The sequence below is a fragment of the Phalangium opilio genome, unplaced genomic scaffold (genome assembly GCF_054372755.1).
Source record: "Phalangium opilio isolate 3A_F unplaced genomic scaffold, DU_Popi_V2 ptg000352l_1, whole genome shotgun sequence".
Classification (NCBI taxonomy): domain Eukaryota; kingdom Metazoa; phylum Arthropoda; class Arachnida; order Opiliones; family Phalangiidae; genus Phalangium; species Phalangium opilio.
The window spans coordinates 1,480,930-1,535,756 of record NW_028324228.1 but is presented as its reverse complement, the minus strand read 5'-3'; the positions used below and the strand labels follow the sequence as shown (position 1 = coordinate 1,535,756).

The following is a 54,827-nucleotide window of genomic DNA, read 5'->3' as shown; positions in this document are numbered from 1 at the left end:
CAACACAGAAATTTGCCCCATCTTTTCGTCCGTAGACTCTAAAAAGCTGTTATGTATTTCTTGCATAGATAACCCACTGTATCGCCCACATAATTTTTTCCTTATACACATCCACGACCGATAAACTAAGGCGCTCCAGCTGTGGAGAGTAAAACTAATTGCTCGGCCCTGAAAACAATTGACATTCTGCTTCGCATCTAATTTGAACTTCTATAAAAAAAATGTTACTAAAAACAAACTATAAGGAATGGGAATTGAAGGGAAACGGTACTCTCCGCTGCAGAGGCTAGTTGTCGCCGATAAACGATATTTGAGGAGTTCAAAATCTGATACATCCCAGCCGGAACATTGCCGGCTGTTCCTTTGGAGTTGAATTATTACCTTGTGGCATTAACTTCTACAGTTTTCTGGGAAAACTGTAATTTTTCAGTTACTTAATTTTGTATAATTTCTTACCCAAACATGTACCATAGGTTATTTCTACTCTGGCACTGCCAACGGTGAAATAGTAAAATTCAACGACACTGCAATAATTTCACTACCCGAAATAGGTAATATCGCCTATTTCTGAAAGTATTTTTTTATTATCAGAATGCATATTTTTAATATTCGTCGCTTTCATTTGGTTTTAAGTCAGTGGTAAAAATGCTCAGCGACGATTTTTGGGATTGCGTATATTTGACGGAGTTCTTGTAGCGGTAGATGCTTTCAACGGAGTCTATTCGGTGGACTTGAAAACGTGTAATTGTAAGAAGAGATAATCTATACCAGGAATGTATGGAACTCCCCTCCATTCATTCCTGTTTATACTTAATTGGATTGTATTTGTTCCCAATGGCATAGAATCAGTTGAATGAAAGATTCGAGCTAAACTTTTCTTTGGCTTAAATCATTTAGTAGTTAAGCAAGGCTCAGAAAGCAAAGTTGAATGCTTTCTATTTACGGTCCTTAGCAAGAAAAATTTATATATATGGACAAAAACAATTTTAATCGAGGGTACATTTTTCGTACATTAATACGGTTTGTATGACTTTTTAATATTCCATAAAGATACGTCGAAGGAACTGTTTTCTTCTTACGATGCGGATGGAAAACTTAAATACTTGTTCTTGGACGACTTTGACATGGATATCTCGTCTCAAACGCTTTACATTGTTGTCGCGACTCAAAAATACGATGAAACAGCGTTAAAAAAATTATGCAGTTAGACATGACGGATAACACGGGAATGTGAGTACATAATCATTATTTATGGATGATTTCAAGACCACTTCGGTTCGAATTTCGGATTAAGATTGGTATTCCAACTTCGCCTCGAAAATTATAGAAAACTAGGACTTTCACCAGGGAGAATTTATAATAGGGAGTGGAAACTGAGGAATATTATGAAGCTCAAAAATCACGTGATCAACAAAAATGGCCAGGTCTATTTCCGGTACTATTTTTGTGGCGCCACCCTCTAGGGTGGGTCTAGAATGTTGCGGGAGGGTCTTGGGGAGATGGACACTACCTTTTTAGGGAAAGGGAAACGTCTGACTTAAAATAACTCCAAATGGCGCCAGTCGCACTTGAAATCGCGAACCCTTATTGGGTAATTGTACAACCAACAGTGATTGAGGGCAAACTTTAAAATTAAACGAGAGTCATAAGACCGGAAATTTACCTGGCCAGTTTTAGCGTCGCAGCCTACTTGTTTGAGCTACATTATTTAGCACTGTCAAGGGCAAGAGCTTCTACTCCCTATTATAAATTCTCTCTGATTCCTGATATTTTTTACCCTTGGCTAGTCGAGACGTAGCCATAAAGCTCATCGTAAAAACGCGGTGCTAGTTACAGGGATTAAACGTTCCTATTTTATTTTAACAAGTTGGGAAAACCAAAATATTACCTCTCAGAGTCAAGACGACTACTTACAAACTTATTTACCCAGATATGGAAATGTTTCTTAAGTTAAAATTTATGAAATATTAAAGCAGTATACAAAGCATAGCAAATATACTGTAAATCAGACGACATTTTACATCCAATAATGATATACTTGTACACATTAAAATCATCCGATGGGGGAAAAACGGGAAATGAAGAGATAAAACTTTGGAGGGATATTACCTTTACGTGTTTGTAAAGGCCCAATTTTCTACTCCTCAACTGTATGCCCTCTATGTTCAAAGCCATATTCACAACAGGGTTGCCATATAAACACTACCCTCTCGTTTCACCTCAACGATTTTCTTAGTTTGTCAACATGACAGTTAACGTTACATAACACCAAAGCTTATTTGTGGATACACACACTAAAAGTAAATGCGTACCATAAAAAGCATGAAAACACGAAGCTATTATCCGATTACTATCAGACCTTTCACTGGTCTGGGCTGCGCTCAGCAGAGCTCACCAAAAAAGACAGCGGATTTTGGAAATGTTTACCGGTGAGCTCTGTCGTCATAGCTTTTCTCCGGTCATCGGCGTTTTATAAATGACGCTAGCGCAATAAAGCGTGCAAGGTACCAAGGCTTAACAAAAATTGTATGATACCATATTTATAGAGATAGATAACAACTTTTATAATTAAAATTAGAAACTAACATATCTCTTAAAATTCTCGCGTGATCAACTGGTTTCACTCCAATTAAATAGCTATAGTCCCATAGAGCTATTTGTATTAATTCCTCCATGGTTTTTTCGCCAAGCTGAGAACTACGCGTTTTACGTCACGTTATCCAAAAAGCCGACTATTTTCTTTGAAGACCGCGCTAGCTCAGAGCGAACCACCGTGACGTCAAATTCAAAAACAAATTCCCGTTATGTCGGACACTGCTAACAGCGCTGGGCTCTGCTGAACGCGGCCCAGATTTCCACCATGATTATAAAATTTAAGCCTAATTATTTAAAAGTGTATTTAACTTTCGGCTCACTCTGAACCGTTAATGTCTCTGCATTACACAAACGAAAACCAAACCCAAGCGTTTACTTTTTGGTTCACTAGGCCTATTGACAAATAAAAGTTCATTTGACCAACATAGAAGCGTTGTGCTTGTATTCACTTTAGAAAGGATTATGCTATAAACAGATGTAGTATAGCTTAAGTAATATATAAACATCCATTTTAAATAATAATATTAAAAAAAATCTTTGGAATATCAAAATGAAATAGAGCTTTAAAGCTACAAAAGTACTAAATGCATCATAATTACGAAAAATATTTCCACATATTCACTTTATATTAACGATAAAGGGAATATTATGGTTCTGTAGGATTTCTTTACACATCAAAACAAAACGAACTTCTAACGCAGCGCACTACTGTAACAACGGACGGACACACACAGACAAAAACATAGACTGCTTTTTAACTCTTTCCGTATTAATTTTGAATTGAGAAACAAGATTATCTTAAATATTAAAATAAATATAATTAATATTTAATATTTTCTTCGTTAGTTATTCGCCTTATTGAACGTTACATCGTTTTAAAAAAGAACAATTAAACATTCTTGAGAGACTTGACTAATATTGGCGTTTGAAATGAAGCATACGCCGGTTGCTTCGCCTTACTCAAATAGGTAGTATATAAGGGTGTCGAACTACAGCTAAAAGCAAGAACAACCGCAATTGCGAAAACCTATCGTGGACAACCCACCCTAGGGAGGCTAGACGTTTCTCGTAACCCTAGCTGATCGCCGCGAATGTCTTAAACCCAACGGTGACGATGGAGTAGAAGCCAGGTGTACAGACTGGTGTCCATGTGGGATGGACAAAAACAAAGACCAGAAGATGGTGGTGTTAGAAGCCAGTGTGTAGAGACTGGTGTCCATGTGGGATGGACAATGACCACAAGATGGTGGTGTTAGAAGCCAGTATGTACAGACTGGTGTCCAAGTGGAATGGACCAGAACAAAGACCAGAAGATGGTGGTGTTAGAAGCCAGTGTGTACAGACTGGTGTCCATGTGGGATGGACAATGACCAGAAGATGGTGGTGTTAGAAGCCAGTATGTACAGACTGGTGTCCAAGTGGAATGGGTGTTCAAGTGGAATGGACGAAGACCAGAAGATGGTGGTGATTAGAAGCCAGTATGTTCAGACTGGTGTCCATGTGGGATGGACGAAGACCAAAAGATGGTGGTGATTAGAAGCCAGTAAGTACAGACTGGTGTCCATGTGGGATGGACAAAAACCAGAAGATAGTGGTGTGAGAACTCATAAAGAGGAGCCATTTCCCTCACTGTGAAAGCAGTTCGGAAATGGCGAACACGTTTGCTCCGATTTGGAAACTGCGAACGCGGTCACGTGGGTGTAACAACAGACACACAGACACACAGACACACAGACACACACACACACACAGACACACACGATCGTTACAGAACCTCTCCGTGACATACGTCACTCGGAGAGGTAAAAATATACATTAGTCTTTGTCAACTGTAGCAGTTTTCTTAAGTGCATTAACTATTTCAGGGTAATCAAATACAATTTGAAGACGAAGAAGGAAGAGATTCTATTACGCGATCTTTATTTTAGCAACGGAATTCAACTTTCAAAAAACTACGACTCTTTTACGTTATCCGAATTTACGAAGGCAAGAGTTTCGAGGTAAAGTTTACTACTATTTTGCCAGGTTTACTAAAAAAAAGTTAGTTAAACACGTTTACAACTATTAATATAATAGAATCATGAAGTTTATGTTCCTTATGTTTCAGGTACAGCTTGACGGGACCGTATGCTGGCACATTGACTTTTCTGACAAATACACCGGGATTGCCGGATAATATAAGACCAAGTTCAAGTGGCAATTATTGGGTTGCTGTTACACGATTGACAAAAGAACTACGTATGGAGGTAACACTTAAATACAAGATTAAATGCCCGAAAAAAACCCGGGTTAGCGATGGCATCGATGTGTTATTATTTGTTATTTTAAATTATTTGTGAGCTTATTTTCCAGCCCAATGTAAGAAAGTTGATTACAATTGGCCAATTTTCTTTAAATTTTACAGTGCTTGGCCTTGGAGATCAATGCCGATGGTTCGACGAAACAAATAATTATGCCAAATTTAAATATTAATTGCGTTTTGTCACAAGTGTCAGACTTCAATGGACAATTATACTTTGGATCGTTTTCGAATGAATATGTTTTTAAAAGTATACGGCCATACTAATGCATATGGCGCCTGATTGGCCTAGATTTTAATAATAAATATAACTATACATATACCGAAAGTAATTTTATATATATCAGGGATAGATTCAATTTTAGAAGTAGGAATGGAGAACGGTTAGTATTTACTTCAGTCCGACTCATAGCCCAGTGTAGAGCCTCTCCCTCCAACACGTAACGAACAGTTTAAATGATCTTATTGGCCGATTTAAACTACGTTTTGATGACGTCGCTGACGGGGATGGCGAAAAATACGTAATTTCTTTTTACCTATGACCCACCTCTTCTTTCATACCCCCCCTTCCCGGGGTACGGGGTCGGGTACTTTGACGCGCGCCCACATTACTCTGTTCTCCATTCCTACTTCTAAAATTAAATCTATCGCTGTATACATATAAAATTTTCTTTTCAATTGACTTGTAACTGAAGTACTGCTAAAGAATTAGACTATTCGTTATTGGTTAAAAATATAGTCAAAGGAAAACCTCATTAATTATAGCTGTGTGCGTGTTTTATTTTCTTAAATGTGTAGGAAATTACATTCAAATGAAAAACAAAAACTTATCGGAGATTGTAACGATGATATGCATGGGTTTAACTATTTTTTTTCAGTGATTATATTTTTGAGAATTTCAATTCACATCCTAAAGAAATGCTCCTAACAACATAGTTCGTTGATTGGATTGCAATTTCATTTGTAGTTATCAGCAAATGAAAAACTGTTAGACAACAAACAACCAAGTAAAAGAACACGAACAAAAGTGTCACAATATTTTACTAAGATACGTTTAGTATTGGTTTTTGAAATGTCCTCTAAGAGGAATTAGTTGTTTTTGACGTATGCAACGGTACACAAAAACTATTGTTAAAGAGTATGATTGGCGCACATCTGTTGCGTAGACAGTATAAGAGATCTGAGACGGAATTAAGACAAATTACAACGATCGCAAGATAGCACCGAAAAATATTACGCGTGACAATCAATCTTGATAATCGTGTTCATGGTGAGTTTTTAGGGCAATATAGAATAGAGAAACATAGAGTTTATCAAACTTGTTCTTAGCTAGGATCTTGGAGTTATGAGACATTTACAATGCTGTAGCATTAACGGTTCATGTTTACGAAAGGTAGCTATGTTTTTCAGTTCATAGATTAAAAATATTCATATTTAACTTACGCCATAAATTATCAGAAATAAAACACACCGAATTTATTGGTTTAGTCAACAAGGACAGTTACCACGATTTTCAAAGTGATAATAAATGGTGTTAATATCCGAAACAGCAAAAAATTGACGCAACACAGCGAATCTTTATGATGCCACGATCATTCTTATAGATGTTACACTGTTAAGGAGAGGAAATAAAGATTCCTAGTGCTACTACCATTTTCATCGTCCGAAACTAAGTAGTAGTACCATTAACTACCACAACAGGATTTGTGTATCGCGGATTTAACTGAATGAAAATAACAGTATAGGTTGCTACAAGGCCTACAAAGGACAACAACAGGCTTTTTGTAATGATGAAATACGAACCGACCCTAAAACCAATTATACGAGAGTTTAGTACCAAAGCTAAAATCTGCACGTCTTTCACCTGTACTGTGCTGTAAATATCCCTACAAAGTTCAGGTAGAAACTCTTTCAATTTTTCCATCGAATCCGGTACCTTAGATGCGCTGAGAACAAGGGCAACTATTAAGATCCAATCAATAAATGAATAAGCAAAAAACGGTAGGTGGTACACTGTAAAAAAAAAGGGTTCTTCGAGGGTTTACAATAGAACTCTTACGTTCTTGTTGGAACGATAAAGGTTCCCAGACGTGGATGAAGGTTCACAGTAGAACAGGAAGGTTCTAAGCAGATCGTATCTAATTAAAAGGGTTCTTGTATTAACGTGTGGGTTTTTAATAGATCCTTGAAAGTTCTTGAAAGAACATTCGGGTTCTTGAAAGATCCTTGAACGTTCTTGAAAGAACATTTGGGTTCTTGCGAGAGCCTTAACGGTTCGTGAAAGAACATTCAGGTTCTCGATAGATCCTTGAGGGTTCGTGAAAGAACATTTCGGTTCTGTATAGATCCTTGAGGGTTCATGAAACAAATACGGGTTCTTGAAAGATCCTTAAAGGTTCGTGAAAGAACACTGTTAGAAAAAAAGGTTTTTCATGGGTGTTTGGAAATACCTTGAGTTGTTTATTTACTCTTTTTAGAGTGTTTTGTAACTGAGATGGTATTTTCTCCGTAAAAAGGTGCTAGTTGACTCTTTTTAGGTATTTTTTAAAGGAATTGGCGATTCACTGGTACGTAGAAACACCTTTAAGACTCTTCCAGGTGTGCTTTAATCTGCAGGGTGTTTTTGTTTCAGATGGAAGGTGTTCTATCAATGGGTGCTTAGGAAAACGGCACGGTGTTAATTGACCCTTATTGAAATGTTTTTAAACGGAAATACAAGCCGCGTTTACACGAGCTTGCACAACCGTTGCCAACGCATTGGAAACGATTTGAAACCCGTGTAAACACAACCGTTTTTAACCCAACCAATTCCGAATCGCATTGTTGTTTAATATAAAACTGTTTGAATGGTGCTGATAAACACCTTAGGGCTTTACTTAACACTTTTTTACCTCATATGGTGTGTTTTTAAGTTAAAAGTTTTTCGATATGAGCTTAGAGCGAGAACGGTGAAGAGAGAAATCATGTACTAATTCTACCTGCATTGTGAAACATTCTAAAAAAATCCCAAAGATTTTAAAAATCAAAAATAATTTATAATTCTTCGGTCTACCTTATACTAAATATCTGAGGGGATTCATATTTTTTTGATTTTTCAAACATTGGAAAATAATTCTCGGAGAGTTCAATATGCTGGAATGTCTTGGAATTAGAGGAATTCATAAAATCACTTGAATTTTCCCGTAACACAGGTTTTTACCTCTCCGAGTGACGATGACGTCACGAAGAGGTATAACATTGGACGTGTCTGTGTGTGTGTTTCTGTCTGTCTATCACCACGTTCGCAGTTGGCAAATCGGAGCAACCGTGTTCGCAATTTTCGGATCGCGTTCGCAGTTCACAGAAATTAGGAAAATTCTACTTCATTACGCTCTCTCCACACTTGTCTTTCCTATGGTAAATACCACATACACGCCAATCTGTACTTATTGGCTTCTGACAACACCATCATATATTGATCTTCTGTGTATACCACATACACACCAATCTGCAACATTGGCTTCTACTCCATTATCATCGTTGGGGTTAAGATGTACGCGCGATCGGCTACGGTTACGAGAAACGTTTAGCCTCCCAATGACAGGGCTTCCATCAAATGCTCACGCAATTGCGCTTATTCTTATCATTTGTGAATGAATCGCCTTATATACCCTAAATTTCCAAAAATTGTGAAAACGGTGTACGCTAGAAGTCAAACGTCAACAATAGCTATGTTTAAACTCATTTTAAGAATATTGTTTCTTAAAACGGCTTAACTAGAATTAAGGTAGAATACTGACGATTAAAAAAATTAATATCAGTTATATTTATTTAATTATTTAAGATAATCTTCTTTATTTTGGAACGGCACAAGTGAAAGTTTATATAGAACGAGTAATGAAGATTGCATATGAATAGAAACACAAGGTTAATATAAAGCGAGTAGGATGAATTGATCTCTTACAAAATCATAACATTTTCTTATTGCTGAATATTAAATGAAAATATGTTAAATATGTTTCGGCATTACGATTCCTTTAGTAGTTTTGTAGCTATAAAGCTCTGTTTCATTTCAATATTCCAAGAAATTATTTTATATTAATATTTCAAATTTGGTGTTTACTCTTTAATTCAGCTTTAATACATTTATATATAGTGTAAACTTATACTTCATGGTGAAGTGTTTTTAAAGAGTCACCAAGAGAGAAAAATTGAATATCATTGTCATGATTGCAACCTAACACTGTTAAAATAAGAACCTCTATGAGGTGGTCATATGATATAATATATTTCCAACGGATTTGAAACAAACGAGGGCTCTGAGTCAAAATAAATCAGGTTCAGATTTGAACTAAACCGGAGTCAGAGTCGAGCTACACGGGTTCAGGGTTGACTGCAACACGGTTCTTAGGCGATCTCAACACGGTTCAGAGTCAAACTACATGGAATTCTTGGTCTAACTCAATACGGTTCTTAGGCTAAGTCGACAGGGTTCAGAGTCAAATTCGACAGGGTTCTGAGTCGAACTAAACCGGGTTCTAGGTTTAACGCAATACAATTCTTAGCCGTACGAAGCGGGGTTCAGAGTCGAACTCAACACGGTTCTCAGTCAAACTACACATGGTTCCGATTACAACTGAACAAGGTTCTGATGCACACGCCACATAATTCAGGGAGGAACCTAATACTGTTCCAAAAGAAACTAACTTGGTTCAAAGAAAAACCCCAGTTCGGATCGTAGATGAACTCCTAAGGGCTTTATAGAGAACTCATATCAAAGAGTTCTACGTAGATCAAAAAAGGGTTTAAAATAGGGGACAAGCGTTAAGAACCCTTTTCTCGGCAAAGTAGAACCTTTTTTTCTTAGAGTGTACTGTGATTTCCCGGTCAAACTGCTAACGGCAACCGTGTTAAAGTTCTGGCACATTGTGAACGATGACGACGCGATAATTATGAGCGTTACCATTTGAAACAGAGAGTTAACACGGTCAATCAAGTGGTAGATATCCAATAGCTCGCGGTGTAACTTAGGGATTAATTTTACTGAATGTTGCTTGACAGAAACGAAAGTTTTTAAACAATTATCTAGAATCTGCGATACCGCAACAAACACGAAGCAAATTAACAAAATTAAGGGAGATGTTAAACCGATTAGAGATACGGGGAACGCAATCTGTATCAAAGTGAACGCTACTTCTAACTCTCTTTTGGATAATTTCAAATCGCATCCGAAACAAATTGACCTAGCAATATACTTCGTTGATCGACGTTTAATTTCTTTTGTATCCAACAGCGTGTGAATAATTGTAAGGCAATAAAAAGTCAAGTAAGTGAATACTAACAATAGAGCCAACTTGAATTGTCGCGTTATTTTACGTAGAGACGTTTCGTGCATTTGTCGCAAAATGTCCTTTATAAGGAATTTCAATTGTTTTTGACGTATGCAGAAGTAGACAAAAACAATCGTTAACGAGTACGTTCTAACGAAGCCACTAAGTATCGCTTCTTTATATCCTACTCTTGTGGGTGTATCTTGTAGATAGATTGAAAGACAACTGAGACGGTTGTAAGACAAATAAACCTCCGAAATTGAGGACCAAGGGCAACTATTAAGATCCAGCGCGCCAAAATGTTCTGTTTGACCAAATTGGCCAGCAGCCCTGCGAATTTAAATTCATCGTCACTTTTTACAACAACCTTAAATTTTTCAAACTCGTTCTACGCTAGAAGCCTGAACGTATGAGGGAATCGAAATTCTGCAATAATGCGCCAGCATAAAAGAAACAAGTTGCTAAAACCTAAATATTATCTCTACGAGTCGAGACGGGGTTCTAGAAACTTATTTACCTAGATATACATTTGGTCTTTGTTGATAAGCAATTGGAGGCTTTAAAATTTATAAAGTATTCAAAGCTATAATCACAGAATGTAGGACATAATCCCCCCTGGACATAATCCCCCGAACATAATCCCCCCATTAGAGAAGAAAAGGACATAATCCCCTCAGGTAGGAGACAAAATCCCCCGGACAATTTCCCCCGAATGGATGATGAAGACAAAATACCCCCAGCCCTAGGACAAATTCCCCCCAGCCCCAAGACAAATTCCCCCCAGCCCCAGGACAAATTCCCCCCAACAAATGTAAAAAATAACATTTTGGAAAAGGCATACCCTTGTTGGTCGCTAATATATTTTGGAAAAGGTGGCAGCTAATTAATAGGAGAATATTTTGGAAAAGGTGGCAGCTAATTAATAGGAGAATATTTTGGAAAAGGTGGCAGCTAATTAATAGGAGAATATTTTGGAAAAGGTGCCAGCCAATTAATAGGAGAATATTTTGGAAAAAGTGCCAGCTAAATAATAGGAGAATATTTTGGAAAAGGTGCCAGCTAATTAATAGGAGAATATTTTGGAAAAGGTGCCAGCTAATTAATAGGAGAATATTTTGGAAAAGGTGCCAGCTAATTAATAGGAGAATATTTTGGAAAAAGTGCCAGCTAATTAATGGGAGAATATTTTGGAAAAGGTGCCAGCTAATTAATAGGAGAATATTTTGGAAAAGGTGCCAGCTAATTAATAGGAGAATATTTTGGAAAAGCTGCCAGCTAATTAATAGGAGAATATTTTGGAAAAGGTGCCAGCTAATTAATAGGAGAATATTTTGGAAAAGGTGCCAGCTAATTAATAGGAAAATATTTTGGAAAAGGTGCCAGCTAATTAATTAACTACGCCACCAGATCGCTGAGGCTTCCAGTGTTTTAGATAATATTGATATTGTATTTTTTATTGTCGGGGGATTATGACCGGGGAATTTGTCTAGAGCGTGGGGGATTTTGTCTAGAGGATGGGTAGATTTTGTCTAGAGGGTGGGGGATTTTGTCTAGAGGGTGGGGGGATTTTGTCTAGAGGGTGGGGGATTTTGTACTCTTAACTACGATGGGGGGAAATGACCGGGGGATTTTGTCTTGAGAGAGGGGGGATTTTGTATGTTATTAAAAATGGGGGGATTATGACCGGGGGTCTTTTGTCTTGGGGGTATTTAGTCCGTATACCATAATCACAACTAGGTTGGTGTGTAATCATTATCATCTCGTTATAGAGGATGGTGGTGTTAGAAGTCGATATGTACAAATTAGTGTCTATGTGGACTAATGGCAAGCTAATGATTGGTACTTTAGACGAGTAGAAAACTAAATGAAATAAAATTTTCCAAATTTCTGTGTTTGGGTTCGGAAATTGAAAACACGGTCCCCGCGGGTGTAGTAACAGATACACTCACAGAGACACCCCCACACATCGAGGACAGAACCTGTCCATGACATAGTCACGCGGAGAGGTGAAAAGGTCTTACATTTATTACGGTAAAACAAATATTGATATTTAGCCTATGCCATAAATCATAAGGTGACGGTGTGTTTTTCTTTTTGTCAATAAATATAAGAAAGGGCAAACGAAAGCTGAAATATCGATTGCTTTTTTTTCGAAAGTAAAAATAACTTAAGCTTGGTTTCCACTCGGCCGAAAATACTGTGGAACCAATGCCTTTAGGACTCGAAGTAAAGTATTTTCTCTATTAATTTATTTTTTCAATCAAGCACGTCATAATACCTTGATCTCTAATAATAATAACACATTGCTAATACATCACTGGTGAACATATTAAAGTATCCTTTAGCATCTTACAGTTGTTCTTATACAGCTAAATGACGAAACACGAACCTATGAGTCCTAATATCTGAAGGTCCTTTATCTTTCCTGTGTTATAACTGTCCCCATTAAGTTCTAGTGGAAACGCAATAAACTGGTCCATCAAGTAAAGATGATTATTGATTTGAGTGGGAGAGGCGGGGGAGGGTTCAGAAGTGAAGACTTGATTCGCCAGAGCCGAGAAATTAAGTTGGACAAGTTGAATCACCAAATTAAAAATTGATCACTGACCAATTTTTGCTAACTCAACTCTTTGACCCATGAAAAGGCACCAGTCTAGGAGTCTATTCATGCTCCTAGCACCAGTTAAGACAAAAGTGACCAATCCAACGAGTAAAAGAAGAAATTCCACCAGCAATGTCACTTCATCATCCATCTTCAAGGGCAGCAACAAACAACGTCAACCACCGGACTGACACGGATTGGTAGAAAAAAATTAGGAATGTATTTTGGGGTATAAATTGATGTATAATAGATAAAGTAAAAATAGGTCAATAATAGACATACAAACATGTAAAAGATAAACCTAGATAAGATAATGTAAAAAATAGGAGGTATGAGGACGACGATCGGTAGGAGGAACACAGATAAAACAACATGTTTAAACCGCAACAGCATGAGCTTTTAATTTAATAAAAAATGTTACCCAGAACAGTGCCCAGAGTCTGGGATATTTTCTATGTGTGTAGTTATAAGCGTAACACATTCCACATTAGTAAAAGCCGGAGATACTACTATTCTACTTGAAGGTAAGTATTTAGGAGCATAAATTAATATTTTCACTAAGGTCTAGTGTTAGTTTTCAAACTCCGATCGAACCGTAGTCTGGTCACTAGGTCTAGTCTGATTTTTTGGTTTTTATTTAAACACCGCGTTATGTAATCCGTCACGAATACAATGTGCACTTGGGTTGGCCATATTTCGGTTTATGGACGACGTCGTATATTTCATTATATTTTCCTTCTTACTTTTTTTTCTAAGAGGTCGTGGTAAATATTTTGAAACGAATCAAAAGAAAGAAGAGCATTTCTTGAAAGAAAAGGAAATTTTGAATTAAAGCTCTGTTTATTGTTGGCAATTAAAATGTTAGACTGTTACATATCTTAGAGTCTAGAACAAGTAGACATATAAAGGCTCAACGAGCTATAATACGTGTACAATACAAAGCGACAAAATGGGCTAGAATACGTGTACAATACAAAGCTACAAAATGGACTAGAATAGGTGTACAATACAAAGCTACAAAATGGACTAGAATAGGTGTACAATACAAAGCTACAAAATGGGCTAGAATAGGTGTACAATACAAAGCTACAAAATGGGCTAGAATAGGTGTACAATACAAAGCTACAAAATGGGCTAGAATAGGTGTACAATACAAAGCTACAAAATGGGCTAGAATAGGTGTACAATACAAAGCTACAAAATGGGCTAGAATAGGTGTACAATACAAAGCTACAAAATAGGCTAGAATAGGTGTACAATACAAAGCTACAAAATGGGCTAGAATAGGTGTACAATACAAAGCGACAAAATGGGCTAGAATACTTGAACAATACAAAGTGACAGAACGATATAACGTCAAGGCAGTCAGTCAGCCTACTTCTGGTATCGGTACAGACATTGCTTCTTCGCATGTGAATGGTCATTATGGGAGTCTGTCTTCACGTTGATTCTAAAAAATTCGCGCGAATGGGTGAGTTAACTTTAAATCGGCAGTCCGCAAGTTGAGAGAGTTTCAAATCTTTCTAAGAACTCGTTGAACTTAGTCACTCAGCTGGTGATAGCATCCAACAATCAGTGTTTTTGAAGAGTAGGAGCTTACCATCTACGTTATACTCTACCTCACCTTGGTAGCATTAAAGAGCGATGAGCTCTTTATTGAAGGTGTGAAGCATGTAATTATTTTAACGAGAATTATTGAACTACATTATATCAAAAATAAATAGGGGAAAGTGTCGGACTCTCTCCTTCGTCTGTGACATGCATTTGGAGGGGTGAATGCTTACTCGCGAAATCTGTTTCATCCCCCTCGCCTATTCACCATGTACCTAAGATAATTTGTGATATTGCGCGTGAAGAAATAGTGCGGTTTTATTTTACATTAGTTGCTTTTGACTGAGGCTAACCGTGGCCACAATTTAATTTGATGATGTATGTACATGATTGTATTAATTTAGTATGCTAATATTGATGTTATTTACTAATATTAAAACCATTTAGCTTATAATGACAACCCAGGGCCTAAGTTTGAACGAAATTCTGAAGGATTTTACCCATGAGTTTTTTGATATAAATGATGATTTGCGGCATTTTTAATTTATTTTCGGCGTGCTAACGTTTTAAACAAATTTGAACCTCGTTCAAACGCGAAAATAACACTAAAGAAAATAGAACAGAGCGCTGAGGTCCGAGGTTGTGACTCTTCCTTGAGATACGCCTATGCCAAATTGTCCCGTTTGGTGGCGTTCGAGCGTTATTTTCGAGAAGAATGACATCATCAACTTCAAATTTGATTGGCTAAACACCTCTCGCGCGCTTGAGCGTCTCGAAATGCATGTCAAGCTAAGACAAAGGCAGGAAAATATGGCAGTCCGACACTTTCCCCTATTTATTTTTGATTATATAAGAACGATTGGTTTCTTTTATGCACTATTCGTAGAGTTAGAACGTGGTAATTCCTGACATATATCAGAAGGATTTATTTCAGTAGACGCTATATGGATTTGACAAACTAATAGACCAGGTTTAAGTTTTTACATTTTAGAATTGGTACAATTTAATGTTTAAAATCATTAAATTAAATTTATTTAATAAATATAAACTTTACTCGTGTGGAATACTATCTTATTTTTCACGAATGGTTAATTTGAGTCTCTATCATAATCAAAAAACATTTTACATTGGAAAACTTTCGTTTGTCGACCATTTCTTTCAAATTCAAATACAGCTTGTGCCTTTTTAAAGCTTCGAGTGGAAACTAGAACTACGAACAAGTTTTCCTCTAAAACTAAAACCATCTTTATAAATAAGCCAATTTGAAGGTGTTATTTTTCTCGCAAGAGTCGAACAATTCCATTTCAAGTGATGAAATCCTAAATTTTCAGCGTTTAAGAAAATCGGTTCAAGAATATTTCGATTATCATAACGGCTACCGTTCCTGACAATAGCATGAAAAGCAAGTAGAAAGGAACGAAGACGCTACTTAAGTCCAAGTCAGCCGTGTTTTTCAACGGTTTCTTCCACTTGACTTGTTCAATTAAGTTACGCTTTTCAAAATCCAGATAGTCCAAAGAATACGTTTCGTAAATCGGTTCCAGGCTGAAACAAAAACTGTCTTGAAGCCAGTGAATCACTTTACGATAAAATTGGTACCGACCTTAGCTGGAGGTTTTCGTGCAATTGTGGTGTGCTTCTCATCCAAGAGGTGTTGCAAATGAGGTGTAAGTACTCAAAGCTAATTACGTGCTGCGAAAAGAAAAGACCTCTATTGTCCACAAGAAACTCCTTACTCTCAGAATCCATTGTTAGGAATTCCGCCATTATCCAAATCAGGTAGGTGTCCTCTGTGATTAGAGCTTTCTCTCCCGAAATAATTGGAAGATATCCCTCAAGCGCCAGATAATCCATAAGATTACTGGAAATTTTCTCCTTATCGAGTGCGTCTAACCATTTCTTAACAACTGGGTCCTTGGCTGCCTATTGATAAGTACCAATAACGTCAGAAGTATAGAGGACTTCTCAATGAATTGCCTGTTTACCAAATATTCCAGATAGTCTAAAGCTCCGCCTCCTTTCACCACAATAGGTGGAATACCGGATTTAATCAAGTCCGAGAGAGTATCAATGCAATTGTAGCTTTCCGTTGTGAACTCCGTTCTCAAGAAACAACCCAAGAAAAATAGAATAAAAGTTACTCCAATTAGCCACGACGAAACGAGCAGACGACAAGTAATGTGGGGTAAAACGTGAGGAATCGCTACAAAACATTATTTCTTGGATTAAACTGCTATCCATCTTTCGTTACGTTAACACAATCCAACTTTACGAAATGATATATTGGAAAACATTATTTTGTAATTTAAGGGAACACTTAATTGCTTACGTTCGGCACACAAGAGTGACGTGTTCTCCCAGACATTCCTCATGGTTTCTTCGGCCAGTTTCTTGGCAACTTTCTTGGCGGGCAATGATTTGAATTTGTTCGATACGATGGAGTGAAAGACGAGCAAAAGTGATAAAAGGATAACGGCTGAGACCGTTAAAATCAACACCTAATTGAAGCGATGTAAATCAATGCAAAAGGTTTTGAGCAGTTTTTATTTTGAGCTAAATCTACTTGAGAATCTATATTTAAAAAGGACATGGTCGTGGACAACACTTTCTTCGGAGCGGCGGAGACGATAATCGTCCTGGCAGTTCCGAACACCGGAGATGGACTGAAATATTCTTGTCGGCCATCAAAAAATGAGCCTTGCTTGGGCATAATGATAACATTGGCATTCTAAACCAAAGTGTAAGGATTATTACAAATTTCTTCTTAAGTATACTTAAATTTGGCCTGATTTCTCTGTCACTTACGTTAAAAGCTTGGGGTTTATTATATATATTTTGAACATCTATAGCGCCCACTTTATGTAATTCGTAAAATACCCTAAAAAATCAAAATTAAATTACAGTAAGATATAGGCGATTTTTGATAAGTCAGCCATAAATCAATGGATGTTTTCTTTGTCAAAGGACATTGAGTCGACAACATTTATTTACGGAGATATTGACTTCCAAACTTTGACCCCAAAAACAATGAAATAGTCACAGATTTGGAGTAACTAACTTTATTTAACCAGCGTACGCGATCTTCTACACATTTAATAATATTCTTTTGCAAGAAAAGGTTCAGTAACGTTCTTAGATTGAAGATAATTGAAGACTGAGATCTTTGTTTTAAGTGCCATGGCAAATGATTGGGAGCACATGTCTCCGTAGATAATTGTTTTAGATCCCATGTTCTTCGATACTCTCCTCTCAGTTTGACTTTAAGAACACACCATTAATTTAGGGCCAACTTATCAGAAACACCCTGTATAAACATTATTTGATAATTGTCAATGAAGGCTATGATTTTCGAAAACGCACTTCGTTCACTCAGGGAAACTTTATCCGTTGCCTACGTTAATAAAGGCCTGTGCGCGGCGTCGATTTTTATTTTTATTTTGGCAATTTAAGTTGCCAAATTCTGTCACCTGAGGCGCTATTAGCTGGACCTAAATAATTTGAAATGTTAATTTTCTCGCGCTTAGAACTTTAAATACTCATTTTCGCGCGCGTTTCGCTCCAGCTATCAATGAAATCTCGCGCTAAAATAGGGAGAAAATAAGAAGTCTCGTTTCTTAAAAGTCTCCCCCTTCGAAACCACCGCGCACAGGCCTTGATTAACGTAGGCAACGCTTTATCATACACTTAAGCTATTATCATAAGATAAGTTGTCACTGGAAGTGACGTAGGTGAAAGGTGATAGATTCTCCTAAAGTTACGCCTGGTGAAGCGCTGTACAGTCTAATTAAACAGGAAGATAGACCGGGTGTAGTGTAACATTTCGAGTAATCGTTAATACGTTATCCAACTTATCAAGTCGAAACAGGCAACAAATGTTCAATTTCTCAAATATTCTCACACCCATTTGACCAAAAGAGAGACGTAGTGAGTTTTCACAATTCTCTCTCTTTCAATCTATTTTTTCGAATCTAATTTCAAGGACTATACTTCATGTTAAGGGATCGTTTGAAATAATCCGTCAAGATACTGTAAAATGACGCGTGGTTCTCCATCTCCCACGTTTCCTAACAAGAAATGTTTAAATTTAAATTGCCACCAATAAAAATAATTTGATCCAGGGTTGTTGATTTTTTTGATTTTTTGAAAAAAATAAAAAATATCGATTTTTTTTATTTAAATCGAATATTTTGATTTATTTCATTTTTTTATTTTTATTGAAATACTAGTTAGTAAATTACCAACATTGAAACTTTTGAGTCAAAATTAGGAAAAAGCAAAATAATCATGACATTTAAGCAGCTATTAGATATTTTCTTCAGAGTTATTCTTATTGTTAGTATTCAAATGCTAGTACAAAAAGACTAGCTTGACCAGTATTTCATTTCCTAGCCTATTTGTAATCTTAATCCAGTTAAAATTGACCACATGAGTGGCAAGACAAACTGTAGTTCTGAGAAAAACTTAAACTGAAATATGCCAACCCATGATTGTTTTTAATTATAGGTCTTTTCTAGTTAAGTTTCTTTAAGTATTTCTTGAAATCTCAGAAAACATTTTTTATAAATAAAAATAAACACCTGATTTTAATCAAATTATTTTTTTAAAAAATCAGTGATTTAAATCCAACTGATTTAAATCAAACAACCCTGATTCGATCTTAGACACTCGATCTAATGTTGATAAACTAACCGCAATTGTCGACACGTTTATTGGTTCCTGTTGGTTGTATCTATAGTAATTAATTAATTTTCAAATCGGATATAACATTTAAGATTTGATATGCCCATTAAATTCTACCTGTATTTAAAATACCGATCATTTCCAAGAAACTCAAATTGGTTCATTGCCATTTTGAAGTTCACGTAAAAGCGCTTCCTTTTTTAACAAGTACTCCTAAACTCAAATATTAAAACAATTGCAGTTACCGAGAATTGGCGTGGTTAAGAAGAAATATTCCTATAAGAAGAACTAAATTCGCTCTCGTGATAGTCGACAATCCCCACTTCATGGGTGGGTAGGTGGAAACGAAGGTGGGACTTAATATTTTATCTTACTCTATGTTTTCCACCATTTATCTCTTTTACCATTTCGTTAGGGATTCTTTTTTTAGTTTTTGGATCTCATGAAATCTTAAGTGTAGTATATTGGATTCGACTTGGAAATAATTATAGAACGATTTTCACGCAAAGACATATTCCAAATCCATCAAGTTTGGTTCAAAATCTTTAAGTAACTTGTTAATGGTAATTAAAAACAACTGGGAAGCCTCCATTTTCTGTTTACTTTGCTGTAGCTTTTTTTCTCTACTCTGAATACGTCATTCGCGTCTATATGTCCTATGCGCACGGGATGAAATGGGAAAGCGCAGAGCAATGACGGACATGAAAGGGGCGGGGCTTACTTGTCCACTCACACCTGCGTAAGAGTAGAAGCCTAAAGTCTGGCCAATTTAAGTCTTCTTATGGTATAATTCTTTTAGCTACTTTTTTTTTGAAAAATACCACTTCGAGGAATTCACGCTGCGTTGTAGCGAAAAACAAGAACTAATTGCCCAGTCCCACCCATGTTTAGTCTTTGTATCCGGGATTCACATGGGGCCTGCGGCGAATTTCACATAATTTTTACTCACCCGACGATGTCTTATTTACAATATCTTTAATAAACGTTTCTAATTTTAAACATAACACAAAATTGCCATTTCATACGCCTTTGTGACGAAAGTAACAAATTATGTAACAAATAATTACGAACAAACTTGTTATTTTAAATTAGGTAGCTTCTAGAATAAAATTGAAGTTGCGCTCTATCGAAGCTCTTGATTTGATAGGTGTCGATTAATTTCCCTTGAATGCAGCCACAAAGTTACGGGATATATTAAAGACGAAGACAAGGATTAATTAGTCTGCACTTCGAAATCTCTCAAATCGAACTGCACACTAGCTGATCTCTGAAATGTTGGAATCTAGTATTTCTAGATCAGTTACCTATACCCCGCAATTAGCACGCGGAGGTTGGGTAATGCGTCATTAACTGCGGTTGTTGTTAGCCACTCACGGCCGAGTATTGAACTGCTTCTGCATGGGTCATAATAGGTTTTAATGAATTTGGAGAAATCGTGAGGCCTGAGTCGTTATTGCTGTCGTATGATTACTTAGTTTCTCGTGTGACCCGGACAGTCTGATCATTATTGGTTTCCAGTGTTTTGAACAGTAACTGTAAATAAGCGCAACAATAGAAGGAGTAGAGTTTTGCATAGAAAATATCAGGTTTTCTACGGGAATATTTAACCTTTCTAACGTTGGAATAACCTAATGACTGGTCGCTTTCCGCAATTATCTTGGAATTAGATCGTGGGAATTCCGGACACATGGCACTAACACGTTTTTACTTCTAGGCGCTATATTGATTTGGCATAAAAAATGGAACCGATTTGAATTTTCATATTTACGACTTTGATAATATTTAGCCCTTGAACTTAAACTCATTAATTTAATAACTGTAAAATTCACTTGGCATTGTTTTTAATGATACATTAATTTGAGACCTTTTTCGTACCTATCACTATAGACTAATACAAATATTACATGCAGGGAACAAACTTCCAGGGTCAAGCCTCCAAACTGGATAATTTACATGTAGTGAGCTTGGGCTGCCTCTTTCTCTCGTGGCGTGAGAGAAATTTTTGAGTATCAAGCATACCATCCAGGTCGAGTATATAACGAGTATACATCTCACCAGAGTCATTATGATGATAATAATAATATTTCTGAAAAACTAGTTCTTGTGAAGTTCAGAAAGAATAGTAAAAAGGCACTTTCGCATCATAAGTTTTATTAAAAACATTTTGGTCTTTATATATCTTGAGAAGGTTCAGAAACAAATTGTGATTGTAATCAATAACTAAATAAATGGGCGTCGTCGCATAACTCATTTGGTTATAATATACACGGAGTAAAAATGGATGCCCTAAAAGTTCATTAAATATTACCGGTTTCGGTTTGCAATGAATGCCATTAGAAGGAAACTCAAACCAACGCGTCTGGGTTTGTCAGGAAGGCTAGGCCTTGTGTTTTTTGCAGTGAATATTATGTAATTTTTTACAAAGAAGTGATTCCCATTAGTTGTATGAAGTCAATTATGGCCAGATATTTTAGGTTGAAAATGGGTCCGTTTCTTCATCATCAAAACTTCTTTTTTCTCTTATTGAAAGTTGCGTGTTATTTACGAAACTTTGAGGGTCAGTTTTGTTCTGGGTTTTGTTTGGACTTGGTTTATCTGAAGCGCAATAAATACTTAGGGCCTAGTGTACTAAAAAATTTTAGTTTTAAATTTTTTTAAACCGATTAATAATCAGTAATCCAATAGTATATGGATTAATATTTCCGTTAGTAAATTGAGTTCCCAGTTCGCGAGAGTACAGAGTCGGTGGACTCAGTTCATACCAGCATTTCAGTAGGAATATTCCATACCTAGATATTATTGTATTGTATTTATGTGGAACCATGGTGGAACGAAGCTTTGTCTCTACAGTAAATGCTTTTAACACTATCGAATTGCACAGTTTAACGGAAATTGCACGTCTGCCATAAAATAAAGGTATTGGCAAAAAAAATCGAGGAAGTTTATCTAGTTGCGAAAAGTCATTGAACGTTCCATTTTTTCCTAACTCGGAACAAGTCACGGAAAACATTTTTCCGTATTAGCTAGGTGTGGTTGGGGGTCTGGAGGGCGTGCTAGTTTCGTATGTGCTAATGTAGTACAATATTCATGTTTCCTAACTCGCTAAGATCTAACAGCGACTCAACCTTTATACATAGTGCTCTTTCGGCCTGAAAATGAATCTCTCATTCCAGCTACCGTGCCCGCATTCTCCATCCCCGTGCCAGCCAAACAAACCGGTCCACAAAGAAAATATTTCTCCTATATAAGCTTTCCAACAGATCGGCCTCAAATAAAACCTAATCTTGAGGGTTGCCGCAATCTAACCGGGTGAATTCTTTGATGATGCCAATGTTGTTTCTTTCTCAATACTTCCAAGAGCCGAAAGAGGTCTTTTCTTAACAAGGGTTCCTAAGTCAGGAAAACTGCTGTAAACTCGTACCGTTGTGCTAATGTACTTCCTTTCGCAATTCCTTCACATTACGAGCTCTTGCCTTAATCGGTTTCAATCCACGCTTGTTTTTCGTGTGCCCGGGGCTACAAACACACACACACAGACATACACCCCTACCGACAAAACACCATCGCAAAGTTATGTCTGTTTAACTAACCACACCAAGCAAAAACTAGGACGAGGCGATATGATCTAGAGCAACACACATTTTTTCCCTCATTTCCTAGTTGACGGTTTTATTAATAAAACAGTATTAAGAATTGAATGTAACAGACTGCCTCCCAGTATTACACGAAAAACGTTCCTTCGTTCCTTAGCAGATACTACTCTACTCGAATGTAAGTACTTTGGAGCGTAAATTAACACTTTCACTAAGGTCTAGTGTTAGTTTTCATCTCCTATCGAAAGGCACCCTGGCAGGGCCGGAAATAAGCACAGGACACTGGACATTGTCCAATAAAATTATAAAATGCCCTATAATTTTTTTAAAAACTAAGGGAGTCATTGGACGTTTTGACTATTAAATTTTCCAAACTTTTGATAGCTTGACTATGATGATGGGACACAATTTTTGCACACTCCAGTGGAGATTGTCCCATTAACTTTCCAGTCAAAGGGGGATCACTGGAAAATGTCCTATAAGAAATTTTTCTTATTTCCGGCCCTGTACCCTTCATTTTTTATATTCAAACACCGCTTTATAACTCATCAAGTATACAATCTGCACTTGGGTTGGCCAACTTATGGTTTATGGACGACGTTGTAAATTATATTATTTTTGATTCTGATAGTTACAATCTATTTTAATATTTTAGAGCCCGTGAAAAATATTTTGAAAGTAATTTAATGAAAACGTGCAATGGAGTTTTTCATTAAATTTCTGATAATTATTTTTAATTAAAATGTTAGGTTTTTCTTTATCTTAGAGTCTAGCGTCAAGTGGGCTTAGAAAGGCTTTAGTAGCTAAAATGGGCTGGAATACAAGGCGACAGAACTATACAGTATAACGTCTACATCTGTGCTCGGTACAGATATTGGTGTGTAGTGAATGGTCTTTGTGCCATTATTATTATTATTCTTTCACCCAATTATAGTTTAATTTGTGAGTTTACTTAATACACCTAAAAATTGGCAGTGCGTAGGTGGAATTTCAAATCCTTCTAACAACTCGTTGAAATTCATAACTGCACTGGTCATTGCATAAAATAGTCGGTTTTATTGAACATTAGAAGTGTTGGCCTTTATTCTACCTCACTTTGGTAGCGTCCGAGAGAGCAGATCATTTTATAATAATAATAATAATAATAATAATAATAATAATAGCTTTATTTATGGATATTCCTATCAGTTTACAACTGGTTTACGTAGGAGTCCGGTTTAACTTAAAAACGTTAATTAAAATTAAAAGTTATCTCTGATATATTCTAGGATCTTTGTTTTAAAAACAGACATTGAATTATTTTTTTTTTTTATATCGCGAGGGATAGAGTTCCATTATTTTATTCCCCTGGATTATTATTGAAGGGGTTAGGCATATAATTGACAGAGCAGACGCTCCTATCTCACATACCGCGTCCCGCAGGCCCCATACCTGTCCACCATCGCTTTTGCTTAGCTCAGATCGTTACTTCATAGAAATTCACAACGAGCTCACCTCGAGCTCAAAATTGAAACAATGTTTCATTAGAGCTCAATGTGAGCTAAAGCTCAGTTTTTATAAATGAGCTCACCTTGGGCTCAACTCGAGCTCAAGCTTGCTCTAATATCATTCGGGGGATCACCTCGGGCCCAATATTGATTGTATTTCAGGCTCACCTCGAGCTCCCGCTTAGTCAATATAGTAAGCTCATACAAGGTCGAGCTTGGTCTCGTATTTTCGGAAAATATTTCTTCCAAGCAGTGTAGATGTTGAAATAAATAATTTTAGAGCTATTTTTACGCGATAAATTTTCAATAACAATGTTCAATTTCCTGTGAATCTTTTAGCACACAGTTATTCTTTTTTTTTCCAATTTGATTTTTCAATTTCCTATGAACTTACTGATTCATTTTCGTCCCTACCTGTAATTCTGATTAAATATGTAATTTAGTGACCTTAAGCACCTTTCCAAGAAAATGTTCAAGAGATGAAGATGCAAACTGCATTTATCTTACCATAAACATGATATTTATACAGTTATACAAAGATGTCATTCCGTCAGACTCTACTTCGCTCGTCTTTACTTCTTATCATCGTGATGTTGTCCATTTTCAGTCTGGTGCAAAATCTCGAATCTGAAGGTAACTATATCATCTCATTTGCTAGGGGAAATTACGAGGCTGGTCTTCGTCGAAGGTTTCCACCCTGCATATTGAAAAAGAAAATCTATATCTATATAAATCAAAGTCCTGACTGACTGATAACGCCCAGCCCAAACCGCTTGCCCTAGAAGGCTGAAAATTTGCAGGAACGTTAATTATAAGTAGTAGGCGCGTACTAAGAAAAATTTTTCCAATCCGCTGAAATCTTAAACAAGCTGCCCCAGCAGAAAGGACACTCGTGCGGGATTTTTTTTTTTTTTTTTTTTTGAGGTTTCAATGCGATAGGGTCTATGGACCGCGGCAAGGATGTGATTATTCAGGTTTCAGTAGGAGTGTAAGCAGGGGAAGGAAATGAGGTTTACTTGGGAGGTGACGGGCGGGGTGTGGGGGTCAAGTCACCTCCGGCGGACACGGGGCAGTCGGCACCTATAGGGTAGGATCGCCGACATGTGTCGTATTCCCTCAAACTTTGCCGCCCAGTAGCTTGGCTTACAGGAGTGCGCCACACTCCCGGCACTCGTGCGGGATATGTTAGATAATAAAAATTTAAACAATAGGGGCTAAAAAAGCGAGCATTAGATAAAAAATTCTTTGCTAGACGCCATACCTCCAGTTGTGAACTTGTGAGAGTCTAATAAATATTAACAGTAGAACTCGCAGCAGACAACTCCTTCTAAAGACTTAAGCTATCCACTAGCACCATCGCGCGCCACCATCCTTAACCCACCGCACCAACGCGTGCTTCGGAGGAGGCGGAGTCTATTTATCCTTTTTTGCGGCTTCAGCTAGAGTGCGTTCTGGTGGAGTCACCAAATAAGTGTTTACTTTAAAAAATCCAAATCGCAATGATGGGGATGAAAAGCCCGAACACACGGTATTCCTGTCGCCATGCATTTCCAAAGCTACGCTAGAGAGACCTTGAAAACCGGGACCAATACCTCGTGCGAGGGGGATTCTCCCCCGCACGAGTAAAAATGGCGCTCAGAAATGTACAAAAATCTTCTCTATGCAACAAATTCCGAGCGTCTCAACCGATTTCACAAATATTTGGTACACTGATTTCCTTTAACCTCTAGACGGGCTGAATGGTCTTTTGGGTTCAATTTGTTGCCATCTTTTAAAATGGTGGTGAAAAACTTTAAAACCCTTCTTTATGGAATAATGTCGGCATGAAAAGTAATAAAAAATGTCTCGACGGGGTGACGGGCAATGCCGAGTGCCTTCGCTCCCAGGGTGCTAAAAAAATATAAGTCATCAGTAAAATCTATCCATTCTTTATATCATTTTGATGAAAGCTTTTATAACACGCGAGCGACGCCGCGGGTAACAGCTAGTATGATATATTGGCCACACCAAGCGCAAAACTATATAAGATACATCAGTTGATATGAGATAGGCAACCATTTTTATTGCGTTCTGCAGCCTCATTCTGAGTGTTATGAGTCAGATTCAGGGGTACTTGTAGCGTGAATAAAAGCAGATCTATTTATAACAATAGCTTGAACTGAACCTTTTTTATGTTTTGCCTAAATAGCATCACGACATGAATCAGCTAGTAAGTAATCTGATTAATTCGAATATTTATTAGTTTTATCTTGAAAACACGTTCTTTTTTCATTTTTTAAATAAAACATAACGTTTTGAACAGAGGGTGAGTTCGCTAAATCAATTTAGTATGAATTGTGAACTTACAACATGTTTTGTGCTGATTTGACTTAAATTGTTCGGTTACGAATAGATAGTAAGTTTCTCATCTAATCCAAGTATGATTTATTCTTATTTGAAAATGTTCTATTTATTTTACCAAAAACATTGCCCCATGAATAGAAGGTAAGTTTCGCTCATTATTGCAAATATTGAATATTTGAACTTTTATTACACGCTTTTGTTTATTTGCTTTAAACACCGTGTTACAGGCCGTAAGTTTCTCTCCTTATTGCTTTAATTTTTAAATATTAATATCAATTTTAATAACAATTATATCTTTTTACTTAATTAAATCATTGCGTTGTGAATAGTTCGTAAGTATACCATTCTAATATCCATAATTAATGTTCGAAATAAGCTCCAGAGTTTATTTGAAATATTTCACTTATGTATTACATATTCTGTTTATTTCACTCGAAACCTTTTGCGCTACGAATAGATTGTAAGTTAACTATTTTTTCGATTAATGATTATCACTTTTTTATGACACGTTTTCCTTTATTTGAATTGTTTTACAGAATGTAAGTTTGTAAGCTTAGCTCAATTTACGATTTAAAGTTGAAAACCATTTTTTTCTGAACATTTTTCTGAAAACCCCGTGCTTTGAATAGTCAGTAAGTATTATTTGCTTATTTCGAGTGCTTATTTATTTATCGTATGTCTATTTTGAAAAAAAAAAAAATTATTATTATTTTCATTTTTAAACGTTGCACTTTATGCAGAAAGTAAGATTTGACTTTCATTTAGGGAGCCGTAACTTTAAGTAGAAGGAAGGAATAAATTCTCTTAATCAGAGCGTACCTTAGTCAACTCCCCCACTCCGCGTCACGCTTGCACAGATTTAAGAGAAGGAGTGAGATACCGGTTGGTTTTTAAGAGGCTTCTTGACGGATTGGTGCATGGTTCCTTCCGTCTATTTTTATATATGGCTCCCTGACACATTCATGGAGGAAAAATATTAAGAAGAATAAACGTGCCCGGCTTCTAGAAATCGATAAGTGGGACGCAAAAAGGGTTGAAATGTAGGCTATTTTGGTAAAATTTCGAGAACCATAAAAGGTTTATTTAGATGCGAGGGAAAGTTATTTTCATTCTGCTGGTGTCAAATCTTTAGCAAGAGTTTAGTGTTTATTAAAATTTGGTTAAATTTCAAATCACGATCACAACCAATAGAGATCTCTTGAGGTCAGGTTAGGACCTAAAAGAAACTAAAATTATAGGCTCTACGTGAAATGAGCAATTAAAACTTCAATAAAATAAACTAATAAGTAAATGTCACTCCATAATTAAATTTTTGATTAATAAAAACTCAATAAAGGAAATTAAGTATTTTGGATTAACCGAGTCTAAATCAACCCAAATATTCGACAGTGGGCCCAAGTTAGATAAATTTTTGAACCCATCAAATTGAAGGTTGACAATAATAGCAGGGTGGACCCAAGCCATCTTTTTCTTCTTAATTTTTTTCCACCCACGGTTCATTTTATTATTTAAGTCTCAAGATATGTTTAAATTCCTATTTTTTTTTAAACTTCTGCCATGCATAGGAGGTAAGATTTCCCTATTAATTTCGCTCATTAATAAATTAATTATATTCGTAGTTTGATAACATCCATATTTTTTTTAAATTTTTTTCTTACATAGGAAGTAAGATTTTTATGTTAATTTCGAGTTTATATTTAATATTACCAGAAGTAAGATAAGGGACTAGAAGTAAAGAGCTCTAGCATTGGTAATAGTTCCTGGCACTAGTGAATAAATTTGAAGATTTTATGCCGCTTCCATCGCGCCTACACTAGAGAGAAAAAAATTGGTCAAGTTCCAAAAACATTTCCTACCCCCTTCCCCTTCAACCTAAAGCCGCGGAACACGGACGCGGGTGCTTGAATCTAGTTCAGCTGTCTACCACCGCGAGCGTCTCACGTTCTGGAGGGAAAATTCAGAAACCGCTACCAGAGGACCAACCGTTGGTGTGTTATCAAGAATATTCACTTTCGCCAAGTGAAGAATTTGGTTAGCTCGATACTTCTAGTCCCTTATCTTCCTTCTGATATTTCTATGCCTAATTTGAAAATATTTAATTTATCTTCAATCATTGTGTTTTACATAGGCAGTAAGATTTTTTTCTGTTCATTTCGAGTTTTTACTTGCTAATTCTATGATTAGTATGATAACATTTTCCGATTTCTTTTATCTTTAAACATTGTAATTATTGATAGATCGTAAGGTTTTTCTGTTTATTTCGAGTTTTTATTTATTAGTTCTATGCTAAGTTAATATAATTTTCTTTTTTGTTTTATCTTTAAACATTTTCTTTTGCATAGTCCGTAAGATTTCTCTATTCATTTCGATAATTAATAAATAAGTTACACTCTTAGTTTCATAACATCTTTTTTATTTTGAATTGTTTTTTTCTTGCGTAGAAAGTAAGAATTTTAAGTTAATTTCGAGTTTTTATTTAATTTTACTATGCCCAATTTTATTACATTTTCCGCTTTATATTATCTTAATCATTGTGTTTTACATAGACGGTAAGATTTTTTTCTGTGCATTTCGAGTTTTTATTTGTTAATTCTATAATTAGTGTGATAGCATTTTACGCTTTCTTTTATCTTTAAACATTGTAATTTTTGATAGATGGTAAGATTTTTGTTTATTTCGTATTTATTAATTCTATGCCTTGATTTAAAAATTTCCCCGATTTATTTTATCTTTAAACATTTTGTTTTGCATAGTTGGTAAGATTTTTTTCTTTATTTATAGCAGGGATAGATTTAATTTTAGAAGTAGGAATGGAGAACACGGTATATTGAGTGCGCGTCAAAGTCCCGGACCCCCTTCCCCTGAAGGGGGGGGAGTATGAAAGAAGAGGCGGGTCATAGCCACAGAGATAAAAAGGAATAACGTATTTTTCGCCGTCCCCGTCAGCAACGTTATCAAAACGTAGTTTAAATGAGCCAATAAGATAATTTAAACTTTTCGTTGCGTGTTAGAGCGAGGGACTCTATAATTGGCTATGAGTCGGACTGAAGTAAAGGCTAACCGTTCTACATTCCTACTTCTAAAATTAAATCTATCCCTGTTTATGGTTTTCAATTAATAATTGTATGTGTAGTTTGATAAGATTTCCTGTTTTATTTTTTCACAGATGGTAAGATATTTGTTTAATTCTAGTTTTTATTTACTATTTTTATGCTTGATAATATTTTCTGTTTTATTTTATCTCTTAACATTATGTTTTTGATAGGAGGTAAGATTTTTCTGTTTATTTCGAGTTTTCAGTTCATTATTTTGTGCTTAGTTTGACAAAATTTCCGTTTTATTTTTTCTTTAAACATTTTGTTTTCCATAGTCGGTAAGATATTTGTTTATTTTTTATCTAATTTCACTCATAGCATGTAAACGACTTTTTTCTTTTCTTTTTAAACATTGTGTTACGCATAGTGGGTAAGATCTTTTTCCTTACCTCAATAGGGACTTGGCAGTACTACGTCATGCAACGTCAGGCTGCCTTCCACTAGTGCTTAAAAACATACCCGGAGGAGGTGCTAAATATAGCTTTCATTCTGTTAAAAAACATACCATAATGGCGCTGGGGCGGGGTTAAGCCCGAATTGCCAAGTCTCTATTATTCATATATTTGTTCAAAGGTTTAATTTTTATTTTATTTTTAAACATTGTGTTTACATAGATGGTATGATTGTTCTATTTATATCGATGATTTTATTATTATATCTAGACCTAGTTTTATAACATTTTCCGTTATGTTTTATCTTTAAACATTGCGTTTTGAACAGACTGTAAGATTTTCTGTTATTTCGAATTTTTGTATTAATGCTATGCCTGGTTTGATAACAATTTCCGTTTTATTTTAATTTTAAACATTTTTTGCCTAGCTTGTAAGATTTCTCTTTTTGGTTCAATTTTTTTTATAAATTAGTTTGATTACATTTTTCCATTTTATTTTATCTTTAAACGTTTTGTTATGCACAGCTAGTAAGATTTCCTTGCTTATCTCAATTAGTATTTATTTATTTATAAAAGCCTTCTAGGTTTAATTTTCATTTATTTTTCCCTGTTTTTAAACATTGTATTTTGCATAGGCGGTATGATTTTTCTGTTTATATCGAATACTTTTATTAATTCATATGCCTAGTTTGATAACAACTTCCGATTTGTTTTAATTTTAAACATTTTTTTGCCTAGCCGGTAAGATTACTCTTTTTAGTTCAATTATTTGGTATCGTTCCTTTCAACCGAATTCCCAATGGACCGAAATCCCATTCGACCGAATATCCCGCAATGATTTTAGATTTCCAGCCCAATGGCTATATTCCCGATGGACCGAAATCCCAATCGTCCGAATATGCCTCTAAAAAATACATGAATATAACTTGAAACACTGTAGCCGTCAGCGATTCGGTGGTGTAGTGGATACGATGTTGGACTGCGAAGCGATAGGTTGTTGGTTCGAATCTCCGAAAGGTATGTTAACAATATTAAAAGTAAATGTTTCGTGATACTAATTAAAACGCTCACTTTCATTCCTTTCAAGGCAAGAGATATATAGAATTAATAAACAAATTGTGCTTAAAATGAAGTACAGTCTTAATGGTAGTTCCATCAATGTCTTTAAATTTTAAATTAAAATTTTAATATTTTGGTTTCGGGTGGGTTAGGTTAGGTTAGGTTAGGTTTGGTTCCAATAATTCGTTGACACCTTTTCCAAAATATGCTCCTTTTAATTAGCTACCACCTTTTCCAAAACATTCTCCTATTAATTAGCTGCCACCTTTTCCAAAAGATTTTCCTATTAATTAGCTGCCACCTTTTTCAAAATATTCTCCTATTAATTAGCTGCAACCTTTTCCAAAACATTCTCCTACTAATTAGCTGCCACATTTTCCAAAATACTCTCCTTTTAATTAGCTCTCACCTTTTCTAAAATATTCTCCTATTAATTAGGGGTGACTCCCATAATCCCCCTGGACATAATCCCCCCAAAAATTTCCCCCCGTCCAAATGGGCATAAGACAAAATCCCCTTATTTGCAGACAAAATCCCCCCAAACTGGAGACAAAATCCCTCCCAAATTGGAGACAAAATCCCCCGCTTACGGAACGAAATCCCCCCCTTGGAGACGAACCCTTCAGGGGTCATTCCTATTTTAGAGGTCGTTTTCCACAGTGGAAATTTTTTTAGTAGGATAGTAGTAAAAATAATAGTATTCCCCCTACGAGGAAAAGCGGAACCAATGATGGAGAAAATAGTATGGATTGCCGACTAACCATAAATTTTCGCCTTTTCCAAAATATTGCTGACTAACCATAAATTTCCGCCTATTCCAAAATATCGCTGACTAACTATAAATTTCCGCCTTTTCCAAAATATCGCTGACTAACCATAAATTTCCGTCTTTTCCAAAATATCGCTGACTAAGCCTAAATTTCAGCCTTTTCCAAAATATCGCTGACTAACCATAAATTTCCCCCTTTTCCAAAATACTGCTGATAACCAGAAATTTCCGCCTTTTCCAAAATATTGCCGACTAACCATAAATTTTCGCCTTTTCCAAAATATTGCTGACTAACCATAAATTTCTGCCTTTTCCAAAATATCGCTGACTAACCATAAATTCACGCCTTTTCCAAAATATCGCTGACTAACCATAAATTTCCTCCTTTTCCAAAATATCGCTGACTAACCATAAATTTCCGCCTTTTCCAAAATACTGCTGATAACCATAAATTTCCGCCTTTTCCAAAATATTTCTGACTAACCATAAATTTCTGCCTTTTCCAAAATATCGCTGACTAACCATAAATTTCCGCCTTTTCCAAAATACTGCTGATAACCATAACTTTCCGCCTTTTCCAAAATATTGCCGACGAACCATAAATTGCCGCCTTTTCCAAAATATTTTTGACTAACCACAAATTTCCGCTTTTCCAAAATATCGCTGACTAACCATAAATTTCCCCCTTTTCCAAAGTATTACTGACTAACCATAAATTGCCGACTTTTCCAGAATATCGCTGACTAACCATAAATTGCCGCCTTTTCCAAAATATCGCTGACTAACCATAAATTTCCCCCTTTTCCAAAATATTGCTGACTAACCATAAATTTCCGCCTTTTCCAAAATATTGCTGACTAACCATAAAATGCCGCCTTTCCCAAAATATTGGAATTTTGGAAATAAGTTAAAACAAAATCAGTAGTTTACTTCTTTTGGTTTAGGAACATTGTTTGCAATACCTTTCACTCTTGTGAATTATACTTTTGCATTATTATTGAAGATAATCTTTGGATTTGGGCTTCCGTTTACCTTTACTTCTAAATGCCTATTATCTGGGGGATTTTCAATAAAATGATCCTTTCGGTAGGATTTTGTTGAACAGTTTTCCTTTTGGGGGATTTTGTCCTGGACGTTTTCTCTGGGGGGATTTTGTACAAACACGTCTAAAATCGGGGGGAAAAAGTCTTGGCAAATCCAAAATAGGGGGATTTTGTCCGGGGGGATTATGTCCAGGGGGATTATGTACGAGACCCATTAATTAGCTGCCACCTTTTCCAAAAGATTTTCCTATTAATTAGCTGCCACCTTTTCCAAAATATTCTCCTATTAATTAGCTGCTACCTTTTCCAAAATATTCTCCAATTAATTATCTGACATCTTTTCCAAAATATTTCTATTATTGCTAATAAATTGTTCGTGGTAAGAGGCGGGCTTTTAATACTCATATAAATAATCTTTTTATCTCCAAACAAGGTTGGGTTAGGTTAGGTTAGGTTAGGTTACGTTTGGTTAGGTTAGGTTAGGTTAGGTTACGTTTGGTTAGGTTAGGTTAGGTTAGGTTAGGCTAGGGTAGGTGAGGTTCGCCGTAATTAAAACTTAGTTAAAATAAGTGCAGTAATACATTTTCAACTCACATTTATTTTAACAATAATACGTTGTGAAATTAAAAATATATTTAATGCAAAACCACACAGTATGTCTTCTTCCAGTTCAATAGAATTTCGGCCCAATGGGACTATAATAAAATCGCACCTTTGGCTACGTTCGGTCGAATGGGACCCCAAAAAAACCCCCTTCTGTCGAATGGGAATTCGGTTCAATGGGACCAAAGCAATTATTTTCATTAATTCGTTTGATATCATTTCTCCATTTTATTTTATCTTTAAACGTTTGGTTTTGAATAGGGGGTAAGATTTCCTAGCTTATCTCAATTATTATTTACTTATTCAAAGCCTTCTAGGTTTAATTTTTATTTATTGTTCTCGCTTTTGAAACATTGTATTTTGCATAGGAGGTATGATTTTTCTGTTTATATCGATTATTTTTATTAATTCTACATCAAGTTTTATAACATTATCCGTTATGGTTTATCTTTAATCATTGCGTTTTGAATAGACGGTAAGATGTTTTGTTATTTCGAATATTTTTATTAATTCTGTGCCTAGTTTGATAACAATTTCCGATTTATTTTAATTTTAAACGTTTTTTGCCTAGTTTGTAAGATTTCTCATTTTAGTTCGAATTATTTTTTATTTTCATTAATTCGTTTGATAACATTTTTCTGTTTTATTTTATCTTTAAACGTTTTGTTATGCATAGTTGGTAAGATTTCCTTGCTTATCTCAATTTTTATTTATTTATTCAAAGTCATCTAGGTTTAATTTTGTATTTTATTTTTTCTCTTTTTAAACATTGCGTTTGCATAGATGGTAAGATTGTTCTGTTTATATCGATTATTTTTTATTATTTATAGGCCTAGTTTTATAACATTTTCCGTTATATTTTATCTTTAATCTTTGTGTTTTTCATAGAACGTAAGATTTTCTGTTATTTCGAATATTTTTATTAAATCTATGCCTAGTTTGATAACAATTTCCGTTTTATTTTAATTTTAAACATAGTGGGTAAGATTGTTTTCCTTACTTCAATTATTTATTTATTTGTTCAAAGTCTTCTAGGTTTAACTCTTATTTTTTTTCTCTCTTTTTTAACATTGTATTTTGCATAGACTGTAAGATTTATCTGTTTATATCGATTTTTTTTAATAATTATAGACCTAGTTTTATAACATTTTCTGATATATTTTATCTTCAATCATTGTGTTTTTGATAGGTATTAAGATATTCTGTTATTTCTAATATTTTTATTAATGTTATGCCTAGTTTGATAACAATTTCTATTTTATTCTAATTTTAAACATTTTCTGCCTAGTTTGTAAGATTTCTCTCTTTGGTAAATTTTTTTATTAATTCGTTTCATAACATTTTTCTGTTTTATTTTATCTTTAAACGTTTTGATATTCATAGTTGGTAAGATTTCCTTGCTTACCTCAATTATTATTTATTTTTTCAAAGACTTCAAGGATTAATTCCTATCTTTTTTATTTCTTTTTTAAACATTGTATCTTGCATAGGAAGTAAGATTTTTCTATTTATATCGATAATTTTTATTAATTCTTGACCAAGTTTTATAACATTTTCCGTAATACTTTTTCTTTAACCATTGCGTTTTTCGTAGAACGTAAGATTTTTCTGATATTTCTAATATTTTTTATTAATTCTATGCCTAGTTTGATAACTATTTCCGTTTTATTCTAATTTTAAACATTTTTTGCCTAGTTTGTAAGATTTCTCTTTTAATTCCAATTATTTTTATTAATTCGTTTGATAACATTTTTCTGTTTTATTTTATCTTTAAACGTTTTGTTATTCATAGTTGGTAAGATTTCCTTGCTTACCTCAATTATTATTTATTTATTCAAAGTCTTCTAGGTTTAATTTTTATTTATTTTCTCTCTTTTTAAACATTGTATTTCGCATAGGAGGTATGATTGTTCTGTTTATATCGAATACTTTTATTAATTCATATGCCTAGTTTGATAACAACTTCCGATTTGTTTTAATTTTAAACATTTTTTTGCCTAGTCGGTAAGATTTCTCTTTTTAGTTCGATTATTTTCATCAATTCGTTTGGTATCATTTCTCCATTTTATTTTATCTTTAAACGTTTTGTTATGAATAGGGGGTAAGATTTCCTTGCTTATCTTAATTATTATTTATTTATTCAAAGCCTTCTAGGTTTAATTTTTATTTATTGTTTTCTCTTTTTAAACATTGTATTTTGCATAGGAGGTATGATTTTTCTGTTTATATCGACTATTTTTATTGATTCTACACCAAGTTTTATAACATTATCCGTTATGGTTTATCTTTAATCATTGCGTTTTGAATAGATGGTAAGATTTTCTGTTATTTCGAATGTTTGTATTAATGCTATGCCTAGTTTGATAACAATTTCCGTTTTATTTTAATTTTAAACATAGTGGGTAAGATTGTTTTATTTACCTCAATTATTTAATTACTTATTTATTTGTTCAAAGACTTCAAGGTTTAATTCTTATTTTCTTTTATCTTTTTAAACATTGTATTATGAATAGGCGGTAAGATTTTTCTGTTTATATCGATTACTTTTATTAATTCTAGACCTAGTTGGATAACATTTTTTGCTGTATTTCATCTTTACTCATTGTGTTTTTCATAGAAAGTAAGATTTTCTGTTATTTCGAATTTTTGTATTAATGTTATGCCTGGTTTGATAACAATTTCCGTCTTATTCTAATTTTTAACATTGTTTGCCTAGTTTGTAAGATTTCTCTTCTTAGTTCAATTATTTTTATTAATTCGTTTGATAACATTTTTCCATTTTATTTTATCTTTAAACTTTTTGTTATTCATAGTTGGTAAGATTTCCTTGCTTATCTCAATTATTATTTATTTATTCTTAATTCTTATTTTTTTTCCTTTTTTAAACATTGTACTTTTCTAGAAGGTAAGATTATTTTTATTAATTCTGGAACAAGTTTTATAACATTTTCCGTTATATTATATCTTTATTAATATCTATTTATTCAAAGCCTTCTAGGTTTAATTTTTTTTATTTTTTCTCTTTTTAGCCATATCGTAGTATACGATAGGCTCTTAGTTTGACCCGAGCCGTCGTAGTAGTAGTAGTAGTAGTAGTAGTAGTAGTAGTAGTAGTAGTGGCCGGGGTTGTCGCTTCGTTATCGTCAGATTTTAGCTTAAAAGGAACTTTATATTACCACAACCCACCCATAGGGGTTACTGGGCTCGGTTAGAGATTTAATTTTAATTAAAATTTTTTCAGGTCAGACCCGGGATTCGAACCCAGACCGCTGGCGTAGAAGACAAACATTCTACCCACTCAACCATAGAGACTTGATAGAAACCTCGAGTTTTTTATTATTTATTCTTATCTCTAAAATGTCGGGGTGATGTGGGGTGGGGTACCTCTTAATCTGTGGGGTCGGAAACTTTTGAATTTTTATCTGTGGGGTCGGATACTTAAGAATTTGTATGTTTGGGGTTTTCATATTTATTTTTTTTATGTATGTGCTAATTAAATAGATAACGATTTTCCCCGTTTCCTACCTCATGTGTTTCGTTCTCGTTCGGTAGCTATCGTCATCTATGTTATGTTTGACTGGAACGTTTTGGCGGTTAATTCAAATCAGAGCTGTGCTAATTAGCTGACAACTAATTGAATTAGAATTAGCAATTAGGGAAATATTTATGAACTAATTAGTAAATTAGCAATTAGGGAAATATTTATGAACTAATTAATTAGCAAATTAGCAATTAGACATAGAAACTAATTCAATTCAATTAGAAATTAGACATTTATTTATCAAACTAATTAATTAGAATTACTATTTTCTAATTAAGGTAAAAAAGAAACCATAAGTAAACATAAAAGTTTAAAAGTGCTCATGGGTTTAGTACTTTGGTGATGTTTAATGCCATTGAAAAACGGGTACGGAAGCCATGAATTATTCTCGAAAAATGAGACAAGCCTTGAGCCTTCCGTCATGTCAAAATTTTTCTTATTTCTTCATTTTCTTGCCACAGTTCCTATAATGGACTCCTGAGTAGTAAATACATGCGCACTGCTATTAATTCGAGTAGGAAAAACAGTCGAAATTTCGAAATGGGGCAGTTGCGAACTACGAAATTTTCTATTAGTACTAGTATTCTCTCATATTTGAGGAGCTGAAAAATTTAGAGTAGCACTAAGGTTTCCTCATCGATATAATAAGGCTATTTCATATTCAAATAGATGAATCAAGAGTTAATTCCTCGATTTTTTACAACAAATTGGCGTAAAAGATAAATTGAAAATCCAATTGGCTAATTAGTTAATCCTAAATCTAATGAAATTTTAATTAGATAATTACCTTTCCGATTCATACTAATTAATTAGAATTACTTCTCAATTAGCACAAGGTAATTAAAATTCAATTACCATTTTCAATTAGTAAATGTTGCTAATTAATTAGAAATTCAATTAGCTAACTAATTAATTAGCACAGCTCTGATTCAAATGTGGGTTTAGACAGAGCTAACATAGTGTTAAATGGGCGTTATGCGTCTGATCATTTTAGCATTGCTAAAGGTAATTCGAGGGGATAATCACTAAAATGCGTAATCACTATAACCAGAAGTAATATAAGAAACCTCCCTACGGGAGGGAAGTATACAAGACGCCATAGGCATAACGTTAAAATACGCGAGACATCCTCGAACCGCCAAATACCATATTCAGACACTATTGCTCACGGACAAGGTACGGTAGATCTTAGTCCTTTGATATGGTCGTTGGAAAGGGAAAGAGGAAAAAGCGCTTCCGACTAGTGTAGTCTGCTTAGCCGTCTGTCGTAAAGAAATAGGAGATTCATAATTTTGCTAATAAAAATTCACATACGGTTATTTCGAAACGAAAATCTAGTTTGTTGCGAAGCCAAGAAGAAGATGAAAATTATGAATACAAGAACAAAATTTCGAGATAGATAATAACACCATTTTAAAATCTATCTATGTATAGTGTTAGTCATATACCTTGGCAAGGTAAGGGTTTAATTCAAATTTTATTCAAAGACCTATGAAAATCCTATAATCTAGTCAATGCCTGTTTATTAATGATTGATTATCATCAAAATCTAAAAATGCTGCATGAATTATTTCATTGGAAAAGTTTAAAATTACAATGAGTCTATGAAATTGACTTAGCTTAAGCAGCCGACGCAATCGCGAGATCAGAGAATGTATTCCTACGCTCTACGCGGCGCGGCCCTATTTTTTAAACGTTGTTTACGGCCGTATAAGTGCGCGGAGACATTCGCGGTACGAGGATGTATCGGTAAAAATTCACCTTTGTATACTTTCCTCCCGAAGGGAGGTTTCTTATATTACTTTTGCTATAACTAAACTTTCTCTTTCAAAAGTTTCTGGGCATAAGTCCTTGTTAGAAATTTATAAGATGCGATAAGTGTGCATCGGCATAAGTCTATGTTGTAAACTCATCGAGGGGATTATCACTAAAAACTATCTGTTCTTCGATTCGCCGGAATATTAGAATTACAGCATAAGTAAATTTATACGGTTATAATTTAATCACTGTTTAGAGTAGGGAATCGAGGGGCTATTCACTCTGATTTTATGCACGGTAAATCATTTAAGCATTGAAAAAGATAGCGCTATTCACTCATTAGGGTAAGGTATAGAGGGGTTATCCACTCGCTAGGGTAGGGTATAGAGGGGCTATTCACTCGTACGATATGGCTACTATTACGAGCCCTTGGGCCGTCTTGTTAAACATTGTGTTTACCTAGATGGTAAGCAGAGATGGGCAAACTTTTTAACTAACTAATAGATACAAATACAGTTCTCCAAATAAAGTAACGTTTGAGGAGATGAAATAATTTCTTTCCATTTGTATCGTTTAATCACGAATATACCTTAACATCAGGCTTCATTTGAAATTATTCGCCAGGAAGAGATAATTTGTCGCTAACTACTAATTTATCTAAATTGATTAGATATTGCTTTTAACTGACGGTACATTATCTTAAACTTTACTTCATTTGATTTAATTATAATAAACGCTCAAAACGTTCGTGGAAATCACCAAAACAACTCCGTTTTTTATAATTGATTTTCAATCGGTAATAGTTAGTATAGGGCACTGTCGGTTAGCTGTGGCATAGGGGCTAGCCACCACTCCTCTATGCATTGTAAAGGCGTTAGATAAGTGGCAATAAGTCGCAAGATGACTTGGTCCAATTAGCTAGCTGAACTTAATATTCCTAAATTATCCAAAATTAATTCAATCATTTGTTTCTTGTTGTAATTGAACATCTGCCAGCGCTAACATTGGCCGTTATTAAGTCCAACAAATAGTGGATTAGGTGAACTTTGCCTTTCCGAAAACGAGAGGAATTCTGGGTAAAAGGTCCAATAGCAGCTCACTTGAGCAGTTCAATTCTAGCAGCATCGGATCATACCAAAATTACTAGCGCAGCCGCTAAACATAACCTCTAGAAGACTTTATATCCTAATAGTCCAACACCCGCCGCGGAATGCGTGACGTTTATCCGGTTAATATGCACGTGCGCGGGGACTTTTTAAACAAGATGCCCCTTTCCTTTTCGGAAAGGCCTATTCATAAATGGCGAAGGAAACGCAATTTAGTACATATAAAGTCATAAATTGTGCGCACAACGACCAACTTTTGCCTGTATTAACGTGCGTGTCGTCCGATCTGATGAATTCCACATCAAACTACCTTTCGATGCGCTCAAAATATAAACGAGAGTGTGTAATAAACCAATATGTATATTACATGAAGAACACACACACTTCCAGGGGTAAGTCTCCATACGCAAGAGTTTCCCTCACTCCAGGAGACACAAACTAGAGGCACGACTGAGTTGGCTAGCCTCTCACTTGTTTTCAGCTTGGGCTGCCTCTAATGATGTCTCTTGGCGTGAGGGACATTAACTAGTATGGAGGCGAGCCCCTGGAAGTGTGTTTCGCTTGGTCTGGCCGGTGACAATTTGTTGGGACATTATGCCTATATGTGTTTGATTTTAATGACGGATCATCTACGCCTATTATCGGCAACTTTGATGATAAATTAATAATAACAGGAATGTTTCGTTATGCTTTTTCGAGAGTACTTTATTATTCTTACAGAAATGAAATTAGTTTGGTTGAACTTTGCAATGGCATAGAACATATTTATACTTGAGAGAACATATATCACGGATGATGTGACATTTACACATAGCAATTACACTAGACTTCACTTGTGAAGCGCTCACAACAAAAACAAGCATCAAAGATTTTGACCCTGTGAACATAGTTGGAGAAGTATATACAAAAATAATAACAAAACATTAAACATTTTAGTAATCAGAATATTTAAGGTTTGCTTTCAATAAAACCTTTTTCTCAAACATTTCATCTCCCAGTCGATTACTTTTTGGGGTGTTAACTATTGAAGCGAAGGAAAATAGTCTTTCGACAGAAGCGGACGATGGAAGAGGAGTGTTATCCCTTACAAAAATCTTCTTAAGAACTCTTAAGAAAATTCCTTGGGAAATTTCTTTGGAAATCCTTAAGGCGTTCTTTAGGAAATTGGGGAATATTGGCCTCTTTTTCTTTGGAAATTTCTTTGGAATTTTCTTGCGAAATATCTTTGGAAATTTCTTGGGAAATATCTTTGGAATTTTCATGGGAAATATCTTTGGAATTTCCTTGGGAAATGTCTTTGGAATTTCCTTGGGAAATGTCTTTGGAATTTCCTTGGGAAATGTCTTTGGAATTTCCTTGGGAAATGTCTTTGGAATTTCCTTGGGAAATGTCTTTGGAATTTCCTTGGGAAATGTCTTTGGAATTTCCTTGGGAAATGTCTTTGGAATTTCCTTGGGAAATGTCTTTGGAATTTCCTTGGGAAATGTCTTTGGAATTTCCTTGGGAAATGTCTTTGGAATTTCCTTGGGAAATGTCTTTGGAATTTCCTTGGGAAATGTCTTTGGAATTTCCTTGGGAAATGTCTTTGGAATTTCCTTGGGAAATGTCTTTGGAATTTCCTTGGGAAATGTCTTTGGAATTTCCTTGGGAAATGTCTTTGGAATTTACTTAGGAAATGTCTTTGGAAATATCTTGGGTAAATATCTTTGGAATTTTCTTGGGAAATGTCTTTGGAATTTACTTAGGAAATGTCTTTGGAAATATCTTGGGAAATGTCTTTGGAATTTTCGTGGGAAATATCTAGAGAAGTGGTAAATTAATTTAGCCACTTGAAACGAGGATAGTTCTTACATGCAGAACCATATCCCAATACAGGAGGTGTAGTTCTTATATGCTGAACTACACCCCTTATAGCGAGCTAAGATCTCGCATGCAGTGTGAAACTGCTTATAAAGTCAGACATTTTATCGACTTAAAACATCCGTAAACGGCAGAAAGTTTTAACCTTGTGCAATTGTATGGGGTACTAAGTGGGTTTTGGAGGCTTTAACGGCCAAGCAGTAGATACAGACGTTGTTGTTACATTTAATAATGTATATTCACTGATTGAGTATCAGAAACACGTTTAAGCTAATTTTCTCTACAATGTTTTTAAAAAAATATTTATTTTGGACTCTAATTACGCTCGAAATAAAGATAAAACGTGCCATAAGAGAATTAATCAAAAATTCCGACTGACAGCTTATACTCCCTGTAAATCTAAACATAACGATTTTAATTACTCTTATTTTACTTTTAATCTATTTTATCCATTACATCAACACCTCACGGATTATTAAAGCCAAAAAAATAAAAAAAAGGTAAATATAACAATCCATTTCAGCGCTTGCTGAGCCTTAGCTACGGGACAAGCCTTCGTGAAACGTTTTTATTTTTTTTTTAAACCATCAAGTTAATGTCTATCTAGTAAAACTTTAGCTAAACAATTTGGGTAAAATATTTTGAGATAATTATATGAAAAGCATAATTGCAATATATCTGGCCCTTTGAAATTCATCTCTAAAATTCTTGACTTATTTCGTTGGAAAGTAAACCTTCTTTGGAAATTCATCTGTAGAATTCTTATCGAATTTCTTTGGGAAATAAACCCTAGACTTTCTTTGGAAATTGATCTCAAGAATTCCTAAAGAATTTCGTTGGAAAATATTCCCTAGACGTTCTTAGGAAATTTATCTCTAGAACTCCTAAAGAATTTCTTTAGAAAATAATCCCAAGACATTCTTAGGAAATTTATCTCTAGAACTTCTAAAGAATTTCTTTAGAAAATAATCCCAAGACATTCTTAGGAAATTTATCTCTAGAACTCCTAAAGAATTTATTTAGGAAATAATCCCAAGACATTCTTAGGAAATTTATCTCTAGAACTCCTAAAGAATTTCTTTGGAAAATAATCCCAAGACATTCTTAGGAAATTTATCTCTAGAATTCCTAAAGAATTTCTTTAGAAAATAATCCCTAGACCTTCTTAGGAAATTTGTCTCTAGAATTTCTAAAGAATTTCTTTAGAAAATAATCCCTAGACCTTCTTAGGAAATTTGTCTCTAGAATTTCTAAAGAATTTCTTTAGAAAATAATCCCTAGACCTTCTTAGGAAATTTGTCTCTAGAATTTCTAAAGAATTTCTTTAGAAAATAATCCCTAGACCTTCTTTAGAAATTTATCTCAAGAATTCTTTAGGAAATTCCAAGGAAGTCTTTGGAAATAGTTTCTTTAGAAAATGATCCCAAGGGCTCCGTAGGGTTCCAAAGAAATTCCTTTAGAACTCTTAAGAAGATTTTTGTAAGGGATATTTTAGGAACACTTTCCGTATTTCCGGGTATGCCTGAAGACTTGTATTGTCAGTGCTTATATCCTGAAAATAATTTAGAACCTAAAACATAACATTGTTCTTCATCAGTAATGCAATAAAAATACGACACCTTAACTCGATTTTGAAAAGCGATTTACCTACACATGAATCATAATTTCCTGAGACCTTGTGGTACTGAGGACCACAGTTTAAGAACCGCTCAAACCCTAATTAAGGGCCGAGTTCCAACAAAAATGGTTCTAGCAAACTGAAAACCGAGCATTGGGATTCTAGTTAACTGAAAACTGTGCAATGCGGGTTTTAGCGAACTGAAAATAAACATTAGTGTCTCTTAATTGTTTTCCCTTTCGAACATTGATAGTGTCCAAGCTCAGCTTTCAGTTCCTAGAACTCTTTTTGCAGGAATTCGGAGTTTATGATGCATTGCACGACTAAACTTGAAAAGTTCAAACCGATGAGCATTGACCGTAATACCAGAAGTAAAATAACCCATACGAAGTGATTTTCAATAATAGTTTCAATAAGGGCCTTCTCTTGTGTAGAGATTTACGTTAAAGGGGTGATATTGTCTACCCCCTTCTAAACCTATTTTTCTCTCTACCTCGAGTCGAGAGAAAGAATATTGAAGTAGGGGGGATTGGGGGATTTGTAGGCGCTTATAATCAGTACTTGTTTCGGGTTTTTCTCGCCAGGTGGCAACCCTGAAAACGTAGCGGATCTGTCGATAGGTGGCTCGCGATCGGAGAGCTTCGTATTTTTTTACACCTCAGACGGGTTAGGCGAAGGGCTTAGCAAATCACTTCCTATGGGTTATTTTACTTCTGGTAATACCGAAAGTAAATACGAAGAAATGTCCATTTGTCAACGGTTTTTGCCCATTTGAGCGTTGTTGGGTAATCGCGAATTTAAGTTCATAAAAGATATAATTGCCTGAATCACTGCTTGCGATTTAGTGGGCTCGGCGGCTGGTAGGTCTCCAAAATCAAAGAAGTCGTCTTTGATAGATGTGGCGTTAAAGTTGGTTGGTACTATCTCATCAGCAACGGTATCCTGAAATAATTTACCGAGCCTCTCTTTATGGTAGTCTTCCACGCACGCCAACCATTTGCTTTTAAACTTTGGTAAGGAAAACGCCGCTAATGCAGCGTTAACGGCTTCTTCATTGGTAAAGTTTAAAAAGTCGTGGTATCTGGATTCCAGGCTTGCTTTTAGAGCTTCAACGTGGGGCTTGCAAAACTCCCAGTTTTCGGATGAAAAGAGTCCTAGTTTTCTTCTGAGAACCAGTAGGGTTGGAAGAAGCATTCCGTAGAAAATGTCTTTTTCTCCTTGAAGAATATCAATTGCTTCTGCGAATGGAGCTGTACATTTTAAATGTTCTTCAATATAAATGAAATCGGAGGCTGTCAAGGGCGTTTTAATTCCTAAGGCTCTTCCCAATTCACCCGACTTTTCCCAATTCACCCGACTTTTCCTTGATTCTAGATATCTGTCTTAAGGAGTCATATCAAAAGTGGATGAGAGGAAAAGTATGAAAATGGCCAAAAGTCGCGAGTCATCAGAGTTTCGCCGTAGTTGACCGTTTTATTGGCGTAGCTATACTGGGCCTGTTCACTCCCTTATAATAGGTCTTGTGTTAATTCGCGGTTACGTGGTTACCGTCGTCTGCTATTGTGTAATCTCGGTAATTTAGCTATAGCGCGAGCAGCTTGCGTCGTGATGCGCGTGATCGAGTGGGCTATGGTTAAACCAAGGAGCATAAATGTCTGAACTACTTTCATCCGCGAGTTTGCAAGTCCATCAGTCACTAGTAAACTAAATAGTTATTGGCGAAACTTTGATGTCCGCGTTTTTTAACACAGGCTTTCCCTCTCATCCACATTTGGTCATATAAAGAGTTCCAGCGTGTTTCGCCGGGCCTACTTAAAGTATGCCCAAGTATATTTTCAACAATTTCGGCAGACTTAGGGTGACTTGCCGCTTTCCATAGCAAATTGCATTTCGCTAAAACATCACAATGCATCATCCAAGTACTCGGGACTTGTTTCAGTTTGGTTATTAAATCAGAAGAGATGCATAAACTCAGGGTGTGAGCGCAACATCTAAGATGTCGTGGTAATTTCCAATTGGATATTTCATTAATTGCATCATCAGTTTCGTCGTCACTTGAAGCTCCTGAAGTGACATCATGGTCATCTAAGTTTTCATCCGCTTGTATTTGATGGACGCCGAATACCTTAAATGCTTTAACGAAATTGCTGGCATTGTCCGTTTGGTGATAAAATGAAAATGTTTATAAAGATGTATTATTTTCTTATAATCTAAGGCGAATTCAGAATAAATACATTGCAACAAATCCTTAATTCGGTCATAACAATGGGTTCCCTTGAATCGGCGACATGCGATTGCAGCGGACATTCGCTCAAAATTAGTGGTAATCCAATGAATAGTTACACCGAGAAAGGAACGCCTCCTTCCAGACCATATATCTGCTGTTGAAGAAACGTACGACACCGACGTTAATTCGTGCTTAATGTCATTCATATTTCGTTCAAACATAAGATCTATAACTCGGGACACACTTCGCCGACTGACCATATTAATCTTACGTTCAAGACCAAGATTTTTGAACATTTGTCGAACATATTTATTCTCGACTGAACGAAGGGGAATCATAGCGCTGACCATGTATTTAGATAAATCTTCTTCGAATACCTTTTGACTGGCTTGTATTTCACCGCCAGTTTCGTTTGTTCCATGAGTTGACTGATGTCCTTTAGACCGGTTCGTGGTTTCTACTTCACTAAGGTATTCGCTGAATGTGGATTCATGTTTTCTCTTTAAATGGGACCGAAAGTTTGACGTGGAGGTGAAATGCCCCTTTATTTCACAATATTTTGGACGACAGCTTATGCATTGGGCCACTACAGATTTTGAATTCGATTTTTCATAGATAACGTCGTAATACTTTCCTTTTAGAATATGTGGTAACTTTGGTCTTCCATATTACGTGGGGAGACTTAATCGATTCGAATACAACCTATACCATTTTCTACAATGTTAACGTTGTAACTGACCCTTATTTCATATCTGTTATCGTGCAATTAGACCATGATATTTTTTACAAGAACGTAAGCTTCAATCACATTGTAATTTTCCTATGATCTTAAGCATTTACATTTTTTAGTCCGACGTTAAAGTTGAAGAATATACCATATTTATTTATTACCGAGAAATAAAAGATGAATACGACAAAAACTCTTTTAACTAAAAAAACGGATTGAAATAATAAAAACTTAGAATCATTTCTTATCTATGTATCTTTAAATAATTAATCTCACCTATAACGTCACATACGTTTGTACCCAATAGAAACGTCGCATACATTAACAAGATAGCTTTTTAAACGTCGTTAAATAATGTCTGTCTAAGATACATTTTTTTGCGGTGAATTCATTATTCGTAAGTTTTATTTAGTTATTAATTGTGCCCATCTCTGATGGTAAGATTGTTCTGTTCATATCGATTATTTTTATTAATTCTAGACCAAATTTTATAACTTCTTTTTTGCTATATTTTATCTTTAATCATTGTGTTTTTCATAGAACGTAATATTTTCTATTATTTAGAAGATTTTTAATTATTTTATGCCTAGTTTGATAACAATTTCCGTTTTCTTTTTCTAATTTTGAACATTTTTGCCTAGTCGGTAAGATTTTCCAGTTTATTTTAGTAAAACTTATGAAAAGCGTTTAGCCGTAATTAGTCTACGAAAAAGTGATTTCAAATACAGCTATTGTTTCTTAAAATTACAGTTTTTTTAACTTTGGTCATGCATGCCTCTTTTGAAATGTTTCTGTTAATTTAACAATGGATTTAACAATTTATTTTAAAGGTTTATAATTTCGGTATTTCAGTCTTATGTAATGTTTCATTATACCATAACTGTTCTCATTCAATTTTATGGTTTCTCTTCTTAGGTTTCTTTACGTGATAAGTGCCGACATTTGTTAATTTCAAACATTCTTTTACAGGAAGAAAGTAGTTCATGTTCAACAAAGAGGTGTCAAAGCTGCACTTGGGACCTTGCACATGTTCACGATTTTAACCATACAGCCATAATAATGTATTTTCTGATAATTTTAAAATATTACACTGTTATTCAATTAAAATTTTGATTAATCCAAATTGTATAGTTATTTTGATGAAGTGTTTGGTGGATTTCAGAATTATTATACATATAGAAGTAATTTCAGTACAGTAACAAACATCAACCTCATTGGTTCTTCAACAAAAGAGAAGACAAAGTTCAGAAACCCTTTATTAACAGTATGCTAAAAGCCGAGGGGTCGGTCATTCACAAAATCCCGTACGCTACCCGCAAAATCCAACTTTAAAAATTCGAAATCAATAAGAAATTTAGAAATCCGGAAAGAAATCACACTCATTTTGCTGATTTCAAAATCCAATTAAAAATCCGAAATTAGTAATGAAATCACAAAATCAGTTACGAAATAACGAGATTAGAAAAGAAAAAACAAAATTAGTAACGAAATCACAAAATCAGTAAAGAAATCACAAAATCAGTAAAGAAATCACAAAATCAGTAAAGAAATCACAAAATCAGTAAAGAAATCACAAAATCAGTAAAAATCACAAAATCAGTAAAAATCACAAAATCAATAAAGAAATCACTAAATCAGTAAAGAATTCGCGAAATCCATTATAAAATTCACGAAATCCAAAATAAAAAATCTCAGAATCCAAGGCAATCACTAAATAAATCTCAAAATCCGAGGAAATAATGGAAAATACCTCAAAATCGCACGAGATCAAGGGAAGTCTCGCAAAATCCGACGATATCACCGGAAAAAAATCACAAAATCTGACGAAATCCGTCGGATTTTATCAAATTTTGAAATGAAACAAAATCCGACGAAATCAAAAGAAATCCAACGAAGGCAAACGATATCCGAAGAAATCAAATTGGATTTCGAAATCCCGTACATTTTTTCCAAAAACGTCCGACCCCTCGCTAAAAGCACTGTAAACATCAACTTTATTCAACTTCCTCTACAAAATGACTGCTGTTAAATTTTCTTTGATGTGCAATTAGTTATTCTGGTCAAACTTTGTCTTTATTGTAAAGCAATAATCCAATCTTAATTTTTTGAATTTTTACCGATGAGATATTTTTAAATTTCTACTTATGAGATATTTTTAAATTTTAACCGATGAGATATTTTTAAATTTTTACTGATGAGATATTTTTAAATTTTTACTAATGAGATATTTTTAAAATTTTTACTGATGAGATATTTTAAAATTTTTACTGATGAGATATTTTTAAATTTTTACTGATGAGATATTTTTTAAATTTTTACTGATGAGATATTTTTTAAATTTTTACTGATGAGATATTTTTAAATTTTTACTGATGAGATATTTTTAAATTTTTACTTATGAGATATTTTTAAATTTTTACTGATCAGATGTTTTTTAATTTTTTTGACTCATTAATTTTCAGTGGATTAATATCTCAGCAATTAGTTGTAATTTTCCGGTAAGTAAATTGAATTCCCAGTTCGCGAGAATATTGAGTTGGTGGACTCAGTTCATACCAGCATTTCAGTTGGAAAATTCCATACCTAGTTATTTTTCTATTGGATTTCGTATTAGAATTAAGTGGAACGAAGCTTTGTATTTACTGTAAATGCTTTTAAAGCTATCGAATGGCAGCGTTCAACGGAAATTGTACATCTGCCATAAAATAGAGGTATTGGCAGAAAAATCGACGAGGTTGATGTATTTGCGAAAAGTCAGTTAACGTCCCAATTTTCCTAACTCAGTTCAAAAGGGCACTAACCTCGATTTGTACGCGCAAGGCTTATTGGAGTTTATAATCCCTTTTACCAAATAGGGGTTATTAATCACTATCCTAACAATGGAATCTGATTGAATTTAAATCCTATTTTTCCACCTTGATTTTGAATTGTTTGGGCAGTGTTTTAATCAGTCATATTTTTCTCTTAATAATTAACTATCCATGCCTTCGTATGGAATCGTTGAATGAAACATGGTTAGTGAGCTTTCTTATGAATCTGAGGTTCAGACGGTGAAATTTCAATTTGCAAACAATCTCAGTTGTGACGTCAGAGCATAGAATAAACCTCAGGAGGCATCTGACATTGATCGACGTCAAATATCGTACCATTTACCCTAGAAATACTGCGACCTTTATAGTTTCGGCCTAATTATTATCTATTACTACTTCTTTTTAAGATTACTACAATTTTTAAGATTTTTTTAAAAATAACTTTCGGGACTTTGACCGCAGGTATAGTTCCGGAAAAAGTGGATTGTTCTCTCGAAGACATTCCAAATTTAGCCAATAAATCCTACGTACTTATAATGTTGGAGAGATAAAGGATGTGCTCATTATTTGCAGAAATTTTGAAGTGAAAATAGTTGGATATTTCTTCATCACCAAAAAATTTATTTCGTAATTTTCAAGTTTGTACGTTTCTTACGCCGTGGTCAAGATTCAATTGTTTGCGTGTTTGAAGAATCAAATAGTGCGTGGATTAATATCTCTGCAATTAATAGTACGTTTTCCGTTAGTAAATTGAGCTCCCAGTTTTACAAAATAAGTATTATTAAAAACCTTTTAATCTTAATAATTTTGAAAGTGGATGCCTTAAAAGTTACCGGGTTTGAGCTATCGAATAAGCGAGTTTAACGGATGTCCTACACCTGCCAGAAAATGAAAATACATGATGGAAAGTGAGGCCATTGATACTGTTATGAAAAGTCAATGAACGTTCCATTTTTCCTGTCTGACAAACAGCGTCGCTTTCTAATAGACGCTAACCTCACTTTGCTGGCGCCAAGGCTTAATTAAATTTTTTAATCCTTAGGCAAGCTAGAAGGTATAAAGCACTTACCTAAAAATGGTGTTGCCGAGGTTGAATTTAATAATATGCGTATGTTGAATCAGGCAGACATTTTCTCTTTTAAATAACTATGATTCCGAATGAAAAAATTGTTTGCAAAAAAATTGACTTCTTATTATAAATATTGGCTAGAAAATTAGACCTCTTTGTTAGTGATCGGTCTTATAGATCGCACTAATACCATATGCGAAAAATACTTGCTCATTTGGTACTTGTTTAAACATTAAAATATATATCGGTGCAAGGTTCGACCTATTTATTCGTTAATTTTAAAGATTTATTTAACTAAAAACGTTCATAACTCTGTAAGGCAGTACTGAAGAAGTTTGGGCTTGCAGAATCTGCAATGTGGTCTATCGTGGTGTCCATCGATAGTCGGCAAATCATCACCCCACTTATAGAAGAATTACACGAAGACGATACGACCCTTTACAATTTCATAACCTAAAGAAATATCCTTTCCAGCAAAAATTATGGAGAGTATGGTTGACGTATGCATGTTATAACGAAATATGCCATTTTATAAAGTCATTGAACGCGCTGGATTTTTCCTAGTTTTCAAACTTCAAACAAAATTATGTTGGTATTTTTGAATCTAGAACAATTGTACGGTTTTCAGTCTCGTTTCCAATTTGACGGTTTTCAGTATCGTTTCCAATTTGACGGTTTTCAGTCTCGCTTCCTATTTGACGGTTTTAATAAAACCAAAGATAAAACCGCATTTGAAATTCTATATAAGCGACTGCCTCCCACTATTATGCGCAAAACGTTCCTTCATTCCAGCATATACGACCGTACTCAAATGTAAGTATTTTGAAGCATAAATGAATCTGTTTAATAAGGTTTAGTGTTAGTTTTCCCCTCCTATCGAATGATACCTAAGTCACAAGTCTGATATTCTGGTTTTTGCTTCGTGTTATATAATTATATTGAAACGCCGCGTTTGTCAGTCATCACGAATACAATAAGTTGTACGTCAACTTGTGATTTATGCACGACGTCGTAAATTACATTTTCTTTTCTTTCCAGTGGTTTGAATAGTGACCACACTTTCTATTTTGAATTTATTGGAGGCCGAGGCCGTGGGAAATATTTTAAAAAATTGAAAAAAAAGTGTATTTCTTGAACGAAAAGGAAAAAGTTTCATTAAATTTCTGATGATTTTAATTAAAATGTTAGGTTTTTGCATATCACCATTCTAAGTCAAGTAGGCTTAGAAAGGATTTGGTAGCTAAAATGGGCTAGAATAGTGTAAAATACAAAGCGACAGAACGATATATTCTTCTGTTCTAGCTCTGATATTGACCAGGTCTTAATTTGCGAATGGCCATTCTGCCCTCTGTTTTCACCCTTATTCTATACAGCGCCCACTAATAGGCGCGTTAACTTGTGACTTAATAGATCTCTATAACTCGGCAGTGCGTAGGTTTAAATTCAAATATTTTTAACGCCTCATTAAATTTCGAAACTGCGCAGGAGATAACATTAAATAGTCGGTTTTATTGAAGAGTTAAGAGCTTACATAGGGATTGTTTCCCTCTACGTTATATTCTACCTCACTTTGATAAGTTTGATTGCGTCAGAAAGGGCTGAGTATTTTATTGAAGGGAATTCAAGCTTTTAAAGGGTCTCTAAAGAAGTCGGCGGACCGCGTTGGAATTTTTTTTTTTCAAAACGTCGTTATTGACGTAACAATCCCCGGGGGTGAGCAAAACGAAAGTCTTTCCTTCTAGCAAACGCAGCGGGGGTCTCGGCTCTCGCGGGTCAGAACTGGAGAAACGCCGAAGCAGAGCGGCACTCAACTAATCACAAGAGAGGGGAGGATGGGTCGGGAGGGTTTTTTATAAAAAACATTCAACGGTCCGCCGATACTTTGCAGTCCCTTTAATTGAAGGATCAGGTGCTCTCATCTTGTCTAACGCCGCACCGCGCCACTCGTCTCGCTCGCAGCTTTCCTGAAATTATCAAACTGGATTTGTTTGTTAATATTTTAATTACAATGACTGTTTGAATCTATTGTTTGTAAACAAATTGGGCTTGAAGATTAAAGCGACTGGCCAGGTGCACCTAAGTTTTTTTTAAATGCTATTGTCTACCATGTAATCAGGGGACTTAAATACATACCAGCGTCCGGTAAACTGATAAAATTTTGTCACGATTTAGAATATTATGAGGTAACTGTATCTGTGAAACTATTAGCACATATTCATCGCTACCTGTAATTATTGAAAGTCGTGCAATTTTAGTGATATTTGCCAACTGCCCAACCAACGCCTACGTTGGCCCAACAAAATTTCCGGACAAGTAGTTAAATTTTTCAATCTACATTTATCTTACCATGAATATGTGATTTTTTACAGTTAAACAAAGATGTCATTCCTTCAGACTCTCGTTCGCTCGTCTTTGCTTCTTATCATCGTGATGTTATCCATTTTTAGTCTGGTACAAAATCTCGAATCTGATGGTAATGATCACCTCATTATATTTAGGGTGAATTACGAGGCTGGCCGCCGGCCAAGGTTTCCACACTGTATAGAAACAGGGATAGATTTAGGACTGGAGAACAGTGTAATCTGGGCGCGCTGTCATAGTCCCGGACCCCTTCCACGGGACTGGGGGGGAATGAAAAAAGAGGCGGGTCATAGCGAAAGAGGTAAAAAGGAACTACGCATGTCAGCTACGTCATCAAAACGTAGTTTAAAATTGAGCCAATAAGATAATTTAAATTTTCGTTACGTGTTGGAGGGAGGGGCTCTATACTGGGCTATGAGTTGCACTGAAGTAAATAATAACAGTTCTCCATTACTACTTCTAAATTTAAATCTATCCCTGATAGAAATAAATTATGATATATTGACCAAGTGCAAACGCTTTAAGATATATCAGTTGATTTGAGAGAGGTTATTGCGTTCTGCAGCCTCATTCTGATGGTATTAATTAGCTTCAGGGGTAGTTGTCGATTTGTAACCATAACTTCATCTGAATATATTTTCTTTTTGTTTTCCTAAGTAGCACCACGACATGAAACAGCCAGTAAGTGCTCTTTGATTATTACTTTTATTTACTATTTTAAGCTTGAGAACACGTTTTTTTTTTTAAATTTATTTTTCGACTAAAATGTTACGCTTTGAACAGAGAGTAAGTTTCGTTATAATTATGTGTGAATTGAGAACTTAAAACATGTTTTGTGCTTATTCGACTTAAATCTTTGGCGCTATGAATAGATGGTAAGTTTATCTTTTAATCCAATTTTCCTTAAATTCTAATTTTAAAATGTTGTATTTATTTTACCGAAAACATTGGGCCATGAATAGAAGGTACAGTACATTTCGCTCATTTCTGTGATTATTGATTATTTGAACTTTAATAACACGTTTTTTGTTTATTTCTTTTAAACACCGTGTTAAAGGCCGTAAGATTATCACTTTATTTATTTAATTTTACAATATTAAGTTTAATAAAAATTATATCGTTTCACTTACTTAAATCATTGCTTTGTGAATAGTTCGTAAGTATACACTTCTTGTTTCCATAATTAATTTTTGAAAATTAGTTCCACGATTTATTTGAAATATTTCAATTATGTATTAATTAAAATTTGACCAACTTTTCTTTCACTGAAAACCTTTGCGCTACGTATAGATCGTAAGTTCAAAATCAAAAATTATATTTTTCAAATAATAATAATAATAATAATAATAATAAAGCTTTATTCTTAGGATATTCTTATCAGCTGCACAGCTGGTTTACATAAGAGTCCTGTAGTTAAATTAAATTAAAATGAAATAGTTTACAGTTTAGATGTTGTTTTACATTTCAATCGGTTAAGATTAAATAAATTATAATCAGTAGTTTAAAGTGGTTTATACATATAAATATTATTTTCAGGTCAACTAAGATTAAGTTATGTCATAAGGATTTATACATCATTTGGCAGATATAATTTCTTAAGGTCATTTTTAAATGTTTTAAATGAGTTTTGATTTCTCAATGACGGATCTAGTTCATTCCATAGTCTCACACCTTTTATTCTTAGACTATTGTCACTATATTTATTTAACCTTTTTTGTACATTAAGGTTTACTAGATTTCCTCTAGTATTGTGCGAATGGTTTTTATTTAGGACGGAGGCAAATATTTCTAATATGTAATTTGGGCATATATTATGGTAAATTTTGTACATGACTAGAAGCGTATGATATTCAGCTCTCTGTTTTAATGTTAACCAGGTCAAGTCATTTCTTGCATCTGTGGCTGAGGATCTATTCGGCCTACGTAGAATGGATCTGGCACAGTTATTTTGCAAGATTTGTAGTTTCTTTAAGTGAGACAGCGAGGCATTATTATAGAAGATATCGGCGTAGTCGAATACCGGTTGCACTAGTGCATTGTACAATATACACAGTGTTTTAACATTAAGATTATTTATAAACTGTTTATATAACCATATTTTCCGCTTTGCTTTATTAAATGTATAATCAATATGTGGGATCCAGGTAAAAGATTCGTCCAGATGCATTCCCAAGTATTTGAATACTGTGACTCTTGATATCCCTACCCCCTTTAACTCAGATACGGGTTTTGCTTCAAGTTTTTTGGATTTGTCCGGCGAAAAGATCATAAACGCGGTTGAAACTGAGCGTGTTAAAAATCAGTTGAGTAAGGCTACCTGGCGTGAAAATG

At 34.9% G+C, this 54,827-nt stretch overlaps 1 protein-coding gene and 3 long non-coding RNA genes across 6 annotated transcripts; all 4 read right to left on the bottom strand.

Annotated features, from left to right (window-relative positions):
* Positions 1-14,263: 14,263 nt before the first annotated feature.
* LOC149602791 (uncharacterized) lies at positions 14,264-17,066 on the bottom strand. Its single transcript, XM_089860253.1, has 5 exons — positions 16,920-17,066; positions 16,686-16,854; positions 16,342-16,559; positions 15,960-16,279; positions 14,264-15,901 (listed from the first exon to the last, which is right to left on the bottom strand). The coding sequence occupies exons 1-5, from the start codon at positions 17,064-17,066 to the stop codon at positions 15,691-15,693; spliced, it is 1,065 nt and encodes a 354-aa protein (XP_089716379.1). The 3' UTR covers positions 14,264-15,690.
* A 664-nt stretch (positions 17,067-17,730) lies between these two features.
* On the bottom strand, positions 17,731-19,577 carry LOC149602790 (uncharacterized). The gene is made up of 3 exons (XR_016377075.1): positions 19,154-19,577; positions 19,046-19,085; positions 17,731-18,420 (listed from the first exon to the last, which is right to left on the bottom strand). It is a non-coding gene; the product is annotated as an uncharacterized LOC149602790 (long non-coding RNA).
* A 1,593-nt stretch (positions 19,578-21,170) lies between these two features.
* LOC149602789 (uncharacterized) lies at positions 21,171-25,813 on the bottom strand. Of its 3 annotated transcripts, none has more exons than XR_016377025.1 (3): positions 25,378-25,813; positions 24,624-24,834; positions 21,171-24,538 (listed from the first exon to the last, which is right to left on the bottom strand). It is a non-coding gene; the product is annotated as an uncharacterized LOC149602789 (long non-coding RNA). The 3 variants fall into 3 exon arrangements; XR_016377024.1 differs by having other exon boundaries at positions 24,624-24,813; positions 25,378-25,806; XR_016377026.1 differs by lacking the exon at positions 25,378-25,813 and adding an exon at positions 24,947-25,015 and having other exon boundaries at positions 24,624-24,813.
* A 4,622-nt stretch (positions 25,814-30,435) lies between these two features.
* Positions 30,436-31,157, bottom strand: LOC149602788 (uncharacterized). Its single transcript, XR_016377089.1, has 2 exons — positions 31,017-31,157; positions 30,436-30,849 (listed from the first exon to the last, which is right to left on the bottom strand). It is a non-coding gene; the product is annotated as an uncharacterized LOC149602788 (long non-coding RNA).
* Between the last annotated feature and the right edge of the window lie 23,670 nt (positions 31,158-54,827).

What these genes read in the sequence shown, in the direction of transcription:
- LOC149602791 (XM_089860253.1), bottom strand. Translation starts at nt 17,066, where the DNA reads ATGCCCAAGCAAGGCTCATTTTTTGATGGCCGACAAGAATATTTCAGT. An exon ending in TTTTAAATATAGATTCTCAA is followed by an intron (nt 16,855 to 16,919) that starts GTAGATTTAGCT and finishes CGCTTCAATTAG; the next exon opens with GTGTTGATTTTAACGGTCTC. An exon ending in TAGACTATCTGGAATATTTG is followed by an intron (nt 16,280 to 16,341) that starts GTAAACAGGCAA and finishes ACTTATCAATAG; the next exon opens with GCAGCCAAGGACCCAGTTGT.